This window comes from Theropithecus gelada, chromosome 1, assembly GCF_003255815.1.
Source record: "Theropithecus gelada isolate Dixy chromosome 1, Tgel_1.0, whole genome shotgun sequence".
NCBI classification, from domain to species: Eukaryota; Metazoa; Chordata; class Mammalia; order Primates; family Cercopithecidae; genus Theropithecus; species Theropithecus gelada.
In genome coordinates, this window is record NC_037668.1 from 113,587,589 (window position 1) to 113,659,677 (window position 72,089).

At 36.2% G+C, this 72,089-nt stretch overlaps 2 protein-coding genes across 3 annotated transcripts in view; both read right to left on the reverse strand.

Annotated features, from left to right (window-relative positions):
• Window positions 1-1,762: 1,762 nt before the first annotated feature.
• Window positions 1,763-55,781, reverse strand: ZNHIT6 (zinc finger HIT-type containing 6). 2 transcript variants are annotated; one of them, XM_025362261.1, is made up of 11 exons: window positions 55,378-55,760; window positions 54,953-55,260; window positions 53,767-53,832; window positions 53,574-53,680; window positions 53,403-53,488; window positions 49,494-49,597; window positions 29,736-29,804; window positions 27,584-27,664; window positions 25,795-25,872; window positions 6,802-6,926; window positions 1,763-3,051 (listed from the first exon to the last, which is right to left on the reverse strand). In XM_025362261.1, the coding sequence occupies exons 1-11, from the start codon at window positions 55,606-55,608 to the stop codon at window positions 3,011-3,013; spliced, it is 1,296 nt and encodes a 431-aa protein (XP_025218046.1). In that variant the 5' UTR covers window positions 55,609-55,760; the 3' UTR covers window positions 1,763-3,010. The 2 variants fall into 2 exon arrangements, with proteins under 2 accessions (XP_025218046.1, XP_025218035.1); XM_025362250.1 differs by having other exon boundaries at window positions 54,953-55,781.
• A 12,047-nt stretch (window positions 55,782-67,828) lies between these two features.
• The window catches only part of COL24A1 (collagen type XXIV alpha 1 chain), a 392,112-nt gene continuing 387,851 nt past the window's right edge, over window positions 67,829-72,089 (reverse strand). Inside the window, exons 59-60 of the mRNA XM_025390892.1 lie at window positions 71,330-71,545; window positions 67,829-69,284 (exon numbers count right to left, since the gene is read on the reverse strand). Of these exons, the coding sequence (XP_025246677.1) occupies window positions 69,138-69,284; window positions 71,330-71,545 (363 nt within the window). The 3' untranslated portion in view covers window positions 67,829-69,137. The remainder of the gene's footprint in view (window positions 69,285-71,329; window positions 71,546-72,089) is intronic.

The following is a 72,089-nucleotide window of genomic DNA, read 5'->3' on the forward strand; positions in this document are numbered from 1 at the left end:
GAAATAAGGTATAACACAAAGTATATGTCAACCTAATTAAACAAAAATGTATAAAGAAAATTGTTGGTATTATAGTTGTGTGATTAACATTTTATTGTATGTCAAGAAACCTGAATCCCACTACTTGCTACAGGGAAACAAACTGGATCAACTACATTTTCGAATCTTAAATATCTATTTTTAATAACTCTTTTTTTTTTTTTTTTGAGGCAGAGTCTCACTCTGTCACCCAGGCAGTGCCCAGGAGTGCATTGGCACAATCTCAGCTCACTGCAAACTCTGCCACCAGGGTTCAAGTGATTCTCCTGCCTCAGCTTCCTGAGTAGCTGGAACTACAGGTGCCTGCCACCATGCCTGGCTAATTTTTATATTTTTAGTAGAGACAGGGTTTTGCCATGTTGGCCAGGTTGGTCTCAAACTCCTGACCTTGTGATCCATCCGCCTCAGCCTCCCAAAGTGCTGGGATTACAGGTGTGAGCCACTGTGCCTCGCCAAGTCATATGTATAATAGGAATAGGTACAAGTTTTACTTACTATAATTTATGACTATTAATCCTATACATATAATTAGCAACTATGAAAGGCGTATCTTCTCTTTGAAATCATGGTTTAAAAAAAGAAAGAAAACCAAGTGGAGCTTTTCTCCTTTTAAAATGTGATTCATGAACAAAATGCAGCATGCTGAACTTAACATGGGTCAAGGAGTTTGTTTACACACCAGAATTTGTCAATAAGCTAACATGGAGAGGGCCTCCACAAAGATATTGGGTCTTAATGCTACAAACATCTAGGGTTTTCAGTTAATTATTTCAATTTCATTCTCTCCAAGCCATTGGGAATTCACTAAAACACATGTGTATTGTAAATCTTATAGGAATAAATGTGCATATTAATCAAATGAATTGATAATTATATTTAGGGGAATTCTAAGAGTTATATTCTTTCCTAATAGCCTATAATTGAAAAGTCTAATAGAATTCTAGAACGATGGCAAAGATGCATTAGATGATGTAGATTTCTTTTTTTCCTCCTGAGCAGTGGAAAAAGTACAGGATAGTTTGTTTTTTGTCCAGTTTTCAATTTAAATTCAGAAGGGACGGAACTCAAGACTTTTCTTGGAAATGAGACTACATCATAACAGATTTCACTGTCAAAAAATTCCTATCCACCCTGATATTCAGATCATATTCAGATCGCATGTTCTTTTTGTATACTTTATCCCACTTTTCCTAATAACACGTTTCACTCAATTCATCTATTTCTTGCTGGTTTCAAGAAGACACATTTCACTTTCGATTATAAACAAATTCCTTGAAATCTCATTTGTCTCTCCAATAATAATGTGAACAACATAATTCTACACAAATTCTTTATCGTATGTTAGAAGATTCCTGAAGTTGCTTTAGAGATTATAAATATATATGTATGTATGCTTCTCAAATTGCAAGGCCTCACTTTCTAAGAACTTTCTATGAATCACATTTCCATTAGTACTTTTATATCAAGGGTTTTTCTGGCATTATTGTTTTTTGATTCTCTTCTCCAATTTCTACCCCAAGTTACACTTGTGTCCCACAAATTTATCTTCTGTTCATCTTCTCATTATCTTTTCATATTTCAAATCTTTTTAAGTCTCCTTAACTAATGTCTCTGGTTTCTTTTTGGTAAAAAACTTATTTCAACTGTAAATTAAAAATGAATTTCATTAATGTCCAATTTTATCATTGCTTTTTAACCATTAAGTATACAACACATACAATGCAGATATAACAATCTTTTTTACTCTCTTACAGTCATATTGCAGTTTCATAGTGGTATAAACTCCAATAAAATTAAGAATTTTTTTTCAGTATGTGAGATCAAACTGTATACAGAGCTGCCATAATGTATAAGTTAAGCCATGTATATACATTAATACATATATACACATTCCAATAACATGTTGAAGATTTCCCAGTTTTTTTTCTTTAAGTTATTGCTAGATATATCAAAACACAGTATAAAACTGGCCATCACAACACCCTTTTGCAGTAATGATGAGAGTGGACTAGGAATGTGATGAAAGGCACAGAATTCATAAGACTTGAATAAGTAAATCCAAATTTGTTAGCACTAATGGCTCAAACAATGTGGAGCCATTGATTTTCTCAAGTGAATATAAGAAACAGTAGTTAATAGTATTTATCCAGGCTTCTAGTACAACACATTGTACTAGGAGTTTCTCAAGTTTCATAAGGGTAAGTTACATATAAACTCCAAAGATAAGAAAGGGCAACTGATAGAAGATTAGTTCTCCTGTGGCTAGACAGTGCATTGCACTGCCTTTCTGTTTAGTGAAGTTCTACTAAAGAGAATGCCAACTTTGTGGTTGACACGGGTGATCCTTGGGTTTGGTCACGCATCAAATTAACAAATAAAAAAGTTTTCAAGGCCAGATGTGGTGGCTGATGCCTGTAATCCCAACGCTTTGGAGGCTGAGGTGGAAGGATTGCTTGAGGCCAGGAATTTGAGACCAGCCTGGGCAAAGGAGCGAAACCCTATCTCTACCACAAAAAAAAAAAAAAAAAAAAAAAAAAAAAATTAGCTGAGTGTGGTGGTATAAGCCTGTTGGGAGGCTGCAGTGGGAGGACTATTTGAGCCCAGGAGTTTGAGGAAGCTATGCTCATACCACTTGCACTCCAAGATTCCATTTCAAAAAAAAAAAGAAAGAAAAAAGAAAAAAAAAGGTTTTCAGTTTATGGAATTAAGCATATTAAAAGCCAAGGCCTAATAAGTACTATGCTGATCAAGTGCAAAGGAGAGTTCTTAATATGAATAAAGGGGTCTTACAAGTCAATTAATTCAAGAGGCTATAAGATACATTTTTTAAAAGAGTTAAGCTTATTTTTCATACAAAGAAAAAATTCCACCATCACCCATTGACAATACCCCAATTAGCCAACAGTCCATCAATGCAGAGTCTGCTGCAGTTGTCTGGAAGTTTTCACATTCTTCTTCCAGAAAAAAGTGCTCAATTTTCATTGCCAAGGTTCTTGGTAGATTCACTTTTCACTAGAAAAAAATAAGTAAACATACAGTCAAGTGTTTATACTGTTTCTGTTTAGCTTGCTCTGTCCCTCTTCTCTCCCCCCTTCTGATGTACAGCAACAGCACTGCTCACAGGGACACACAAACCGCATTATGTCTCAGGCAGCTGGGATATACAATTCTGGCCACAATACATAGAGAAATGATGTCTGAAAGTGGCAATTATATTTTGTGAGGTAACATCCTTCCTGACTCTGTGGAAGACTTGGGAATGGTCACTTCACAATGTGGTTATGATCCATATTCATGCCACTGAATAGATCACTATTATCCAGGCCGGCCACTTGTGGTTGGAATAAATTTTTTCCGTGATTTTTTTAAAACTCAATTGAGGGTCAGTATATGTTGAGTGAATGTGGAGTGACAGACGACTAGCTAATCATCATCTCCTTCCTTTCACAGGAAAGAAGAGTAGAAATGGAGCTCCTCTAACACTCCTGTTTTGCTTAGAGAAAGCAAGACTATGACTCACTCACTAAACTGAGAGTTCCTGGAGGACAGAAACTTGACCTTTCTTCTCTGTATCTATCCTCACAATGTAGAGCATGTTTGCTGAATCAATGTAACTGCAAGTCATTCTGTCTTTTAGTGTTTTTCCCCTAAATCTTCAAAATGGGAACTAGATAAGTGTTCTATTTCATTGTCTTGGGAAGCTAAAAGGAAATAATAGGTAGTAACTCTTTAAAAATTGTCATGGTAAAATATAGGTTATTTTGAGCTTACAGTTGTTATCTCCACTGAGTAGATAAGAAAAATAAAGCTCAGAGAGGCAGAGCAAATACTCAAGGGCCCACAGCTTATAAAAGTTGATGCTAGAAGTACACACCTGGAACTTTGCCTCATATTCCAACTGACAAATTCCCTGGGGTTTACTGTTGTACCTAGATTTCAGATTGTACCAGCAACCACAAGAGTGTTTACTGAGCCCTTTCTATGAGTAAGGAAGTGAAATAAGTTCCATCCAGGATATCATCCCAATCTTTGTGAAATTTTATGAACTTTAGCAGTCCATCCAGTGCCTCCAAGATAGTATAAGATTTTTTCTTCCTCTGGCTGTCTCTGTACTTCAGGCAAACTCTATTATAGCAACTATTGTATAATAAGTTTCACGTGTGTGTTCCAGTGCCTAAAATCCTCCCCTCTCTCCCTGCAAAAGGAAAAGAAAGAAAAGAGAGGTAAGGAAGAATGAGGAAAGGTGAGCAAGGGAGAATGAATGGAAGATTTACTGGCCCAGTAAGAGACTGACACATGAGTAGCTGCTATGCCAGATATTTTCACTAATTCCAGTAATCAATTTTGGGTTGGATTCCTTCTCTGAAGGCTGAGACATTTTCTAATCTTGAGTTATACTAGAACATCAAAAGTTTATTTTGCTGACATTTCTAAATTAATAGAGATTTGTAGCGGTATGGGGACATTTTCCCCTTTCTTTGCCTATTGAAGGTGCCCAGTTTTCTTCTTTGAATAGGGTTCCATTCTTTCTTCCTTAGATTGAAATGCAGCATGCTTTTCTCAATCATCTAAATCTGCTAGTCTAACAACAGTCTGTGAAGCAAGTTACACCATTCTAAGCACTTCCCACTGGATTGATATAAGGTAGGTAATCAGCCTTAGCATCCCCAATCTAGTGGACTATCTTAATAGCTCAATCTTTTCCAGTTAACCTTTTCCATTACTGAAAAGCAACAAACAAACAAAATCTTGGCTACTGCTGATTAATATAGGCAGACTTAAAAAAAATAATGGCAATCTACAATCATAACAAATATTAGAACAACCATCAGGTGTGGGAAGTACTGAATCCCAGATCAGAAACACATATACCCCCAAATTAGGTAAGAGACAACTTGTACTATGAACTCAGGATCAAATCCAACTTTTTTACCTCCAGAAAGGGAAGGAATTTCAAGGCTTTCCAAAGAAAATGCCCTCTTCTTACATAATCCCCTTCCCTCATCAAGGGATCACCCTGCAAAATATCTGATGCTGTGAGAATGTATAAAGAAACAGACACCTTGAAGTACTTACAGAAAGAAATGCATGTACAGAAGACCTGGGCATTACTTTTAAGGTGTGTGTACTTATGATGTGACAAAACTGGTATGGTTTTAAAATCCTGTCAGATACTTTTAGTTCTTTGCTAATACAGTTCTAAATAATCCTCTGTACTAAAAGCATGAGTCACCTGTGTTCCTGTAAATAAGTCAAACATCATATACCCACCAGAAAAATAGCAAATTTTACTCAATAAGGCTCCCAGTACACTAGTAAAGTAGTCTTTTCTTATTGCTTCATTACAGGAAGCCTTACTTGAATGTACATTCCTAAACAAGGTGAAAGGAGAGCTGTGTGTGCTGTTTATTTATACAGATGATGTTTGCCCCAGCTACTAACCTACATTACTAAACAACTTTTCCCAAAACCAACATTTGAGAGGGCACTGTGTGAATTTATTAAGAAAAAAGCAACAAAATACAAAGCTTAAACAAAGTGAAACTGGCCATTTAAAACTAAAATTCCTAATTTATTTTGAAAAAATAATACAGAATATTCTTAAATTGTGAAAAATATTAATGTCAAGAATAAAAATAAGATTTAGAGGTCCATAATTTATTACTAGAAACATCATGTTTGCTAACTAAAATCTGGTTTCAAGTTGTAGCACTGATACAGTTTTGGTCACTTTGAAAAATAATTTTTTTCCTATTAATTTTTGCAAGGAAAAAACACTATGCACAACAGAGAATACCTTATAACATAGGTTACTGCATCTTACCGCCTGTAATGCTGGTATAACAATAAAACTTAAACCACCCATTTCAAATACTACTTAAAAAAATATTATCAATCCAAGACAAAGATTCTACACTCCTCTGGAGTTTGTTATAGCAAAATCTGGCCTGTATCTGTAATTCTTTTAGTTGAAAGTGCTACGAAATAGTTTTGGATTAAGGTGGGTAATCTTCCTCACTTCTTAAAGGTAGTCACTAAATTTTATTCATCCTCTAAAATCTTGTATTCAGAAACACATTTAGTTTACTTTAATCAGTACTTACAAATGTAGATAAGTCATTTTATGTACTAAACTTTTATGTACATTTTTTTCCAGTTCTAGTACTTCCCTATATCACAAAATCAGGGAAAATAAAACCAGTGGGTTTGGAAAAGGAGATAAAGGGTAAAGGCAATGGCATTAGCTTATTCTCAATGCTGCCAAATTTTTAAATATAACGTTCCTTGCAACATTATCTCCTTCTACAAGGTAGGATACTAGGTTTTTTTTTTTTTCTTTTTTTTTTTAACCATTCAACATTTTCCTTGTCAACTAAAAATGTTTTGCAATCCCTCATTTTACAAATGTCTAAAGTCTTAACTATGGAGTAAATGTATGTGATCATGGACAGTTACTGAAAGACTATTAGCTTAAAAAAAGACAAAAATACATAGAATCGCATGCTAAAAAAAAGTCATTTTATAGCCATTCAATTTGATTCATTCACTTAAAATTGATTTTATAAGATTATATACTCTTAAAAACAGAAGAGTAGCAGCATCGCATTTACTTGGTTCTTCACATTAACTGTAGCTATAGAGGAGATCCTGTAAATGTGTAAATATACTGGGAAAACACATATAAAGAAATAAGGGTGGACATATTTTGCTTTGGTTTCTCTAAAGTTATTCTAAGCATTACAGAAACAAATTTACACTTACCTTGGTGAAGAACTTTCATGTCATTATTGGATCCTTTCAATACCACATGTAATGTTGGATATTCAATGATCACTTTGTTCCTCAAATTGTCTAGGAGACTTTTGTAAGGATCTAGTTCATAATATCTTATTAATAAAAAACAAAAACAAAAATACAGGAAACACTGTTAATATTCAAAATACTAATAGATAAATATATGAGAGTCCTTTACATTAAAAATTTTTTAAAGGTGATGACAATTCAGTAGTTACTTCCTTATAGTATAAGTTTAATACCTTCTAAGAAAGGCAGGTACAAGAGTTATTATTATAGAGGTTCTAAAACTAAATTAAAAAATATCAAATATTCTGACATTAGGAAAGCTCTAGAACAAGTTACCAATTTTCTTTTCTTTTATTTTCTGTTTTTTGATATGGTGTCTTGCTTTGTTGCCCAGGCTGGAGTGCAGTGGCACAATTTTGGCTCACTGCAACCTCCCCCTCCCAGGTTCAAGTGAATCTCCTGCTTCAGCCTCCCGAGTAGCTGGGACTACAGGCGCGTGCCACCACGCCTGGCTAATTTATTTTGTATTTTCAGTACAGACGGGGTTTCACAGTGTTAGCTAGGATGGTCTCGATCTCCTGACCTCGTAATCTGCCTGCCTCGGCCTCCCAAAGTGCTGGAATTACAGGTGTGAGCCACCGTGCCCAGCCTACAAGTTACCAATTTTCATACCAAGAAACAGTTAAAGACTTTTACATAACATTTATGCTGGCCGGGTGCGGTGGCTCACACCTGTAATCCCAGCACTTTGGGAGGCCAAGGTGGGCGGATCACCTGAGGTCGGGAGTTTGAGACCAGCCTGACCATCATAGAGAAACTCCACCTCTACTAAAGATACAAAATTAGCTGGGCGTGGTGGCACATGCCTGTAATCACAGCTACTCGGAGGCTGAGGTAGGAGAATCACTTGAATCCGGGAGGCAGAGGTTACAGTGAGCTGAGATCACACCATTGCACTCCAGCCTGGGCAACAAGAGTGAAACTCCGCCTCAAAAATTAAAAATAAAAAAAAATAATATTTATGCTGTCATTTTTCTTGAATAAAAGAATGAGCTAACCATTCAAATTCCTCAAATATATTTATTTTGAGCCTTAAAGACAACCAATCACCTTATAATTTCTAGTAACATGGCAATAAAATAACTGGTTATAAAATTGGCTTTTGTAAAAAGTCAATTATTCTAATTATAACTGGTTTCCAGAAATTTATATTGCTATATAAAATTTAAGAAATACAGAGTTTATCATGACACAGATGCCAAATGTGTCACAGGTAAATAGATGCTAGTGGTCATTAAAGTATGAAATTCTCAAATCATTACTTTAAAAAAATAAGTTTGAGGTGACTGAATATGCATCCCCAGAACATTCATTCTTGCTTGCTTTCTGGGGTAGGAGTGAAAGGGTGGAATTCTAGCTAGCTCACTAGCGTGTACATATGAGAATATGTTGGCATGTTAATGTCATTTCATGTCAAAGAAGAAAAAGCTGAGAACATGTCAATCAGTGTAGTGCAGAAGTTCTCCAGCATTTTTATTCATCTCTACCAATGACAGGTGATATTCACATGCAAAACACATATCACATGAGATATCCAGCCTAACGGCTGTAACTCCATCCTTTTATCTCCTGCTCAAACAAGCACACTGGAACACAAGTGATCAAGAGTGAGGATATCATTGGGATACATTTAAATTTGCTGTAATTTTAAGAGTAAATCATTCACAAACTTTGGTATTTCCTGATTAGTAAAAAATTATCTGCACCATAATCATAGCTGACTAAGACATGCAGGACACTTATTAAAAAATATGATGTAGTGATTTCTCCATCTTCTGAGTTTGTCTCATGCAATCGTTTTCAAATCAGGAAAAATAAAAGGGCTTAACAAAATGCAGAGCCAAGCTGACTAAAGTTAGAGAACAACTGTAAAACCGTAACTTTACTTATGCTTCCCTGACCACACACCCCAGCGTGGAATTGCAGAATATTCTTTATGTTGAAAAGAAACTTGAAATGCAAAATACTGTTTTTCTAAACCAGCCACCTTGGTGCCCACAGATCATAGAATTCATACATTCTTTTCCCTGTGTGTAATGTAATACAGATGTGCTTACAATACTTCTAAAGTGTTTCCAGCATTCAAGGATTAAATGCTTCACATCTTTTAAACATTATTTCTCTTTGAAATAAGCAGGGTTTTTTTAAAGTTAGTAGTAATTATATAAAAAAGAAAAATGAGACTGTATCAGATACCTAAGTATAAGACTAACTTACAAAGTAAAATATAAAATGGGGATAACTAAATTTTTCTTGGGAGGAAATAAGACCTGGACTGTCAAACAGGAGCTTTTCAAGTGGCATCCTACAGGCACTTGCAATAACTTATCTTCTGCGCCTTTTAACTAAATCATAAGATTTCTAATGAAACGCATTTTTCAAATAAGGGAATTTTTTTTACTTGTTTCAGTTTTTAGTAAACAATTTTCAGTGCATACTTAATGTTTTAGGTATTTTATTTCTTTTTGTAATATTAAATCTTAATTGGGTTTCTCCAGATTTCCAAAGCTAAAACCAAGAAGCAACAAAAAAAGTTCTTCAAAGGCCACACGGGAATCACAGCCTAAAATTATTGCTGATATAACATATGTTCCTAGCAGAGGAATGTTCAGAGGTACATAAAAATTACTACACAACAAGTTAAACATGCTTTGGATCCTAAAACTGTAATGATTATACTTATTTGGATTCTAAAACTGTAATGATTATACTTAAAAAAACTTGGTTCCTGTTTTACATGCTAAGCAGGCACTGTGCAAAGCACTAAGGATGCAAATATTTAGAAGAGGGTTGTTAACTAATAAATTATTTTAAAAATATTTTATGCAATGAAAATCTGGTATGTTGTATGGTTTTGATTAGAATCAATGGATTTTAATTAGTGTTTAGCCTAAAATGTTGCAAACTTCTAATCAGCAATATGCTATTGAGTGTCAGTAAGCTTCTGTGCCACAGCTTTCCAGCCTGTTACACGAAGCGTTCAGATTTCACTAAATAATCTTTTAGCTGAAATTCTGAATTTCTTAGATTTTTCTACAACAAGTGGTTACTCTTAATCAACCATTAATATTTACCAGTAATTTAAAAGTAAATTTTGCAAACTGTTCATAAAGAAAGCCTATCAGACACATATGGGGTTAACACTTTATGGACTTGGAGTTTAGTTAAATGAAGTAATAACTTTTATTGGTTGTTTGAGTTTGGAGTTTAACACTGAGTTAAAGTTCCGGCTCCATCATTCACTGGTCTATGATCCTGGATAAGTTACTTAAGTTATTTAATCCTCAGTTTCCACGCTTGAAAATGGGGATAATGACAGTATCACTTTTAGAGAGCTACAGTGAGGGTAAATGAAAAAACACAGAAACTGCTCACACATTTATTTAAGCCCTAAGCACATGTGTTTTATATTTTTATTTACCAAAAATAACAACACTTTCCTATAGAAACTTCAGTTCAGGACAAAGTCACTGAATTTCATTACCAAGGAAACTTCAGTTCAGGACAAAGTCACTGAATTTCATTACCAGTGAAGATACTGCCTTTATGTGCATTTTGCATTTTAAATGTAGCCTTACAACTTTCAGTACGACCTTCAAATCATTATTTTATTGTCACATTTACTTCCAAGAAGATAAAGGTACTTTGAATGTTTCTGTTTCCATTATCTTGAGGCAAGTTTTAAGAGCCCAGCTTTGCACTGCCTAAAACATTTAGGTTTAGCTCCTTTGCAAGCCATGAAGCTACTGAATCCTAAGGGACAGCTTTATCTTTTGGAAATTTTCACAAACTCTGGTATTTCCATTAGTATAATGTCTCTGCTACCATAAGACAAACTACTTAGGTTTGGAGGAATTAAGATACTAACATCTGTCTTTTTTCTTGCCCTCTGGGACCCTTCTTAGACATTTCCTCTTGTAATTTCACTTGTTCACCCTCACAGGCTCACTGGCTGACACTGCTCTGGGCAGCCTCATGGGGGCATTATGAGGGCAGAATTGGCTCAGTGGGCCAAAGAGGGGTTACAGTGACATTACATAAATAAAAGTTGTCATGATAATCAAGGGTATGCTTTTAATCTTGACTCTGTCACTAACTTTCAAAAAAATGGGCCAAGTTCTTGAACTTCTTTCTCTGTACTTTATTAGCAAATTAGCGTGCTTTTTTAAAAAAACTCCTCATAACCCAAAAAGACAAGTTTTTAAAGAAAGGAAGTCACAAACTACTTTATGTCCCAACTGACACTCCATGGATCATCGCCCCTTCCACCTCCTAAAAAATACCAAAACTAAGTCTGAATTTCTCCAAATTTAATCTGTGGCAGACCCTAAGCCACATTATCTTTCCACTAAAATAAGATCACTGAATTAGGTGATCGCCAAGATCCCTTCAGCTCTTAAATTTCTACAATTTTGTATATTTATCTGGCAAAGGTAGCACTTAACCTATATTTTTTCATAGTTGTATTTATTTCTCAATCTAGGTTTCTAGATTAAAAGTTTTAATTATTCTTTTATTTACATTTTAAAAGGTATTATTTAAAATTTCTCCAAATAATACTTCTGTGTAACAATTTTGCAACTCACAATATTTAAGTCATATAGAAAAAGATTTTGTCAAAGTTAATCTTTTTCTCACCCAATCTCTCTTAGTTTTCATATTTTAAAAATCAGAGTAGTTAAATTAGTGGTTTGCTGCACTTTGTTTTGGGATTTTTATGTACCCACATAAATGAGGACGATACCTGCTTGACATGGAGTGTAGATCATAAATTGTGTAGTACAGACATATGCCTTAATTCAGAAAGCTCACCAGTTCAGAACTGCATTTGGTAAATATCCTATTCTAACCATGATATTTAAACTATGGATGTGGTTAAATAAAATGGCCAACTATATATTTTAAAACCTGTTTTAAGGAGGGGCTTACAAGGCTCTGACTTGTTCTAAATATTATTTCTTTGAAATCTTTTCTGATTTTTGTTGGTAAATTCAATTACTTCTAAATCTACAAAGCTTGAGTTCCAGTCTTATCACTGGTTCTTACGAGCTATGACTCCAGAAGGAGACTCAGTTTTTCTCATCAATAAAATGGTAGGAAAGATAACTACTCATGGGTTAGTTTGTAAGGACTATAATATAACAGGTGAAAATGTTTCCAAAGTGTAACTTGCTAAGCTAGCATCAGTAATAAGATTTTATACTCCAAAAGTAATGTGGCACTCCTAGCAAGGAAATGACATACTTACCAGGAATTATATTTACGATTTATGACAGAGACAGAGACTAGTTAGTAGAAAAAGCATGAACTAAACTCTGTTGACAAACAGGTCTGAGTCCAAATCCTAGCCTTATAAACTGTACAAACTTAGTTTCTTTGGGTAAGTCAATTTTTCAGAGCCTAAGATTCCTAATCGGGTAAAGTAGAAAAGACATAGTATATACTTGATTAGAATTAATACATGTGAAAATGTTATAAGCACTAGCCTGGCATTTATTCCTCAATTGATTCCTCAAATATTTACTTAGTGTCTACTATGCACAGGTAGTCTGCTAGGTAATGGAAGTTCATAACTTTATGGGGGGAGGCAGACAAATAAACTATTGCATTCACTGGCACAAGTATCATGATAGAAATGTAAAGTTACACTGGCTAGTAATGGTTTTTCCTTTCTACATTTAGTACTCTTTTCAAGATCTCTTGTAAGGCAGGTATGGTGGTAACAAACTCCCTCAACATTTGCTTATTTGAAAAGACTCTTATTTCTTCTTTGCTTAAAGAAACTTAGTTTAGCTGGAAATGAAATGCTTGGTTGAAGATTTTTTTCTTTAAAGAGTTGAATATAGGCCCCCAAACTCTCTGGCTTGTAAAGGGCTTCTGCTGTTAGCCTGATGGAGGTGACCCATCTCTATAGCCACTCTGTAGGTGACCTGCCCCTTCTCTCTAGCTGCTTTTCATTTCATTCTTTCTTTCATTTCGACCTTGGAAAATCTGATGATTATGTGTCTTAGGGATGGTCTTCTTGTGGGTAATATTGCAGGGGGTCTCTGTATTTCCTGAATTTGACTGTTGACCTATCTAGCAAGGATGGGGAAGTTTTCATGAACGATATCTTAAAATGTGTTTTCCAAGTTGTTTGCTTTTTCCCCGTCCCTTTCAGGGATGCCAATGATTCGTAGATTTGGCCTCTTTACATAATCCCATATTTCTCAGAGGTTTTGTTCATTCCTTTCATTCATTTTTCTTTATTTTTGTCTGCTTTATTTCAGAGAACCCATCTTCAATTTCTGAGATTCTTTCCTTAGCTTGGTCTATTCTGCTGTTAATACTAGTGATTGCACTGTGAAATTCTTGAAGTGTATTTTTCAGCTTTGTCAGATCCATTAGGTTCATTTTACACTGGCTATTTTGTCTGTCAGCTCCTGTATTGTTTTATTGTCCTGAATCTTGATGCATTATCCTTAGCAAACTAACGCAGGCCAGAAAACCAAATGCCACAGGTTCTCACTTATAAGTGGGAGCTAAATGATGAGAACTCATGGACACAAAGAACTAGGAACTAGGGGAAGGTGGTGGGTAGGAGGAGGGAAAGGAGCAGAAAGAATAACTATGGGGTACCAGGCTTAGTACCTGGGTGATGAAATAATCTGTACAACAAACTCTTGTGACATGATTTTACCTATATAACAAATCTATACACGTAGCCCTGAACCTAAAAGTTAAAAAAAAAAAAAAGTAAAGCTCAGTAGATCCTCAGTAAATACTGTCTCTTGTTCTGTTGTTGTTTTGTTTTGTTTTGAGACAGAGTCTCGCTTTGTCGCCCAGACTGGAGTCCAGTGGCACGATCTCAGCTCACTGCAATCTCCACCGCCCAGGTTCAAGCAATTCTCCTACCTCAGCCTCTTGAGTAGCTGGGACTACAGGCGTGTGCCGCCATACCCGGCTAATGTTTGTATTTTTAGTAGAGACAGGTTTCACTATGTTGGCCAGGCTGGTCTTGAACTCCTGACCTCAGGTTATCTGCCTGCCCTGGCCTTCCAAACCTCTCTTGTTCAGTACCAACATCCAAATGTTCTTTGTTCTTGCAGGCTGCACAGGGCCTTCACTATCTAGGTACTTCAGTTCCTAACCCTAGCTAACCCCTCTCCTTAATTGTTTTGTATTCTTTTTTGCCCAATTTTATTGAGGCATAATTGACAAATAGGAATTATATATATTTAAGGTATACAATTTGATTTTTTTTTTTTTTGTAGAGACAGGGTCTCCCTATGTTGCCCAAGCCGGTCTCAAACTTCTGGGCTCAAATGAGTCTCCTGCCTCAGCCTCCGACAGTGTTGGGATTACAGGTGTGAGCCACTGTGCCGGCCTCAATTTGATATTTTGATGTGTGTATATGTTGTGAAATGATATCATAATCAAGCTAATTAACATATCCATCACCTTACATAACATTTTTAAATTTTTTCTTGTGATAAGAACACTTAAAATGTACCCTCTTAGCAAATTTCAAGTATACAATATAGTATTGTTAATTATTTGTTTCTTAAAATCCTTTCTCCTCCATGCACTTTTTCCCCCTCTAATTAATGTAGGGATTTTAAATCTTGATCTTTAGTCTTAATCTTGCTAACAAAACATACATTTCCTTTGAAGCTAAAACTGAATGCAAGTATTTCATCAGTACAGACTCTTACATCTTCAGACTTTATCAGGATGTATATTACCTTGCAAAATATGATTAGGTTCCTCAGAGAAACTTTTGCTGAGAGGTTCAATAGTCCATGAATTAACTACATTATAGAATGGTATTATTTTAGAGTTGGCAGGAACTTATAACCCAGTCTCTTTCGTCTTCCAGTTAAGTACACTGAAGCCCTGAGAAGTTAAGTATCTTACTCAGAGTCACTCAAGAAAATGCAAAGTTGGGCCTATAAAGCCAATTTTGTGATTTTTTTTCACTCAACTGAGTGCTTGTTCATTCATTCCTCACTCAACAAATATTTACTGAGAGGCTACCATGTTCCAGACACTGTTCTTGGCACTGGGAATACAATGGTGTACTACAAGGTATTTACTAGCGGTGAAAGGACAAAGACTTTCTAGGAAGAAGGTATATGTGATATGTGTGAGGTAGAGATAGGAAGAGAGAGTTAGGTCTACGAAACTGGGTAGAGAGCGGATATGTTTAAAGTACCGAGCACAGAATGGATATCGGAATACACATAGAATTCAGAGTTTTGGTGCCTAACATTTAAATTGGCCACAAAATATTCTATAACGTAACTAGGATGGGTAAGTTTAGTAGATTAACATTACGTTAAAATATCACTTGTTTTTAGAGAAAATTCATATTTTATATTTCACATAATTCCCTTAACCAAGAATCAAAATAGTATATATTTGAAGTGAGATGATCACTATAGAAATGGCAGGCTTGGAATCTGCTAAGAATTTGACCATCACATCGCTTTGGATCACTTTAAATACAGCCTCTCAAACTAACATTCTCAGGTTCGAAGCTACTGAGACCTCAATAGTTGAGTTTATATCTGTCTGGTAAACACTCAGCCAACTGTGCCAACTACCTGAGCTTCAACTTTCTTAAAACTAAGTTAAAAATTCTTATCATAAAACTGCTATAACAAGAATACTACATATAAAGCCCATTTCATCACTGGAAGAGTATCATCTTTGAGATGATAAAAAAAGTTTAGCAAACCACTCTACATATTCCCTTTCTGTGTGTGGACATTCTTCAGATTAACTCTAACAATTTCTAATCCTTAAATGATGCTTCCTTTGTTCTGTAATAGAATATAGAATTGTTATAATCCTTAAATGATGCTTCCTTTGTTGTTTGTTTTATTCTCGCTTTCTTTTAGAATCTATATCCAAAATGTGGTCAAAGGTTAATGCCATTCTGAACACATACTCATCCTGACCATGATTACTTTGAAAAATAAACAACAATCCCAAAAAGGTATAACAAAGAACTGTGGTTCGGTTTCACATAATCTGAGAACATGCATTATGATTATTTATGGTACTGACAGGTATGTACCATATTGCAAAGAACATACTAAGGCTTTGAGTGCAGGCAGACCTAGGTTTGAATCTAGGTTCCACCACTTAGTGCTTACACAGCCACAGACGGGCTATTCATTTAATTATAATATACTTAAAATGTATAATATAATTATAATACGTATAAAGTGCGATCAGAGTACCTAAACGGTAGTAAGGCACTCAATAAAAGTTTGTCATTCATACTTACTATATTCCATAAAGATACCTATTAGCCCCCAGATTTAACCTTGGTTTTAAATCACTCTTGCAGGAAACAATTTTTGTGTGTGTTCGGGAAAACTTATTCAGGGTCTTCACATTGTTTTGCTTAAACATAACCTAAAATAATTGTGAAAAACAATGATACTTTTGTATATCCTTATATTAACATCCTACAAGTTTAAGCAGATGCAAAGAACATAATTTATGGTGTACTGTGAATATTGATGATTTAAAGTGAAATATATCACCCTTAAGTAAGTTCACTAGACTCTAAATATCATGGTAATTTAACAGCAATATCATCCACTAAAAAAAATAAATAAATAAATAATGGCCATGTGTGGTGGCTCACACCTGTAATCCCAGCACTTTGGAAGGCCGAGGCGGGCAGATCATTTGAGGCCAGCCTAGCCAATATGGCAAAACCCTGTCTCTCTACTAAAAATACAAAAATTAGCCAGGTGTGGTAGTGTGCGGCTGTGATCCCAGCTACTTGGGAGGCTGAGGCACAAGAATCGCTTGAACACGAAATCCGGAGGCTGCAACGGGCCAAGATTGTGTCACTGCACTCTAGCCTGGGCAACAGAGTGAGACTCACTCACTCTCTCTCTCAAAAAAAAAAAAAAAAAAAAAAAAAATTATATATATATGCATAAGCGCTGCTTTCTAAGTTAGAAATCTTACTTGTTCTCGGAACCTTGTTTTTCCATTCAGATTCTCTTGCAGAATTTTATACCAAGTCATATGTTTACACTTGACCTTCTCTGTAACAAAAATGTAATGAAAAGTAAAATTTAATTTCATTACTTATGACCTTTATGTTTTAAATAATAAAATTTCTTCTGAACTGAATAGTTTTAACTATTATTAAATCAAATCGATCAAAACAACACAAATATATTACAAACAAATTAAGTTTTTTTTTGAAAAATATCTCTTAACATGATGGATGAGCACTGATGAGGGCATCTTCTATTAAAGGCATGTTTTTGTTCACTATTGATTCTTAGATTAAATGATTTCCCCCCATTTATCAACTTGGTATCCATTAACAGAATCAAATTTCAAAAGGAAAACAAGAGGAAGTTTACGTAATCCTATCTAGAGAACAAGCTCTTATTCTTCACTAATTCTTCATCACAGTTATTTTCAGGGGATCTTAGGCAGAAATGTCTCTGACTGTTTACATAAGAAAAGACATCTGAAAATAGTTAACACTGTTCTTAGAAATTCTGGAATTCCTTCAGTGTTCTCCAGTATATACTTAATTCTGCACTATTCTCAAAATAATTTTTAAGTTCTAACTTTTAACACACATCTTATAAATTTCCTAGAGTATCTTCAAAGCATATTTTTCAATTATGCACCATAAGTCTAAAACAAAGTCATCTAATTTTCCATTTCTAGTTCAATTAGGGAAAGAGCACAGACTAATATCTTTAAGGAGGTAAAATGTGATTTAAAAAAAAATCCATTCTAATACCAATTGCCGTGTTTCTTTATAGAACTTCAACAACTCAATTGAATATATCTACCAAAAACTCACTATATCAAACATGTTAGACATTGTGTGGGAAACAAAAATGTCCTCAAGGAGTTTAACCAACCTGGCCGGTGTTTCCCAAAGTGTGGTCCCAGGAAAAACTTATATCAGGGTCACCCTTGGGAGGCAGAGATTGTAAAGAAAAAAAAAAAAAAAAAAATTGTAGGTTTCTGGGTACTATGTAAGATTTACTAAACCAGAACCCCAAGAGAGTGGTTTGGAAATCAACATTTTCAACAACTGCCCTAGATGATTATGATGGATACTGAAATCTGAGAAGCATTGTTCTGAAAAGAAATACAGGCTACATGTGCCACTGGGGAGAGGTTTACAGGAAGGAAGAATAACTGGCCAGTAGTGAAAGGGGGTCTTTGCTTGCTAGTGAGTGGGTGCAAGCCAAAAGTGGTCAGGTGGGCCTCACCTGAGGCCTTTACATAGGTAAAATCAATTTCTCAAAAAGGAGATAGGAAAAAGCATTTTACCTCTTCACTTCACTGAAAATGATTTTAAAATATTTTAGATTAAAGATCCATAAAGTTCCAAGGAAAGTAAAATAGCCTTAGTTTTTAAAATTTAAAAACATCCTCTCAGCATGGAAATAAAATCATCCAAGAGAAATAGCTCGTACTTTTGCTGGTTGCTTTTCAAACAAAAAGCATTCCAAAATTATTAACTAAAACCAGCACAGGAGGAAACGACTAATAGGCTATGTGCAAGTACAACAGGATAATATGCTCATGAACAGTAAAAATTTTTGTGATATCCATGAAATCAAAGCTTAGGTAACACTTTAACCTAGGCTTAGGTTTAAATCTAAATTCTTGGCTTTATATGAAAAATTCTGGAAGCAAACTGAAGGCAAAGGTTTGTCTTTCCATCAAGAAATGATTAAGTCTGGAGTGTCCATGCAAAGATGCCCTTGCCCTCCACTAGGCACTTTTTATGCCTTGTATTTTAAGTATCTATCTTTTGTGGTATTTATCACATATCAGTCTTCCCACCTAGACGATGAGCTCTTTGAGGGCTAGTCTTTTAGATGTCTATATATCCCTAGGGATTAGCACTGGGCTGGCACATGGAAGGGGCTCAATGAAAATTAACTGAATAAATGAAAAATACAGACCTGATCAATCTTAACTGATACTTTAGGTCAGGTTCATGTATCAAAAAGCCTGACCTCTGAGCAGGTACTACACTTTCTGAAGTAACTTTTAAATTACACTGGGCCCTGTTACAATCTTCTCTCTCTCTCTCATTTCACATGTTGAGAACTGAAGCCCCCAACTGTTTACATGATATATAGATACCATGTAAACCAATAAAAAACCCTTTAGAGCAGGGATCAGCAAACTATAGCCTGGAGGCCAAATCCAGCCCACTATCTGTTTTCGTAAATAAAGTTTTACTGGACCATATTCTAGTCATGTCCATTCATTTAAGTGGTCTATAGTTGCTTATGTGTTACAATGGCAGAATTGACTAATTATGACTAAATGGCCCACAAAGCTGGAAAATACTCACTATCTGGCCATTTAAAGGAAAAGTTGCCCAAGCCCTGCTTAAGGGTATTAACGTGGCATCAATACCTAGCATACATCAAGCATATATATACACACACATATATATATGAATTAGCACACTTATTAAAAAATTAAGACTGAACACTTGCTGTGGAAAAGTCACTAACACAACTCTGCAGGAAATATAAAGATGAAGATGCCTACGGCAACCACTGTCTTCAAAAGGGAGTTAATCATCATATGGTTTAAGTTTTATTGGGATAAAATAAGTCAAATTTATAGGAACCTATGAGAAATGCAAAACACTTTTAAGGTTCTAAAGATATGGAAATTATATCCAGTTTGGGGGAAGGAAATGAACTCTACTGTAGACACTGGTAAATAATAGTCTACCTAAAAGGAATGGAGAAGAAAGGACAAATGGAAGACGCGTTGTGGATGTCAATTATGCAAGGTAAGGTGGCAAGGTGGAAGTCAAGAAGTAGTCGAAGATGCTGGGCTACAAGGTCTTATGCCTGGCTTACTAGAACAAAAGAGCCAGTAATAGAAAATGAGTACCAACATTTGTTGACTGCTTACTCGATGCCAGAACACTCAGTCCATTAAATTAGAAACACATACATCAGGAAGAAATAGATGCAGTGTAATGAAATCTAGACATGTTGAGCTTAACATTTAACGAGATGTGTAAATAAAGATAGCTGGAAACCAAGATTTGGAGCTTGGGAGAAAAGTTAAAACTATATCTAGATTTGGGAGTAATTTCCACAGAAATAAAGTTGACAATATCTTAAGTTCCTGAAATCTCATATTCTTGCAATATCCAATTATGTCAAAAGAAATATTAACAAACATGACTGGTTATCTGCTCCCTTGTGTTTAGTGGTGAGTGGTCTGTTGGGAATGTATGGCTAATATTACATTTGAAGTATATCCCAGAAATATAAGAAATTATATGGCTGATGCATGCCTGGAGCCTCAGCTATGCAGGAGGCTGAAGCAGGAAGATTTCTTGAGCTCAGGAGTTCAAGGTTGCAGTGAGGCTATGCTTGTGCTACTGCATTCCAGCCTGGGCAACACAGTAAGACCCTGTCTCTCAAAACAAAATTTTTAAAAATGAATTTGGTTAAAAGAAGCTGTTAAACAAATAAAGTAATATATGATACAGTTAACTACTACCAAACATGTGGAACTTAAACACCTCTTTAGGTTTGTTGAATCATTTCAGCATGATGTTCTAGTTGAAACTCAAAATACTTGAATACACAGGAGTGATTTTCTAGGTGCCAGGCACTGTAGTAAGCAGCTGACAAGTATTAACTCAAATTAACCTTTACAACAATGCAGTATCATTTCTGTTCTGATTCCCACATTTAGATGGGAAAATAGGCTTACTAACTTTCCAAGGTCTGTATCAAATTAAAAACACAATTTTGACTTTATAGCAAATCTCTGATGTACATTTTTGCATAAGAGCAAAAAGGTTATTCTGGAAGTTCTCATAATTTGGGTTAGGTTTAAGGAGCAGTGACAACAAACTTTTACTTATTATAATAAATGTACTATTTGTAATGGTGAAACTTTTAGTCTAAAAAGTCTACTCTAGAACCTCATAAAGTAAAGTAAGGTCTACTCCACATATTAAGTATTCTGGAAGGATAATATTACTATTTTTTTAACTAGCATACAATTTCACTCTGAAGATATCCTAATAATTAGTAGAGTAAGGTCATTCTTTTTGAAAGTAGTGTTCCGGAAAATGATGCGACCTCTACATGAAACTCAACATGCTCTTAGCCTCTCCAGACCTTAACTTCATCTCTCTGTAAACAGCAATCATGCCAGAAACCATAGTCACCTTTGATTCCTAGTTATTGCTCCCTATAGCCAACTTGATCACCAAGTCTTACTGGTTTTTTTTTTTTTTTTTCTAGATCTTTACAGTTTTCTATGCCAATGAGACAAGATCCAAACAGCGTTAGTATTGGGTCTTGAACTAACTCTTCAATCTTATCTTTTTAAAAAAAGTTTTAAAAATACTTCTCTGCATGCATCTATACACTCCACTTACTTGCTTTGTTTACGATATACCACACCCTCATACTTCTTAAGGGCCTCTGTACCTTCCCCTAGTCATAGGCCATTCACCTTTAATAAAGGTCAAACGTGACTTCCACAACAAAGCCTTCTGATGACATAAGGATACCTGCTACCTTCCATGTCGCTTTTAAGATATAGACACAGGTTTCTTATGATACATACAGTGTGTCTGTTTTCCGTACTACAATAGAACTGTATTTTATTCATTCTTGTATAAACCCCAATTTTTATTTATATGCCTAGAAGATTAAATGTACTTAATGTTTTTTTTTGAATAAATTTGGAAAGAATCATCCTATAACTGCTTAAATCACAAAAAATCCAAGATTTACAAGTATCAAAGTAGCAAAGTAAATATAAAAAACAAAATGTATCTAAATTTCTTTCTGGTAAATAATTCCATAAAATAAAAGTAAAATCTAGGCTTAAAAGTTAATATATTTGGAAAACTGTACTTGAATAGACAAAGTTGGCTGTTTTATAAATTATTTAGTCAGTAGTAACTTAAGTGGGCAGTAATACAACAGCTGCTCTCTGATAGTGCCTGACATTTAGCAACGTAGGCTTTTCTAGTCCAAAATCACTCATTTACTTTCTGAGAATAAAAAGTTGGTAAAAAATAATGCAGCAAAGAGCAAGAATGGCATTACTAACATAAGCATCTTACATGAATGATCTTCTCCACAGGGGCAGGAACACTTTTCTTTACTGCCATAGCCTCAATGTTTAGAACAGTACCTGGACTTTGGCATACTCCCTATTTGCTGAATGAATAAATGAATTTATTTAAAAAGCTAAAATAGCTTTTCTAAGAGATAAATTCAGACCCTATGTATTCTGGAAAGAAAACTCCCAAACAGCTCAGTAGTGAGTTCCTTAGATTAGACACAAATTCTATAATCACAATTTAAAAAATAAGCCATGAATGGCAAAGCTAAAACCTGGAAAAAATGTAAGCATGCTCTAGCTGACCAGGTATATCTATATCATGAGACAATTGCTATATACCTTCCAAGAATGGAAAACAAAACCTATGGAAACTGGTAACATCAAGTATTTGGTAAAAAGACTTTACTCTGAAGTTACTGTAATGCTGAAAACGTAAAATCAAACAGCCATAAAGAAACTACATGTTTCTGATTTCTAAGCACTTCTCAGGAAATAATAAAATGGTTCTATTTAGAATGCTTATCTTAAATTAGAGCTTAGCATTTATAACCTCTAATAATTCTCCTTAGATGTTCTCTGAATGTACTTTCTTTTAAGGATGTAACTGTAATTATGTACACAATCAAATGTAAATACTCATCTTAGTCCATTTATCAGTATGTTATACAGAGAACATTGTTTTAAAAATCTGATAAAAAATAAAAATCTATGCCTAAATACATCTCTATACTATCTAACTTCATTACTTATGACTACAAAATACTTCAATAAAATTGAGGTTCTTTAGAAATTAGCATAACTATGCTTTGAGGCTGACCTAATAATCAGAAATATAAAGATATCCTATGCCAATTTAGGTCCACCTTCAAGATGAAAGCTACCTCAACAGGAATTTCTGACATTATTATTGCTGTCAAATGATGCCATCACTACTCAAGGCTAAATGAATGCCAATTTTTAAACTGGACCTGGGATATAACCTTTTCCCCCTTCCTTTGCTTTGGTAGCATTTTCATACACCACTTAGTTCAAGTCAACAGCAAAAACGGGGGAATCTGGAAGATGAGCTTTCTCCACAGATAAGGTAGAATGAAAGTACTTTCACGTTCCTCAGACTGGCTCAGGTTTATCATTTTTTTTTTTTTTTTTTTTTTGAGATGAGGTCCTGCTATGTTGCTCAGGCTTGTCTCAAACTCCGGAGCTCAAGCAATCTGCCTGCCTCAGCCTCCCAAAGTGCTGGGATTACAGGCATGAGCCACAGGCACCCAGATAGGCTCAGGTTTAGTATCAAATTAGTCTATTCTAGGTATTCCTTATAGTCAACACCACTAACTTTTCACTTTATTAATCTACTATTCCCTTCACTTTGGGGATTAAAAAATTAAGTTTTGTTTAGTAAAATCCTAAAGTCAATTCCACGTAATTCATGTTTAAACAAAATCATTTACATTGTTTCCTTGGAATTTACCTCTAGTCAATCATTACATAATTTTTATATTATCTGTTTCATCTTCTAAATTCAGTTTCTTTCTTGCCATGTGCCATATTTTATCTAATTAGTTCATCTAAATGTTACTCATGTTTTAAGCCATGAGACCATGGCTTTAGTCTCACAAGCCTACTAAGAGAATACCTAGGAGGGCCCATGTGTCCACTCACCTAAGCCAGTCAAACTTGACTCTGACAGAATATCCTCTTCTTCCAAAATTCAAGGAAATCAGAATTCTTGGTAATAAAAGACAAACAGGGGATACTGAGTATTTTAAAGTTTATAGTATAGGACACACTGCTTGGGCCCAGAGAGCAGTTATTTTTTAACCTGGAAATGTGTACTGTAAGTCCACAAAGAGCCAAAGTGGATGGAAATCTCAGCTTGTCCTAGCATACTAGGATTTTTGAGAAGAGCAGCAGAAATGCCCATAGGATGTAATGTCCCAAAAGGGAGCAGTTAAGGAAACTGCTCTCATGCCATTGCATAGAAAGGAATCAGGATACCTAGAGACCACAACTCAGAAAGCTACAAGTCAAAACGTTAAGACTTATTTTAACAAAGAGCCAAACGGGATAAATCTAAACAAAAAATACATCAAAGAAGTACGCTTAAATGAAACTCACACGACCTAGCTCTAGGCATTCAACTCCTCTGCGCTTCATTTTCCTTTAACGTCCTCACACTAATGTTATAACTTTCCTCTTTAGAGTCCCAAAGAGGATCGAAGTTGTCAATAAGCAGTAATATTTTGAAAACAAATTTTTTTTCTGAGCAGTAGACTTAAAATATTCAGTAAACCATGCCATAAACAGATGTGCTGTCATCCAGGCTTTGTTGTTCCATTTACAGAGCACAGGCAGAATAGATTTAGCATAATTCTTAAGGGCCCTAGGATCTCTAGAATGGTAAATGATCACTGGCTTCAACTTTAAGTCCCCAGCTGCATTAGCCCCTAATAAGAGGGTCAGTCCATCCCTTGAAGCTTTTATGGCAGGCATTTACTTCTCCTCTCTAGCTGAGTTCTACATGTCATCTTCTTTCAATATAAAGCTATTTTGTCTACACTGAAAATCTATTGTTTAGTGTAGCCACCTTCATCAGTTATCTTAGCCAGATCTTCTGGATAACCTGCTGTGGCTTCTACATCACCATTTGCTGCTTCACGCCACACTTTTAGGTTATGGAGATGGCTTCTTTCCTAAAACCCCATGAACCAACCTCTGCTAGCTTCAAACTTTTCTTCTGCAGCTCCCTCACCTCTCTCAGCCTTCACAGAGTTGAGAGTTAGGGCCTAGCTCTGGATTAGGCTTTGGATTAAGGGAATGTTTGGGCTGGTTTGATCTTCTATCCAGACCACTAAAACTTTCTCCCTATCAGCAATAAGACTGTTTTACTTTTTTATCATTCTTGTGTTCACTGGAGTAGCATTTTTAATTTCCTTCAAGAATTTTTCCTTTGCAATCATGACTTAACTAGCAGGAGAGGCCTAGTTTCAGCCTATCTCGGCTTTCAATATGCCTTCCTCACTAAGCCTAATCATTCCACTTTTTATTTAAAGTGAGAGATGTGACTCTTCCTCTCACTTGAACACTCACAGGCCATTGTGTGGTTATTAATTGGCCTAACTTCAATATTACTGTGTCTCAAGGAATAGGAGGCCTGAGGAGAGTGAGAGAGATGGGTGAATGAGTGGTTGGTGGAACAGTCAGAACACACACATTTAAGGCTGCCATCTTATATGGGCACAGTTCATGGTGCACCCAAAGCAATTACAGTAGTAACATTAAAGTGTTACTCCTGTATCACAGGTCACCACAACAGATATAATGCTAATGAAAAAGTCTGAAATACTGCTAGAATTACCAAACTGTGACACATAGACTCAAACTGAACATGTGCTATTGGAAAAATGGTGCAGATAGACTTGCTCGAAGCAGAGATGCCACAAACCTTCAATTTGTAAAGAATGCAATATCTGTAAAGCTCAGCGAAGTAAAACACAATAGAACAAATAAAAGAATGCTTGTATTTTAAAATATTCTATTTCCCCTATCTCAGTTGACAGAAAATAAAAGAAAATAAAATATTTTAACCTGGATGATTTTTCAACCCAATTTGTCCTATAAGTGTGATTATTTTGAATTCTGACTTGAAAGTTGAAAAGTAAAAGTCATGTTCATAGCTAGATAATTAGTTTAATAACTTGAGCTAATCAAGCTACTTAATTATGTTACAGAACTAAAAAATATTTAAAGAAATGGGGAGGAGAGCAATTTTACCTTACTAAATTTTGCTGCATATATTCAATCTTCATTAAAATCTGAACCCCAGTCTGAGAGCGAATGTAGGCTTTCAACCTGAAATAAAAAACATCACATTGAAGGAAAAGTTGATTTTTAATATATTTCCACATAGTCTTATGGAGACTAAGCATTTGTACCTAATAATACTTAAAAGTTCATCTATTTAAGCATAGAAAAGGAGATAAAGATGTTTTCTAACCAGAAATCTGAAAAGAAAATAACTTTTTTCCTCTGTTCATCTTAAATTTTAAAATATCTGTTTCAATAAATTAATCTGGCTATATAATTTTACAAAAATGTATCCTATTCAGTGACATTTTGTCTTACTGGCAAATACGTGACTAATGATAACAACTAGGTTCCATTTATAAGGAAAGAAACTCAACTATCATAGCTATTTTAAAGACTGCTTGATATGTGACATGGGTCAGGTTCAGTCTGGGCATGACCTTTTATCAAAAGCAAAAGAATGAGATTTGGCCGGGCGCGGTGGCTCAAGCCTGTAATCCCAGCACTTTGGGAGGCCGAGGCGGGTGGATCACGAGGTCAGGAGATCGAGACTATCCTGGCTAACATGGTGAAACCCCGTCTCTACTAAAAATGCAAAAAACTAGCCGGGCGTGGTGGCGGGCGCCTGTAGTCTCAGCTACTTGGGAGGCTGAGGCGGGAGAATGGCGTGAACCCGGGAGGCGGAGCTTGCAGTGAGCCGAGATCACACCACTGCACTCCAGCCTGGGAGACACAGCGAGACTCCGTCTCAAAAAAAAAAAAAAAAAAAAAAAAAAAGAATGAGATTCAACTAGAACTGGATTAGACATTTTAGAATCCACCCAGTCTAAATTTTAAATACCAGGTTATTCTGGAACCAAACCAAGCACTCATTCATATCCCAAGCAAGTACCATCTGGTGAAAATAAAGTCAACTGGGTTTCTACCCAGGAGCACTAATACACTCACACTCTAATAACAATATCCTTTTTCAAGCAGTGCCTAGTATATGCTAGGTCCTGTACTAGGAATTTTATACATGGTATTTCTTTTAAGCCTTGTAACAATCCTATCTAGGAAGTGTTATCATTCTTATTTCACTGATGAGAAAAAAATAAGGCCTGGAAATTAAGTAACTTGCTCTTAATCACACAGCTAATAAGGGACAGAAACTGCTATTTTAACCCAGATATCCATGACTGAATCTTTCCACTATGTTATGTTAACCACTTTTGTCCATGCTGTATTTCTGAACAGGAGGCAGATTGTACTTTACTTAGTTCTCTGAAGACTTGGCTGAAACAGGATTTCCTGTCTTTAAAAGTTACTTGGAAACTTTTAATTTTCAGAGTTTTTCATTCAACGTCAAAGGTAGTTTAGTTTAAGGGTTAAGAGTAAAAACTTTGACTCCAGACTGCCTAGGTGTGAATCCTAGCTCCCCTGTTTACTAGCTATAGGATATTACTTAACCACTTTAAGGCTCAGTTGTCCCATTTATAGAATGGGTATAATAATAATCTACTTTTCAGAGTTATTGTGAGGATTAAATGAATTAACATATTTATTATTGTCTGCTTTGAAGAGTGTCTGGAACATAGGAAACAATGAATGTCAGCTAGTGTTGTTATTTCTACTGACAGACCTTCAGTAAACACCAAGAAAACGTGAGAGAAAGTAAATTGCATTACACATCACATTCTAATAGTCATGGATGACCCTAATAAGTACATCAACATTTTTAATTATTTCAGAAAGTTACAATATTTTTGAAGCATACCTTTGACGAATTACAGGATCAGACTTTTCAGGATCAATGTAAGGCTTTAGGATTTCATTAATAGTTTTATCGTCTGGTACTCTGTCCAACAAAGAAAAAAAAAACAAGCTATATTAGTATTGATAATTTTCTACTAAAAGTGTTAATTTTGAATTATTAAATTTTGTGGCTTTCTTGGTTTAAATAACTGAACAAAGACCTTTTATATTACTCTTGGCAAAATAAAATATCCTTTTAAGCAAAAAATACTTAGGAAAAAGCTCAAAAAGAGTTCTTGGACACACTTAACAAGGTCTTAAAAAACAACATTTTGAGAAGTTCTGTATAAATCAATTATAAAAATATGAAGCCTCTTTTAACACACACCTGTACTCAAACATGAAAAGACGAGGTCAGGATAAAATATATTTGAAACTAGCAGAAATAATAAATCTGAAAAAAGGTTTCAGATTTCAGTGCATGTTCAAATTTATTCATTCTAATTTATAAGACCAAGTTAAAAAATTGATGCTAATTTCCTTGGAAACAAAACATTTTAAGTTTTCCAACTTTCCTCCATATATGCACACTGTTTTAAACTTATATATAAAGCTGTATAAACAAAATTAAGACACTGTTTTAAAACAGTAACTTTCCTCAACCATTTATACATATTCATATATACTATTGGCTACATACCCCTATCTGTAAAATAAGTCGTTTCCTTGTATGCAACTCCAAATAACAAAGTTCTTCACTAAAATCCCTTTGACAACAACAAAGAGAGGACATTTATGTATAATGTAGGAATATGCTAAATATACTACTTAAAGAGCAACTTTAAAATTTTCCTAAACCAAGGAATGAAATAGTTCACAAACATCAAAATGTTTTGTTTGTTTTTGTTTTTGTTTTTTTATTTTTTTGAGACAGAGTCTTGCTCTGTCTCCCAGGCTGGAGTGCAGTGGCATGATCTTGGCTCACTGCAACCTCCACCTCCTGCATTTAAGCTATTCTCATACCTCAGCCTCCTAAGTAGCTGTGATTACAGGAGTGCGCTACTTCCACCAGCTAATTTTTGTATTTTTAGTAGAGACAGGGTTTCACCATGTTGGCCAAGCTGGTCTTGAACTCCTGGTCAAAAGCGATCCACCCGCCTTGACCTCCCAAAGTGCAGGGATTATAGGTGTGAGCTGCCACATCTGGCTGACATTAAAATGTTTAAATGACACTTGAAAGTGTTTTAGGCTGGATGGGGTGGCTCACGCTTATAATTCCAACATTTTGGGAGGTAGAGGTGGGAGGATTGCTTGAGGTCAGGAGTTTGAGACCAGCCTGGGCAACATAGTAAGGCCCTGCCTCTACAAAAAATAAACAAGAATAGCTAGGTGTGATGGTCTGAGCCTTTAGTCCCACCTACCTGGAGGCTGAGGTAGGAGGATCACCTGAGCCCAGGAGGTTGAAGCTACAGTGAGCGGAGATCTGCACCACTGCACTCCAGCGTGGGCAACAGAGCAAGATCCTGCCCCAACTCCCCTCCAAAAAAAAGAAAAAGAAAAAGAAAAGAACAAGTTTTAATATGAAACAGTAACACAAAAAACTTTATGCAAATTAATTCCAATGAGTACACCTATATATATCTAAAATAATGTATTTTCTGAGTGATACACTATAATGTTAACAGTGGTAATCTTTGCATGGTAGAATTTTGGGTCATTTTTCATCTCCTTAACCACCACCCAGCTTAAGAAACAGGAAACTTTCAGCCCTCTAATTCTCCTTGGATCCCTCTCCTCAATACTTGCTTTGCTGCTAAAGAAACCATCATCAGGATTTCTATGTTAATAATTTCCCTTAGAGTTAGTTCTATCACCTTTGTAGGTATTCCTAAAAGTACACTATTGAGTTTTCTGGCTTTATTCCCCCATATTTACAAACAATCATGTTCTATACATTCTTCCTTAACTTGCTTTTCTTACATTATTTCTGAGATTCATCCACGTTGATGTGCATAGCTGTAGTTCATTCGTTTTTAGTGGTGTTTAGCATCTCATTGTATAAATATACCACAATTTAGTTACCCATTCAACTACTGACATTAAGTTAACAATTTATTTTAGATACACAGCCTCCAAATTAAAACAAATCAGTGATTAAAAGACAGCAGTGATACCTTTTTTCTATGTACTCAGCTTGACTTTGAGGAAACTGGAGCTTCACATGCCAATAAAACTGCTGTTTTCTAAGAGAGAAAATAATCATGTGAGAATCAAGGTAGTAGATAATAAAAGTCTGGATGCAAATTGAACTTTCTAAATTTTCACTTTAAGATGATTCTAAAATTATTCTTAGAATTTAACATACATTTTCTATTAAGAGCTAATGTCTCTTGCAAGGGTTATTAAGAAAGAAAAAAAAAGGGAAGCAGTTCTGAATTCCAAGGACTTCACATTTCTGAATTAGAAGGCAATTTCTCATAGTTCAGGGGCTTTTGAGAGCAGTGTGCTACTATTTGAAGTTTACAAATAAATTTCCTCATGACTAAATACAATGAGCTGATGTCTTTGCTTGACTAGTCTGGAAATTAGGTGAATGAAGTATTGTCCGGTTGAGTCCAGCTGGCTGGAGATACACTTCTGAGGCATGAGTACGTGCATTCAGTAGCAAAACAGTAGACAACAAGCTGGTTGCTAAGCAGAATGCACTTTGAGCTACAGTCTTTTTGCTTTCAGGTCTAAACTTTGGTTTGACATAGGATCAACAGCAATAATTCACTAAATGCCTGATTTTAGAAAAATGACTATATTTAATATATCTAAATTTAGAGACATTGACACGATTCCTTTAAAAATCTAATGCTCCAAATATTGAATCCATTATCAAAATTTAAATGTCTTCACTACATGATGATTTTACACAATGTTTTCTTTACTTAGAAGAAATTTCTAACAATCAATTAGAGCAAGTTAATGACCACCAGCATCTCCTTAAAATCTATCCCATAGCAGTAGGACCCCAAAATCTAAAATAATTTTCTTTTAATACAATCTAGTAATCTTTCACCAAACATTTATATGATTTAGTAAAATTTCTGTCAGAAGACAATGACCATAATTTTATTGAGAACAAAGTTGAAAAATACTCTTTACTAATCTAAAGGACAGATGTCTAAAATCTCAGAGGAAAAAACATTTAAAAATTTGAATGCAAATGCAAATTACTAGTTACTCGTTTTAAAAAAGTAATTCTTCCAAAATAAAACATTTTGCAATATTCCTTATTTGTGAAGTAGGTATACCATAATAGCATTAAGGGCTGAGAGACATTTTTTTTTAATAAGAAATAAACTGATTTTGTTCATCTTAATGCATAATATAATTTCTTCCTAAATGTATATTTTTTCCACATTAACTTAGGGAAAAAAGGATTACCAACTTGCCATCTTACAGAATTGTAAACCATGCTCAATCACCCCAATTATTGCTTGAGTAATTTCAAAACTCATTCGCCTTTTAACATTTAGTACACCCTGAATATGTTCAGAAAGCACTTAACATTCCAAACACAGAGGGAAAAAGCCCTCGGAGATAATTTTATTTGCTGTAGTTAACTAGCTCTACTTATAACAAAGTCATTCATTGCTATACATTGTTAAATTATTGATAAAAATATTTCTGTATTTGGCCTCAGCTCACACACGAACAAATTTGAAAAGTACACTAAGTTTTAAAATGTGATCTTGCAATATTCCAAAAACAAAGAAAAACAGAATAATGCAAAGAACATTCAATGCACCCATACTCAGATTTAACTCATTTACAAGTTGCCATATTTTTGAGGTACTTTTATTTCTTCTAAGAAATAAAGGGCTATTGATAACAGTAGATGATTTTCTATACTGTACTTTAGCCCAAGGTGGGCAAATAGAAGTTGAAGGGTGTTGTATAAAGAACTGCTGAGGCTGGGTGCAGTGGCTAAGGCCTATAATCCCAGCACTTTGGGAGGCCAAGGTGGGCGGATCATGAGGTCAGGAGATCTAGACCATCCTGGCTAACACGGTGAAACCCTGTCTCTATTAAAAATACAAAATCTAGCCGGGTGTGGTGGCATGTCCCTGTAGTCCCAGCTACTTGGGAGGCCGAGGCAGGAGAATCACATCGCTTGAACCCGGGAGGCGGAGGTTGCAGTGAGTTGAGATTGAGCCACCGCACTCCAGCCTTGGTGAAAGAGCAAGATTCCGTCTCCAGAGAAAAAAAAAAAAAAAAAAATAGCTGAAATGAGTGAGTTAATTTTCTCTAAAATGGTTTCCAATTTTTCAGTGTTGCTGAAATTACTGTAAGTCCTGACATGTGCTCTTCTTAAGAGTGAAAGAATTAAGTTTGTTTCCCAGTTTTTATAATAATATATACAAATATATGTCCCACTTAAAAAAAATGCACATACATCAAACTCCTAGCAACATTACTTGGATTATTTTCTAAAACTAGATTCCAAGAGGTACAATCACTAAGATAGAGCAGGGTTTCTCAGTCTCAGCAGTGCTGGTATTTTGGACTAGATAATTCTTTGCAATGGGGGATTCGGTCCTTTGCACTGCAGGATGTTTAGCAGTATCCCAGGACTCCACCCTCTAGATTCATACACCCAGTTGTGGCCACCAAAAATGCTACCAGAAATTGTAAATGTCCCTGGAGGCAGAATTATCACTGTTTGAGAACTACAAGGATAAAGGTTTGAACATTTACAACTACTCCTAATGCATTAGGGCTACTGTTCCATAAATTCAACAAAATGCCTTCAACTACAATAATGTCACTATGTCCTTGGTATATCAACATTCTCAAAAATGGTATTACTATACCTTAGTATATTCTAGGTAACTTAGGGACTCCAAGATACCATGTTTAGAGTTGGGTGATAAGATTGGTGGAGTAATTGTGGCAACTGTTAATCCTCATGTTCCCTTGTGGACAATCTGACAAAGCAACAGAAACACTAACCTCTTCTAAGTCCTATGAAACCCAAGTAACTATTCATGCACAGCAAAGCTATTTCCCTCTCCTTCCCTAAATATCAATACATACATGCATTCTCAATGAGGGCAGTATGGCCCCAAAGAGGGCAAAAACTGGTTCTCTGAAGGGCCAACAAAATCTTTGCTATTTTAACGTTTGTGGCCCTACAAAGGGCTACTGTATGCAACAGATATACAGTGTATCTATGGTATCAAAATATCATGGCAGAAAGCTCCTTGGGAGGTCATAATAAAAAAAAGGTTGAAAAATACTTAGATGGCACTTGTATTAAATGAGGAAAATAAATATTTTATACTCATTTTCAGGGAGTTAACACAGGGCACTTATTTACAAACACATGCTTACTAGAAACTTGTTAAGGATCAGTCTCTCTGTGGCCTATTTGTTAACAAAAACAGAAAAAAAAGGGATCATTCTCTCCCACAGTTTCAAGAAAGTATGTGGATGAACACACACATTTAAGGAAAGAGGTTCTATAACCATAATCTAAATTATTCTTTTGACTTCATAACTTCAAATTGCAAATTTTCGTATGGGGAATGCTACCATGATCCCAAGGAAAAAGATGCAAATCAAAAGTCATTAGCTCCTTTTAAATGGCACTGCTCTAATGTTACAATAAGATGTTCAATTTCATTAACAACCAAAGAAATGTATATAGAAATAAAATATTTTTACTTATCAGGTTGGCAGAAATTAGAAATACTAAGTAAGTGTGGCAAAAGTGTGGCAACTTCATTGCTGACAGGAATATAAATTGGTGCAAGCTTCTGGTAGTTCAATTTCATAAAAGCTATAAATAAAAATCTGTAATTGAAAAAGTGTATATTTTTGCCTTAATAGTTTTATTTCTGGAAATTTATCCCAAGGAAAGAATTGGTCAAATAATAATATATATATAAAATGTCCACTGCACCACTTTATATAATAGAAAAAAATTAGAAACAACCTAAATGTACATCATCAGAAAGTTGATTAAATAAATCATGGTAGATCTACATAATGAATTTTAAGTAGTCATAAAAGATGAGGCAGAACTTCATGTACTGATGTGGAAAACTGTGCATGTTGAATGATAGCCTTTATATTTAAAACACAGGCTTATACATATATTGGCAAGTATAAAGACCATACCCCAAACTTTTAGCTATGATTATTTCTTGACATTATAAAAGGACTTGACTTAATTTTTACCTACGAATATGTCTGTATTATTAAATAAATCTTCCACATAATGATTTGTGGGATTTTTTCCTTTTTTGAGACAGGGTCTTACTCTGTCATCTGGGCTGGAGTGCAGTAGCAAAATAGGGCTCACTGCAGCCCCGACTTTCTGGGCTCAAGCAATCCTCTCACCTCAGCCCCTACAAGTAGCTACCACAGCTGACTGATATTTTTTAATTTTAGTAGAGACAAGGTCTTGCTGTGTTGCCCAGGCTGGTCTCCAATTCCTGAGCTCAAGCGATCCTCCTACCTTGGCCTGCCAAAGTGCTGAGATTACAGGTGTGAGCCACTGTACCTGGATGATTTGTTACTTTTTATAATCAGTAAAGTCAAAGATGCATTCATGGGGCACACACAGGATGGTGGTGATAGAAAGGACAGGAATAATTTTAACATTCTCTTTGAATTTAAAAATATTTCATTATTAGAAGTATTCATTTAAGAATTCTCTTTTGCCTCCTTTGAGAAAAAAAATATATGTTTCTCTTTTTTATCTTAGAAACCAGTACCAAACCAGAACTAGGGTTACTTATCTAATCATTTTGATAGTCTCAAAGCTATCTTCCTATGAAATATGCCACAACTAAGAGTTACAAATGGAGGCTAAACTCTAAGAATGAAGATTTCTAATACAAAGTTTAAAGAAGCTTGAATATTTCTGTTCTTTTTTTTTTTTTAAATCACCAATTCTCATCCCACTCCAACACTGATGAACCAACATATACCCAAAGAACACAAACGAGAGCTCACTAGACATTAAGGACAAAGAGACCAACAAGGAGATGAGTCCAACACGGACTTCTTTTTAGGGCAGCAAGTCAATCACCAACGCTGGGCACTGCATTTTTCCCTCCATTTCACAATTTTCATATGAAAGCTTCCTGTTCTTTATGGACACTGTACATAGCAAGAAGGCTCAATATACTATAAGGTCCAGAGGTAGGACGGGGGAGAGGTTAAGTGGACTTTGTGTTTGAATCCCATTTTAATAATTTAGTTCTTAACATGTTCTTCAGCAAGAGACAATCTCTTTGTACCTCAGGCTTCTCATTGTAAAACAGGGATAACAATGGTATTTCTATCACAATTAAATGAATAAATAATATATCAAGAGTTTAGAGGCTGGGCATGGTGGCTTATGCCTGTAATCCCAGCACTTTGGGAAGCCGAGACAGTTGGATCACTTGAGGTCAGGAGTTTGAGACAAACCTGGACAACATAGTGAAACCCCATCTCTACTAAAAATACAAAAAAAAAAAAAAAAATTGCCAGGATTGGTGGCGCACAATTGTAGTCCTAGCTCCTCAGGAAGCTGAGGCAGAAGAATCACTTGAATCCAGGAGGTGGAGGCTGTAGTGAACCGAAATTGTGCCACTGCATTCTAGCCTGGGTGACAAGAGTGAGACTATCTCAAAAAAAAAAAAAAAAAAAAAAAAAGAGTTTAGAACACAGTACTCAAAAATGTTGCTGTTATTATCAAATACCGACAGTGTCTTTACAGAGTATTTTGCCGGGATTTCATAAGCAAACTCTATTCACATTAAACTTAGTGTTTAGTGGCTAGAGATGAAACTAGAAACATTAATACCAGGTTATATATGGCCCTGAATGCCCTGCTAAGCAGTATGGATTCTATCCTGTAATTAATGCACCAACAACAAAGGTTTTAAAGAACAGTGAAATGAAGGGCTTACAGGGAGATTCATCATCCTACTACTTAACTCTCCTAATAAGTGTTTCCATAGTATATCCAGGACATTAACGTTTTAGCCCTTGTTTATAGTTATTAAGAGAAGTATTTCCAACTACTTTTGAGAATCACATTGACATATCATGTCAGTTCAAACATACTTAAAATTTTTACTTCTGATTTTTAAGCACAGGTGACTCCATGAGGTAAGCTAAAGCTAAAACACATGTCTGTTTTCAGAATAGTGTATCACTAATTACATTAGAAATTTCTACAGGTTCCATCCTGGCCAACATGGTGAAACCCCGTCTCTACCAAAAATACAAAAATTAGCTGTGCATGGTGGCATGCGCCTGTGGTCCCAGCTACTCGGGAGGCATAGGTTGCAGTGAGCCAAGATCATGCCATTGAACTCCAGCCTGGTGACAGACTGAGATTCCATCTCAAAAAAGAAATGTCTGCAGGTTATAAAAAAACTACCAGTAAATTGTTTTATCAGAGAGCACAGCAAGTAGCAATAGTAAACAACAATAGTTTGTTTTAAAAGCTTTTTCTGTCAGGCATGGTTCTAAATATATGTATTAACTCCTTTAATCCTTATAATTCTATGAGGTAAATGTTATTATTATTTCATTTTACAGATGAAAACACTAAGGTAGAGAGAAGAAAGTCACTCCTCCAAGGTCATTATTCAGCTGGAAGTAGCAGAGCTGCTGGGATTTGAGCCCAGGCAGTGCTTCCTCGTAACTCTAGAGTCCACATTCTAATCTGCTATATTATTATGAGCTTTCTAGAACTGAAAGTTCAAAAATAAACTATGTATTTTTCTGTACTGAGAATTCAAGTGTATCTCAGTTACTTTTTATTTTAAATATTTGCCTCCATATTTTAAAATCATTTTTAAGAGGTATAGTAGACATTTTGACTATCTACTTAGCAATCATTCCCCACCTGTCACCACCATCCTTCGTAATCCATAATCACACCTTAATGAATGAATTCTATGCCAACCCTCTAGGAGTGTACCTTATGACTTAAAAAAATCAACATGCTTTCCTGGACACAACGGCTCCAGATTGGGAAGATTACGTAGGCAGCCTAATCATGGTGAATTTCAGGTTTTCTGTTTAGTAATGTTGGGAGAGAAGCACTCTGTCTGGATATTTACTATAACCCAAACTGTTACCAGCAATATCCTATGACTATGAGGATCACATGGACACCATAAAGGATACAATGACGAATCAGGAAAAAAAAAATGGGTCCTTGATGATATAACCAAGTTGTTGTATCTATTGAAGTCCATCTACCTCTGAACATTCAGTTATGAGAGCCAAAATGTCCTTTGTATATAGTTCAAATCTGTAAACCGGATATTCAATTTCATGCAATATAAAGCATCCTAACTGATAAAAGGGATTGATACAAACATTTCTTCTATGTTTGTCTTTCATTTATAAGCAATAGAAAAGGAAGAGACACTAAAATTGTCAACTGGTATGACATCTGGAAGCAGCAAATAATACCTGATGAAATTTCAGGAAAAAATTTTGTTCTATTGTCAGCTATAAAATCTCAATTTAGAGTCGAAAGAAACTCTACCAAATTCTGAACTCTTCAAGAAAAATACAAAATCTATAAAATATCTACATAATCCTTCATTCACAGGCATTTAATCTTTTAAAATGTATTCTAAGATGAAAATTTGAAGTCTCTCAAAAATAAATGGAATCATTCCTTATAAAAATAATCTATTTTATTAGGATTAGTACCATGATAAGTGTTTTTTGGAAGCATGAATACAAAGAATCTGTTTAGTTACTTGGTATAGATTAAAATGACTAGAATTTGGGAGAACGAAAACCATAATTTTATGTCTCACATCATTATGTAAATACTTTGGAAAGTAATAGTTATATATCATATTTTTGCAGTTTTAAAAATTAGTACCACTACTGCATGAAAATAATAGGAAACAGGTTAACTATGTGGTATTGGCTTTAGTAGAAAGTATATTAAGAAAATGGATATAGCAGGTGAAGACTGAAATGAAATGAAAAAGAACCTTTTTACTTCCAATAATTGAGTACTTAAGCAGTTCTCAACTGGGAGTGGCTGAGAGTATGGGGACAATTGGAAATGGCTGGGCAGTTTTGGTTGTTCCAAGACTAGGGAGCACTTGAGGGATTTAGCAGGTAGGGGGCAAGGAATGGGAAATTCCTGTAACGTATGGGAAAGCCCCACACAACAAAAAACCTGTCCCATTCAAAAATGCCAGTAGAGCCCCTACTAAGAAACACTAGAAAGTAGAAAGGAGAGCAGATATATGCATACCAAAAATGAATACCAGCACTAAATGCCCGCATCTGTTTCGTATTAACTGCAGAGAAAATATGTACTATAGGAACCTAGGCAAAAGAGACATAATGGAGAAGATGAGCTATCATGTGTACTTTCACAGATGGCTAGAAAATAAGGAAGAAAAAGACATGCTAGGATTTAGAATGGTGACCAGCCTGGGAACATTTAGTTGAATACATTAGGAAATAAGGTGGAGAGAGACTATAAAGATCCACATTCAGATATGGATCACTCGTATGAACAGGAAGATTTCCTGCTCAAAGTATGACTCTACCTAAACTCCCTGGCATGGCAGAGTGGGCCTCTCTCCAGCCTCATCTCCTATCACTCACCAAATCCCCACCAAACTACTTACATTGTGCTAACTTAGCTACACTATGCTTTTGCATATGATATTCTCACCTCCAGAACCATCTTTCCCTCTGTCTAGATAAAAACCTAGAAATAAAAACTATTTCTCATCCTTTAAAAACATGCTCAAATTCTATCTTCTCTAGGAAGTTTTTCCTGTTCCCTGCTCTCAGTGAGTAACACTTCTCTTGAAAGGCTGGGGCAGGGAGCCCTCCTCTGTGCTACCAAACCCTGTAAGTACTCCATCACAGCACTAACTATACTATGTTTAAGAGTTTGCAGTCTTGTCTGCCCACTGACTGAACTAATAATTGAGAATAAGGTCAGTGACTTATCGGCACACAAATCAGTGGTTTTCAGGTAGAGGTAAACATCAGAATCATGTGGTGGTTTTTAGAAGTAAAGATGTCCTTGGCTGGGCGTGGTGGCTCACACCTGTAATCCCAGCACTTTGGGAGGCCAAGGCGAGCGGATCACTTGAGGTCAGGAGTTTGAGACCAGCCTGGCCAACATGGTGAAACCCCATCTCTACTAAAAATACAAAAAGTAGCCAGGCGTGGTGGGGCTTGCCTGTAATCCTAGCTACTCGGGAGGCTGAGGCAGAAGAATCAATTGAACCCAGGAGGTGGAGGCTGCAGTGACCTGAGATCGCGCCACTGCACTCCAGCCTGGGTGACAGACTGAGACTCTGTCTCAAAAAACAAAAACAAGAAGTACAGATGTTCTAAGGCTCTATAAATTAGCAAGTTCTGCTGGTCGAGCCCAGGTATCTATAATTCTGTATTTTGAAATTGCCTCACAGTTAATTCTGACATGCACTCTAAACTGAAAACCACTAGTCATAAAACTGGTACTATTACTGTCTCCATCTTACAGGTAAGACAACAGGCACAGGGAAACAAGTAACTTGCCAAGAAAACTTCCTTACAAACAAAGATTAAATTAAATTATGTTATGTCTAATAAAATATAAACATTCAAGAAATACTAACTATATTGTTATTCCTCCTTTAAAAAGCAAATACAACGAAGAAGACTTATTCTGTTTTGTTTAATGAGGAATACCTGAAATGAATTATATTTCCAACTGCCTGGGAAGTAGCAACTTCAAATGAGAGGGGGATAAGAAGGAGTTAACCTCAGGCTATGGAATGGGGTACAGACAGTACAAGACTCAAAAATGAGATGACAAATTTCATCTACTGGCAATGCTGCCTATGCCCAATTGAGATATCTCTGAGCTAATGACTTTTGTGGGCACAGAAGCTTAAATGATTCTAAGTAGGTGACCATTATGGTGAGAACAAGTTTTAGAGAGGTGTATCTAACAGATAGGCTGGGTGTGCTGGCTCATGCCTGCAATCCCAGCACTTTGGGAGGCCAAGGCAGGTGGATCACCTGAGGTCAGGAGCCTGGACAACATGGTGAAACCCCAGCTCTACTAAAAATACTTAAATTAGCAGAGCATGGTGGTGCAAGCCTATAGTTTCAGCTCCCTGGAAGGTGGATGCACAAGAATCATTTGAACCCAGGAGGTGGAGATTGCAGAGCGCTGAGATCGCACCACTAACTCCAGCCTGGGTGACAGAGTAATATTGTCTCAACACCGGGCACGGTGGCTCATGCCTGTAATCCCAGCACTTTGGGAGGCCAAAGCGGGTGGATTACCTGAGGTCAGGAGTTCAAGACCAGCCTGGTCAACATGGTGAAACCCTGCCTCTAGTAAAAATACAAAAATTCGCCAAGTGTGGTGGCGTGCACCTGTAATCCCAGCTACTCAGGAGGCTGAGGCAGGAGAATCGCTTGAACGTGGGAGGTGGAGGGGGTTCCTCAACAGTCCAGAGTGAGATAAGAAGGGCCTGCATAGGACACTACAGCTGATAAATGCTGCGGTCAAGGAGACAGTAAGAAAGGGACACATTTTAGAGGCATATCACAAAGGATGGACTTGGTGACCGGGAAAAGTCTTCCTTAAGTGAATCAGTTCGGGAACCTCAAGATGATCAAGTGTTTGGCTTTCCACTTCTATGAATGCTAGCTAATTACTGCTGTGGAAAGTTATACGCTGTGATGCTGTGTCACAAGAACTCCCTTACCACTGTCTGCATGGCTGCAGTGAGTAAAAGCCCAACTGGGGAACCATTAGGATTCTATTCTTTCACAGTGTTTTTTCTAAATCCTTGATGTTGTTCTGAAATTCTTCCATCAAACCATATCAAAGCTATTATGGCAGAGAAACCGCAGAGCTAAACATTTCAATCAGTTGACAAGTCTGTACTGGGCACCTATTATATCATCCCCCAAAGCTCACAGCAAAATCCACTTGTCTCCTCATGACCACAACTGCTAAACCGATCATTTTATTTTCCTTTACTCTTTCCTAAAGCCAATTTACAGCAAAGTACAAACTTATACTATTTATATTTATAGGATACCATGTTAAAAAAAAAAAAAGTCCTGTGCTTTTAGAAGTACATTACCACATAACTTTTTAAGGAAAAAAGTGCTACTGGCATTAATACAGGGGTAAATAGGTATATTACTGCAATATAGTAAGGATGATGCAATTTTATCCAAAGAACAAAAAGTAATTTTTTGAATTCATAAAAGGTTTGTTATTTCTTTACAAGAGGGACATCTAGTGGCTAGCTTCTAAAACAGATTGAAGCTCTTAAATATTAAGTTGTTTAGCAATAGGCACACCTCTATTATCTTCATATTGTATGTAAAAACAGACACACAAACACAGAGCTAAAGAACCCTAGGTCAAAAGGATAAATTGAAAAGTTAAGGACTTTCAGTTCTAAGCTGTTAGCAGTAGAAGAATGGTAAGTAGAAGAACTGGATTGTTTAGAACTGAGGGCCAATATCGTTTGGAGACAAACGCAGGGATAAGAAAATTGGATCCATATCTGAGGAAATGGATGGTTAGTCCACAGAAAAGAGTCCCAGCAGACAGCAGTACCAGACTTACACAACTTCAGATACTGGGATTATTTACACGATGAGAAGTGTTTTAAATTACTGAAGAAAAAAAAGGAAGCTTACAACGTGAGTAAGGAATACAATTCTGTCTAAAAGACGAGAAAGATCAGGGAAAGAAACAGAGCTTCCAGGGAAAAATAAACTAAAATACAAACAGTGCATAGGCTAAAAATATGATTAATTAGACAACTGAGGAGAGAAAGTGACTTGGACAATATAGCTAAATAAGTTACTCGGAACGTAGCAAAGACAAAGAAATTTAGATAACTTATTACTTTTCCAGAATTCTCATATTTAGACAGCAGAACAAATCTCAAGGAATAAAAATAAAAAGAAATCACACTGAGACACACATCATAGAAACTGCAGAACTCCAAAGACAATACTGAATATTTTCAAAGCAATCAGAAGAGAAAAGAAGGAAGACTATGTATAAAGCAACAGTGTTCTCAATAGTGGCAACAGAAGTGAGAAGACAATGGAATATATAAATTAACTGAGTTCTAAAATAAATGTCAACTTAATATATTTCACATGAAGCTAAACTATCATTCAAAAGGGGCTGGGCATGGGGGCTCATGCCTGTAATCCCAGCACTTTGGGAGGCTGAGGTGGGAGGACTGCTTGAGGCCAGGAGTTCAAGACTAGCCTGGGCAACATAGCAAGACTCTGACTCTATTTTTTAAAAAGTAAAAAACAGATAAAAAACAAAAGTAAGAGTGAGCTGTCTGACTATACATGAAATTTTGAAACAGGCAAAAGAAATGTACAGGGGAAAAAAGGACAGGCTGTTTCTAAGGAAGAGAGGAAATGACAAGAAAAACCTTTCTGGGGTGATGGTAATGTTCCATTTATTCACAGGGACTGGATTATACAGGTGCATGTATTTGTCAAAACTCAGCAAATGTATATACTTAAGATTTGTACATTTCATTACGTGTAAATTTTACATCAATAGACAAAAATGCAAACTATGGAACTCTAGTTAATGATGCTTAAGTATTCAGGGCCCAGTAGAGGGATGCCTGCATTTAGTTCGAAATGCACCAAAAATAAAATGGATTAATGGATGGATAAATATCTGATAAAGCAATTATTGTAAAATATTAATGACAGAATTTAGGTGATGGGTATATACACATTCACTACAAAATTTTCAACTTTGTTTTATGTTTCAAATTTTTCATAATAAAATATTGGAAAAAACTTTAAACAGGCAAAACCAATCTATAAAATTGAAAGTTAGGGGAGATAGTAAACTTGGGAGGTGGTGGTAGGTATTCCCATGGTCGGCAGTAAAGACTTCTGGGGTGCTGGTAATGTTTTTGACCTTGGTACATTAATGATTTGTGTACTTTTTTGGTATGTATTGTATTTCCATTAAAAAATGAAAATAAGATAGGCGCGGTGGCACATGTCTATAATCACAGCACTTTGGGAGGCTGAGGTGGGTGGATTGCCCGAGCTCAGGAGATCAAGACCACACTGGACAACATGGTGAAACCTCCTCTCTACTAAAACACAAAAAAATTAGCCAGCATGGTGGTGGGCACCTGTAGTCCCAGCTACTCAGGAGGCTGAGGCAGAAGATTTGCTTGAAACCAGAAGATGGAGGTTGCAGTGAGCCAAGATTGCACCACTGCACTCCAGACTGGGTGACAGAGGGAGATCTCAAAAAAAAAAAAAAAAAAGAAAAGAAAAGAAGACGAAATACAGATATTTTAAGATGAAAACTGAAAAAGCATATTTTTATAAGACCCTCACTAAAGAAATCTTAAAAAGGAGAACAAAATGATCCTAAAAAGAAGGTCTGAAAAAATGTTTAAAAAGGGACAAAAATACTGCTATATATGTGGGTAGATTATACTTTTGTCCATTTTACTGATGAGGAAAATGAGATACAGAGTTAAAGCCACAAAACCAGTAAATATCAGAGCTGGCATTTGAAGCCACTATATATTGTTCAGCTTCAGAAAAAAACAAATAGTTGATTAAAAGAAACAGAGATCAAAGAGACATTTCTCCCATGGTTATATACATGGAGACCACTTGGTAGTCTTGGTAGGGCATGTAATGCCCTTAAAGAAAGTTCAGCAAGATTCTAAGAGCTATTTCTTAGCATGTCCTTAATCAACGTTACCAGCTTCAGTCCAAACTCTATCAGAGGGGACAAAACAACATGGTTCAGGCCGGGCGCAGTGGCTCACGCCTTTAATCCCAGCACTTTGGGAGGCCAAGGCAGGCGGATCACAAGGTCAGGAGATCGAGACCATCCTGAACATGGTGGAACTCCGTCTCTACTAAAAATACAAAAAATTAGCCGGGTGTGGTGGTGTGTGCCTGTAGTACCAGCTACTTGGGAGGCTGAGGCAGGAGAATGGTATGAACCCGGGAGGCAGAGATTGCAGTGAGCCGAGATCGTGCCACTGCACTCCAGCCTGGGCGACAGAGCGAGACTCCATCTCAAAACAAACAAAAAACAACATGGTTCATCTATGAAGTTTTTCTTATCTAACAGACATACAGTATATACCAAACAGAACTCATATATTTAAGCTGATTCCCAAAGGGATTCAGATCCAAAGAATCGCTAATTTATTACCGTTTTTTTTTTGTTTTTTTTTTTTAAGACACAGGGCCTCACTCTGTCGCCCAGGCTGGAGTGTAGCGGTGCAATCATGGCATTCACCATCACACCAAGCTAATTTTTAAATTTTTTGTGCAGATGACGTATTGCTTTACAACCACCAATTTAAAGTGAGCTTCCTAATCTTTCAGACAATTGTTTTAAACTCCAATTCTTTTTTTTCACTGAACATGTCATGGATAGTATTCCATGACAATACTTCTACGTCTAATTGTTTTTGCTTAATAGCTGCATGGAATTCCATGGTATGAAGGTGCCATCATTTATTTAACTCAGTCCATACTGAAGGATACTTTAGGTTGGTGCCAGTTTTTGCACTACTAAAAACAATATTGCAATAGATATATGTGTACATATATCTCATTTGCAGATCATCTACAAATATGTCTGTAGGCTAAATTCCTTGAGTACTTATTTATAACATTTTAAGATGTAATATACATTTTATACAATAAAATATATAACATTCTGAGAAACATTACCAAATTGCCTTCTAAAAGGACCATACCAATTTAACTCTCAAGAACAATGGAAGAGAAAAACGGCCTGGTTAACCCATATCTTCATTATACTAGATATTATTAATGTTTATCAGTCAAATACTATGTATGTAGACATATCTTTCTATGACTATCTATTCTTATCCTCTGCCCCTTTCCTAATTAGTTGCTAGTCTTTTTTTCTTAATAATGCATAAGCACTCTGTGTCATATATGTTAAAGACTTTTTTGATCCAGTCTTTTGACTTTATTATGGTCTTTTTTTGCCATGTAAATTTACTAATTATTTTCCTTTCGGCTTCTGGATGGGATGTTTCTTCTCTTCAAGATTATGAAAATATTCCAGTATTTTTATTTCATTTTAAGATTTTGATCCACCTGGATGTTATTTAGTAAAAGATTCAGCATTTCCTCTCAAATGGCAAGCTGTTTCAACTCCATTTATTAAGTAATTATTTGTATTACTTTGAAATGTTACTTTGATCATATACTAGCAAACCAAATATACTATTTATTTTCTGTGATCTAGTTACAGATTTCTAGGCCAACAACACAAAACTACTATAATTTCATAAATTTTAATGAGTCCAGCCTCATCATTCTTCTTTTTTCAGATTTTCCCAAGCACTTCTGCCATGTTATTCTTCAAAATAAACTTCAGTTATTTATGAATTGTCTTCTCAATAAATAAATAACAACAAACAAAATCCCACTGATATTCTGATTAGGATTGCATCAGACTTAAAAGATCACTTAAGAAACAATATTGAGCTTTTTAAGAATATGGCACTTTTTTTCTAAACTAAAAAAATATAACTAAAATAGGCACTCATACTTTCTTGATGAAAGTACAAAGTGGTAATGTTTTATGGAGACAATGCAGAGTTTTTCTCAAAAGTTTAAATACATCTTTTAAGTCATTCAGGAGAAATTACATTTTCTTCATATAGGTCTTTCATATTTTTTTCAACAAATTTGATTAGCACTGGGTGGAAGTGAACATAAAACTATAGACTCTACAAAGAGATGAATGAGGTAAAGGAATTACCTCTGAAAAAGCCACTATTTTAAAGTAGCTTGGGATCTGCTCCAAAATAAGCAGGACAGCCAACATTTCCTTATCAAGCTTCTCTATTTTTAACAGCGAATGTCAACCTTGCTTTGGCTCAACTTATATAAGCCTCCCTGAGCTTAACTTTATTGATTACAGCCATCCACTATGACACTCCTGCAAATTCCTCTAAAATAGTCCTCTAAAATTCATCCCCATTGCATACATTTTTGACTTCACAGACTTCACCTCACTTTGACTATTCAGTGAAAATTGCAGTACTTATTCTTAGAAAAATTCACACATCACATAATTTCACATATAATTTTAGGAGAGTCAGTGAAAATGCCTGCTATAAAGGGTGTCTGGATTAGAATGAACCTATTCCAGTCAGCTGCTACAATCACCTGCAGATAGGTCTACAGAGTAATTCAGGTACAATGGCACATTCATCACACTTCATATGGGGGCTTTTAAATTTAAAACTTAAAAAAAAAATGTAGACTTTATAGAAAAGTTACAAAAACAGTACAAAAGATTTTTCATTCAGATTCCTCAAAAGTTAAAACATTTAAATTTTAAGCAACATTAACTTGAGATTTTGACTATACTGCAGTTCAAGTTGCTTAAACAAGCAATCAATTTAATACCTAGGGCATATTAATAATAATCTTAGAACAAGACCAACTTCTCATATCAACAATTCCCAAATCTCCAAAACTGAGAGATTTTTAACTCCTTCAGCAGCAAAACCTGAGTCAGTCTACAATCATTATTTACCCATTATAAGGTAAACATTTATAGGTTTCACTGCACAAACAGTACTGTTTGATTACACAGTGCTGTCCCAGACCTATGAGGGGTGAATGGAATATATAGTAAATGTGGCATATTCCTAAGAATTTCAGTGAAGGGAATGTAAACCTTCAATGTCACTGTATATTATTTACTATGTGCCAGGTACTACTTTAGTTATTTTTAATAATTCATTTAACCCTCTCAATAACCTGGTAAGTCAGATTTTGCCCAAGGTCACCTAATGTATAATCAAACAGTAGAGGCAACATGCAAATTTACATTGATCAGAGACAAAGTTATAACCAACTTTTGAAAGTTATTAGAAAAAAGTATTGAAAACTAGTCTCTTAGAATACTGGGGGCATGGGAGCTGAACAGAATTCTTTGAAAAAATTTCATTTCCCCTTCTTCCCTCTTTCCAGCAAATACCACTGCAATCATCTAAAACCTTGCTCATTTTCATGTGTTCATTGTATCTTATTGCTCAGCTGATAAGATACAAATATCTCAAAGTAATTCTAAATGTCTTTATTTTTTTCTCTTAAAGGTGAAGTATAAGACACCAGAATCCTGATTCTGTCTACATTATATTAATTATATAGACCAAGAAAAGATTAGAACTATACATTCAATAAGTACATCTTCTGTATTTATCTAAATCAGTGGTTCTCAAATGGGGGTGATTCTGCCTCCTGCAGTGGACATCTGGCAATGTCTTAACAAGAAATAAAAAATCCAAGAGCTCAACCTCTCTAATAAAGCTGCCCACAAAAAAGTTTGGTAATATTCAACAAAAGTTAAGGTATAACTAAAATAGGCACTCATACTTTCTTGATGAAAGTACAAAGTGGTAATGTTTTATGGAGACAATGCAGAGTTTTTCTCAAAAGTTTAAATACATTGTACTCTCTAATCCAGTAATTCTGCTTTCTAGGAACTGATCCTACAAAGAAAAGTCATGTAAGCACACAAAACAATTTGTTCAAGGCTCTTTAATATTGTGTTATTTATAATAATTAAAAACAAGACATAAAATAAGTGTTCATGAATATGAGAATAATTAAATGAAACAGGATATAGTCAAAGGTGGAATATCCTACTTAAAAATAATGAGGCAGATTTGCATTAACAAGAAAAGAGGTTCATAATATATTGCTAAATGGAAAATCTAGCTGCAGGAAAAAAGGATGTGCATTTATTCATAAAAAAATTAATGTTTAACTTGAGCAGAGTCATGTCACTTTATATAGTTTTAAGTATTTTATATTATGTCTTACTTTATTACATGAAAAAAAAGAGAAAACATGATTAGAAGGAAACGTTACGAAATTTTATTAGTGGCCAACTCTAGATAGTGGAATTACAGGTAATATTTTTCCTTTAAATTTTTAATGATACAGATGTATTATTTTTACAATAGCTACTATAAACTGATTCCTTCCCACATGCCACTTACTGCCTATGTGAATGAATACACTAAAAGGCCACAACTCTATACGGCAGCTATCATGAGCTCCATTTTGCAGATGGCAAAAGACTAAGAAAAGGATTCTAAAGCCTATTATTACATACTATGTTGCTAATCTCCTCCTAGGAAACACTAAAAATTTAAGAAAACCAATCCCAAATCTCTATAAATTTATGAACAAAAGACTAACACAAGAAGAATCTGATTTGCCATTTGCAGAGACCCGGGGAGTTTCAAAACAACCACAAATATACTAAACCTGGAAAATATACTGAGTGTAATATTCTTGGTAAAAACTTTCCGCATACATTCATGTATCTAGAGACACAAAAATGTTATACTTGAGGCCATCTGCTTTTCATTACTGAGAACTAATCTCTGATTACAATCATTCTGAATGGTTTCTTTCATAAAACAGGAACACATTTTGTATTTCAGAAGGCACTAATCAGTTACCATAAACTTCTAACCAGTTACCAAAACTTCAAATTATGTCAATTTCTAAATATGTCAGTTTCAAAACACACAAAAGAATCATCTCACATTTGATAAACGCAAGACATTACTTCACTTTTTTTTTTTTTCGAGACAGGGTCTCATTCTGTTGCCCAGACTGGAGTGCAGTGGTGCAGTCTTGGCTCACTGCAACCTCTGCCTCCTGTGCTCAAGGGATGCTCCTACTTCAGCCTCCTGAGTAGCTGGGACCACAGCTGGGTGCCACCACACCTGGCTAATTTTTGTATTTTTAGTAGAGATGAGGTTTCACCATGTTGCCTAGGCTGGTCTCAAACTCCTGGCCTCAAGGGATCCACCTGCTTCAGCATTACTTTTGGAAGGTAACCAGGAAAAATGAAAAACCATTTTTACAAATATTTACGTCTTATATAAAATAAATGGATAACGCCATCTTCTAATTATGTTAACAGCTTTGAAAAGGTAGAAGTTTTACTAGAATAATGATAATTCTGATGGCTTTGTCTTTTCAATTTTTGGAAGAGTACAACTGGAAAGGCACCGTAGAGCTGACCTGGGTCAACTCCCCATATCATACAACTGAGGCCCAGAGAAAGGAAGGTGATTTGTTCAAGGCCTCACAGTTACTAAGAGGCTGGAAAGGGAGGGACTCCCTTAAGTTTTTAAAAATCCTAAATGCAAAATCTTGACTTCTGAAAGGTATTATCTGATAATTTAGTTGGCTTAAAGTACTTTGGGATCCTGTTCTCCTTTGTACTCTTGGGGCCTTTTCAACCAACATTTTCAGACAGCAGCAAACTAATCTCTGTTATATTATCTGTACTCAAGAGTTCAAAGGCCCCTTCTCCATTGACAGCTTTTAAATGAAATCTTATTTGGAAACCCAGTGGAGAAAGAAAAAAGCAGAGTTGCCTTTAAACAGTACAGAAGTCCTGCTTTTACTTGCTTTGTCCTGGAAGTCCCTGAAATACTTTCTTGGTATCTTAGGTCTCAAAGAAACAGTTTATTTCTATTGTATGAGAGTGTTCTAGGGCACTGCTACTCAAAATGTTTCTCAAACAATCAGCATCACTGAGGAGCTTGTTAGAAATGCACAATATCAAACTCCAACTCAGGCCTACTAAAAAATCACAAGCATACTTAACAAGACGCCTAGGTGACTGGTATGCACCCAGATATTTATTAGAGTTACATGACATACAATTGCTACAGTTATCTTGTCATGGACCAATAACAAACAGTTTAGAGAATCACATTTGGGGTAGTAATGCTCTATAGCAACCAAACCTTAAAGAATGATCCTGATCAAATCAGAACACCTGATATACTAAAAAGTTAGAAACTTACTTCTTATCAAAAAAGGTTGAATTCTCCTTCCTCTTGGTGAATCCATTGGGTAGAAGTTTTAAGTTAATACCTTGCCTTCGGGCACGATTTTTCATAAAGTACATCTAACAACCAAAACCAAACAGACAAATTAATTTTTAAATTCCTTAAATTTAAAGAGTGAGTAAAACAATGTTCAATAATAGTTAAGATTTACTGAGAACCTAAGTGTTATAACAGCTCTAAGCAGTAACCTCATGTAATCTTCACAATGACACTATGAGAATAGGTATTATCATCTCCATTTTAGCAATAAGAATTAGTGAAACCCCAAAATCATACAGCTATTCCAGAAAGACAGAACCTGTACTCAAACCCAGGTCTGTCTAATTCCAGAGCTTGTGCTTTTAACCCATATGTTCTATGAGCCAAAGAAGAATTTAATGGAGATTAAAACAAACAAAAACACAGGTCATTTGGCAATCACAGGGGCTACCTACACAATTCTTGATTTCTTTTACTGATGGTTTTACCAGTTAGCTGTATATATATATCTCTGATTTTATTACTAGACAGCTCACTAAAGGGAAGAGCCATGGCATTGCCTAGTACAAGGCCTAGCTTAAAGTAACCACTGTTGTGAGAAGCACAAAATGGGATATGAGAACATTCTGGCTCTGACATGTGTTATTATATTGACCACTTGGGTTGATTAAGCTAAACTGGGCAATTCCAGAATTATGAAGGAAGTAATACCAGATTTTTATTAAGTCAAGGAAGAAGAAAGATCACTCAAAGAAAAGGCAAAATATAAATGCAAGTTTTTTGTTAAGTGAATAGGGATCTAGAATTTGCAATGTAAAGTCAGAATCAAGTCATAAGCCAAGGGAAAGGATGGGTCAGCTATCACCGGCTAGGTAAGAAAATGTTTTAATAAATTACATGTAATTTTATAATTTAGAGGACTTTGGTTTCAGTGATGGTAGTGATTATTATAAATATTATAACAGCAGTGACCAACCCTCCTAATACACCTTCAGGGTAAGGGTGAACCAGAAACAATCTCTACTTTTAGAGCAAGCTAGGAAACTTGTATGGTTACACTGAAACAGAGGAAAAAAGAAAAAAAATTCATTAGCATTTAGGGCTATGGGCCATCCCTTGCTTAGATTCGCAATTATTTTGCCTTGAAAACAGCACTGAATAGCCATACTTTAGAAAAAAGGAAGTGGGAGGACTTAATCAGATAAAAAGTTTCAGTAAAAAACCACAGTAATTGATAGAGCATAGTATTGGCGCAGGATATACCAGTAGGCCAACAGAATGGAAAAGACAAGGCCACAAAATGACCCAAGCACATAGGGATGCTGATATATGACAAAGGTGGTCCTACAGAGCAGTAGGGAAAGGATGAACTTTCCAATAAATGGTGCTGGGAAAAGTGGACTATCCATATGAAAAATTAAATGGGAACTCCTCTGTACATGATACCAAAAATCAATTCCAGTTAAAGACATAAGTGTAAAATACAACAGTATGAAGCTTTTAGGCAATAATTATGAGAGAATAACTTCCTAACTTCATGGTAGGGATGGAATTTCTTTATAAACATATAAACCTACTAACTATAAAGGAAACAAATGATAAATCTGACTACATTAAAACTAAGAACATCCATTTACCACAAGACACTATAGAATGAAAAGACAAGACAGAGACTAGAAGAAGATATTTTACAACATAAAACCAACTTGCACTAGCATCCAAGAAATACCAAGAATTCTCACAAACCAGTAAGAAAAATAAAGCTGACCAATGAAAAGATGAGCAAAAGACTTCAACAGGCACTGCATAAAAGAGGAAATACAAATGGCCAATAAAGTATTTGAAACGTGGTTCAATCTCATCAGGAATTAGAGAACTGCACATTTAAAACCACAATAAAATTACACAGCTAACAGATTGACAAAAATTTTTAAAGTCTTACCAAACTAAGGACTGGTGAGAATATGACAACAGGTACATTCATACACTATTGGTGAGAGTGTAAACTAGTATAATCACTTTGGAAAATGTTTTGGTAACATTTAGGCAAATTGAAGATATGCATACCACACAACAAAGCAATTCTATTCCCAGGTATAAACCCTACGAAAACATGTTCACATGCATACTATAATTCATAGACAAAAGTAGTGGCATTTTTTCTAAACCGTTTTTTATTCTTACAGAAAATCCAAAATCCATAAAAAAAAAATGCATACACATACTGTGGTACAGTCCTAAGATAGAAAAAAATATTAAGAAATGAGAAAAGATCAGGGAAGGGCATAAGAGGGTGGCATGGAACTTCTGGGAAGCCAGTAATGTTCTAATTCTAGACTGGGGTGGTAGTTACATGAATATTCATTTTATAACTATTCATTAAACTGTGTATTTCCATTTTGTGATTTTTAGAAAATATACATGCTATACTTCACAATTAAAAAAATTATAAAGTAATTTATCTTTAGGTAGAATTTTAATTATGCCTAATTAAGTTTGAGGAAAAATAAGAGTTGCTATATGAATAATTTTCTTTCAGATATGTGTGATGTAATTATGTCTGTACCAATAATACCAATAAAACAAGGTGTTTAAAAGGTATTAAAATTCTGCAACTCCAATACTAAAATCAACACAATTCCAGGATACGATTTAACCACACCATACACGAATTTCTACACCAGTTGCCAAAAAATTCCAAATATGTAAACTTTAATTTTGCATAGTATTTAAGGAATTAAAAAAGGAATGTAAGAGTATGAAAACTGAGTATATTAGAAGAGCAAGTCTTGTTAGCTCTTCCTTCAAAATCAGAATCCAATCCCTTCGCAATAATTCAAACAGTATAACCAAGCCACTATTATCTCACAAGGACCGTGGGAAGAGCTGCAGAATTTGTCTCCCTACTTCTAGTCTTCCACTCTTGCCCCCCTAAAGTTCACACAGCAGCAAGAGCGGTTTTTCAAAAGGCAAATTTAAGTTCAAAACTCTGCCATGGTTTCCATTTGCACTTAGAATTAGAAACCCTCACCAGTTTCTTTTCTTTTTTCTTTTGAGACAGAGTCTCACTCTGTTGCCCAGGCTGGAGTGCGGGGCGCAATCACGGCTCACTGCAGCCTTGAACTTCCTGGGCTCAGGTGATCCTCCCTCCTCAGCTTCCCAAGTTGATGGGACTACAAGGGCACACCACCACATCTGGCTACTTTTTGTATTTTTTCATGGAGACAGGTTTTCATCATGTTGCCCAGGCTGGTCTTGAACTCCTGAGCTTAAGCAATGCTCCGGCCTCAGCCTCCCAAAGTGTTTGGATTACAGGAATGAGCCAGTTACTCTAACTTCATTTTCAATACTCTCTTCCTCACTCACTATGCTTCAGTTACCTTGCCAATCTTTTAATTCCTCAAACCAGACATCCTTGTTTCTGACTCAGGTCTTTCCTTTTACTTTTGTCCCTACTTGGAATAATCTTCCTCCAAATGTTTACATGACAGCTTCTTTCTCAGCATTCAGATCACTGCTTACATATCATCTCTTAGAGAAGCTTCTCCTGACCACTGTATCAAAAATAGTACCCTGACAATCTCTCCCCAACAAAGACCATTTTCATTCTCTCTTTAATCTCTTGAGCCTTCTTTATCTTCTACATGAACTTAACTCTATCTGAAACTACATTTGTTCCTCCACTCATCTCCTCTATCTCCCACTAAATACAACTCCACGAGGGGACAGACTTTGTTTGGGTCACAGCCATATCCTTAAGTAATCAGAACAGCTCTACATCATGGTAGCCACTTAATATATATTATTTGGTAAGTTAAAAAAAAAAAAAAGAATCTAATTGATTTGAAGGACTTCTAACTGGAAGAAATTAGGAAAAAATCTTACATGTTTATTGCTTATTGGTCTTTTCAAGAAAGCATCTCTAGAAATATGGTCCGCTGTTCTTGCCACATCTTCCAAAAATCGATAATCTAAAAATTTCAAAACAGAAGAATAAACAAATGACATACACCAATGGCCAGAAAGCCTCAATTTGCTATGCATAAAGTGGCTTACCACTTAGGAGATTCACTTCAGTAAACTGTTGTATTGAAACGTATGCAGTTTTATCTCGAACTCCATTACATGTCAGTTCTGCTTTGTGTTTCTTTACACAGGGCAAACTGAAAAGACAAAGGGGAAGTACTTTTATACTTTAGGGTAAGAAAGGTACAGATACAGGTTAAAAGGTAGGAAGTTACATGTATACCTGCAGGAATATCGCATACAACGTGGACATCTGTACTTTGCTTCTTCTGTACCACAAGTTTCACACCTGCAAAAGCCCACATGTAACATTAAATTATCAAATATTAACTCTATTTATTTATAAACTTAGAATGTCCCAACTTATAAACTCAGTGACAAGTAACTCTGAAAAAATATTTGATAGCTGTTGAACATCATTTGAAAATTCTTCTCTATGAAACCTTCCCAAAACAACTGCATTTCCAATGTTGTTAGTGACATGTAACTCAGGAAAATGTATTAAAATTTTTAAAACCCATCTCGCTTTTGACTTCTTTTTTTACTCTAATCAGGGAATGAGATTATTCACTGATATTTTAACTTGTGATTCCTGGAAATGCGGTAATGATTGTATGTGTGTGTATCCAGGAGTCCAATCCATGAGCTATGTTTAGATATTTTTAAAGCACACACTAGAAAAAGAATATAAGGCCAAGTGAAATTTAGAGAGTAGTAGTAGCATCTTTTTTCCTGAACTCCACACCTAATCTAGAATGAGCATCAAAATAATCTATAAATGCCATGTAACCCATCATCTGTCCTCAACTGCTCTTCTATGCTCTTGGGATACTGACAACCAAACTACAGTTACTTATATTTAGCCCACTGTGTTCTAGACGGTAATATTCCCAAGAATCTGACTACTCTTATTTCCTTTGTCACATGATCCACACACTAAGGAAATTAAATCAAAAGCAATAAATATTCACAGCACCCATGCAGAAGCTTGATAATTGAGGTCACGTGTAATTTTGCCTAATTTTAACTTACTCTACGTTGTCATTGTTGGTTTTATTAGACTTTCTCATCTCTATTCTCTCTCAAAGGAATACCGAGTAAAGAGCATATTAAGTCAAGCCAGATCCAGTTCCAAATGATCTTTTGGTCCCCAGAATTTTCACTTTCCTAACTTGCCCATTACCCAGTGGACACTACCAACTTCATATATTTTCACTGAATTTGTTGTGTTGTCATCCACAACACCCTCCACTTCCCAACCCACCCCCACGAACGCCGTCTGACTCCAGAAACCCAAACTTGTGCTTATTTTTCATTATTCCACCTTCTCCTGATAGTGTGGTTTCCTTCACTCTAGACATGAGGATTCCACAGCTTTCTTCCCCTAAATGGAATTCCCCATGCCCTACCTTGACATGGCCAGTTTCCGCTTGCAACCCACCGGGTGATTTATCGGAGGCTCTTCTTTCACCTTTGTATCATCCACGGTTTCTTTCTTCAGGAAATCCTTCTCTTCTTTTACACACTCTCCATGCATCACTTCCTCTTTTATGTATTGACCAACAAACTTCTCCTCCTGTTTTATCTCCGAGTTATCCTTCTCTTCCTTCACTTCTGACCAGTCCATTACCTCTTCCTTTACCTTCTCTTCCTTTACCTCTGGGTCACCCACCTTCGCCTCTTTTACCACTAAACTACTATCCGTCTCCTGCTTCACCTCCAATGCGCCTGCGTTCTCATCCTTCACCTCAGGCCTATCCTCCACCTCCTGTTTTACCCACTGGCCAGCCAATCTGCCTTCTGTATCTGGCCAGTCCATAATTTCTTGCTTCACTACCGTTAGGTCCATCGGTATTTCCTCTGGCCTTTGTCCACTTCCTTTCTCTCCATCCCCTATCTCCTTCATTCCTGTCAGCCCTTTCCCCTCCTCTCCGCCGCCGACCTCCTCCGCCCGTGCTAAGTCCCTGACTCCTTCCCTGCCAGGCTCTGGACTTAGCCGCACCCCCTCAGCTACGCTGTGGAGACCTCCCCCAGACTTCCCTTCATTTTCAGCAGCAAACTCCATCAACTCACAATACTTGGCCTCTGTTGCCACTCTATCCTTCAATGTGGCTGCTGCACACCAATAGGAGGAATTAGCGATCGGAATACCTACGGCGGCCCACGTGCGGAGCCAAGTAGCCAAAAGCCCGGAATAGTCAGCTTGACGCGACTGCTCGAATCGCCGTAAAGCAACGCTTTTGCGCCTCGATACTTCACGACTTGTAGAACTCTTTACGGCTCTGCGGAGGCCCTGCGGGATGACCAGCGGTATTCTCGTCTCCCGCCTGGTTTCCACTACACCCTTGCCCTAGGGAAGCCTCCTGGGCCGCACCCTAGGCCACCCTGCACGCCCTACTAGGTGTAAAGAGTGGAGGAGACCGGCAGAGGGAGAGAAGCGAAACCCTTACACTCTGGAAATGGGAAAACCCACCTTCATCAGTGTTAACCATTAAATCCAATCTTGTATGAAAATAGACACACCTGATGTTACGCCTTTCCAAGCTTTAGTTTCTTAAAGCTATAAACTAGGGACCATGGTATTATTAATACAAATCTCAGTGTCATTGCGAAGATTATGAGATCATGCATGGGAATTAACTAGCAGTGACGGACACAAACTCAATAGATAACTGGGAATCCTGATGGGTTTCAAGTAGGAAAGAGGGCATTAATTTTTGTTTCCATTCTTTCTAAGTAACAGCCTGACGCAGGCATTCTGCAGGATTCTGCAGCATTTTGCAGGATTCTCTCGGAGAACATCATAAATATATTAGGTGAAAGTGCCTAATGCCCGATATTGCTGAGTTGCATTGTATGAATTGCATTGTATGAATTGCATTGTATGAATGTGGCACGTTTTTTCATGCATGTACCAGTTGGTGGGCATTTGCCTTGTTTCCAGTTTAGGCTATTACGAATAATTCTGCTTCCACATTCATATACAAGTATTTGTGTGGACGTGTTTACATTTCCCGTAAGTAAATAACTAGGAGTGGAATTGCTGGGCCATATAAATTTATGTTAATTTTTAAAGAAATGCCCAAACTGTTTTCCAAAGTAGCTATACCATTTTACATTCCCACTGGCTGAGGATTCCTGTTTCTCTACATCCCTGCCAATTCTTAGTATTATCAGTTATTTGATCATAGATGTGTAGTGATATGTCGTTGTGAATTTAATTTACATTTCGATAATGTTATTAAATTACATTTCTTTAATGACTAATGATGTTGAACATCTTTTCATGTTCAACTGGCCACTTATTTTCTTTAATGAAATGTTTATTCAAATCTTTTGTTCCTTTTTAATTGACGTCTTTTATTATCAAATTATAGTAGTTATTCATATATTATGCATATAGGTTTATGGTAGACAGGCACCAGTATGTTCCCCAGTGATCCCCCCACCCCCACAGTGTTCAGACCAATGTGTAGACTGCTCCTGCATCATCCCAGGATTGGTCTGTGTTATTGATAGCATACAGCAGAAGTAATACGTTACCTCTAAGATTAGGTTTGGAAAAAGGCTGTGGTTTCTGCCTTAGGCTCTTGCTCTTTTGTTCTCCTTCCTAGATCATTCACTCTGGGGGAAGCAAGCTGCCAGGTTGTGAGTACCAAGAGGCCCATGTGGCAGTGGGCCGAAGTTACTGCCTCTTACAGGCTGAATTGTGTCCCCTCAAATTTGTGTGTTAAATCCGTAACAGCCAGTACCTCAGACTGTGAGTGTATTTGGAGATAGACCCTTTAAAGGTGATTTCATTAAAATGAGACCATTAGGGTGGGCCCTAATCCAATCTGACTGATATCTTTATAAGAGGAGGAAATTTGGACACAAAAAGAGACATGAGAGATGCCTGCAAAGAGAAAAGACTATACAGTGGTACAGTGAGGTGGCCACTTGCATGCCAGCGAGAGAGGCCTCAGAAACAACAAGACTGGTGGTGACAACTTATTTTGGAGTTCTAGCGTCTAGAACTGTGAGAAAATAAATTTAAGTTACTCAGTCTGTGCTAGTTCATTATAGTGGCCTTGGTAAACTAATGCCCTGGTCAACGATCAGCAAGGAATTTCAGCCTGTCAACAGCATGTGAGTGAATTTGGAGGAAGATTCTGTAGTCCTAGTCCAGTTTTACATGACTGTGGCTCTGGCCAACAGCTGCACCCAGATTCTGAACACTCAGAAATTGTGGGAAGGGATAAATGTTTCTTGTTTTAAACTGCCGAATTTCTGGATAGTTGATACAAAGCAATGCATAATTAATACCAATTCCTTGTATGGTTTGCAAATACTTTTTCCCAGTTTTTGGCTTTTCCTTTTCTTAGTTGTGTCTTTAAAAGAGCAAAAAATTTGCACTTCAATTAAATCCAGTTTATCAAGTTTTATTTTTATATTTTGTGACGGAGTCTCACTCTTGTCACGCAGGCTGGAGTGCAATGGCGTGATCTCTGCTCACTGCAACCTCCACCTCCTGGGTTCAAGTGATTTTCCTGCCTCAGCCTCTCGAGTAGCTGGGACTACAGGCAGGTGCCACCACACCTGACTAATTATTTTTGTATTTTTATTAAAGATGGAGTTTCACCATGTTGGCCAGGCTGGTCTCAAACTCCTGACCTCAGGTGATTCACCCGCCCCCAAAGTGCTGGGATTACAGGTGTGAGCCACTGCACCCGGCCTCTCAATTTTTAAATGAATTTTTTTTGTGTGTCACACTAATAACTTTTTGCCTAGCTCAAAGTTGCAAAGAGATATTTCTCCTATATTTTCTAGAAGTTTTATAGTTTTAGCTTTTATATTTAGGCCTGTGATCCATTTTGAGTTGGCTTTTGTATCTAGAGTCATCCCTCTGTTTCTGTGGGGGACTGGTTCCAGGACCACCACAGATCTGAGAATGCTGAAGTTCTACAATCTGCCATCTGCATCCATTGTTTCACATCTGTAGGTTCCACCAACTGTGGACATTTGATCCACAGTTGGTGGAACCCACATGTGGTAGAACTAAGGATATCATCCATAAGGTGGACAAGGTAATGGTTTAAGTTTCTTTTTTTTACATATGGATATCTTATTGTCCAAGCACCGTTTGTTGAAGCCTATTCTTTATCCTTGAATTGCCTTGATATTTTAAAAAATCAATTGACCACAAAGATAAAGATTTATTTCTGGACCTTATATTCTGTTTCATTGATCTATATGTCTATCCTTACACAAATACCACACTTTATTATGACTTTATAGTAAGTCCAACTTTCTTTTCTTTTGAAAATTGTGTTGGCTATTCTTGGTTGTTTGCATCTCTGTATATTTAGTGCCAGCTTGTCAATTTCTACAAAAGAACTTGGGATTTTCATCGGGATTGTGTGGAATATATAGATAAGTGAGGGGAGGATTGTCATCTTAACAACATTGTGTCTTATCCATGAAAACGGAATGCCATTCATTTATTTAGATTGTCTTTTATTTAGATTGTCTTTAACTTGATTTACCAATGCTTTGTAGTTTTCAGTGTACAAGTTTTTACATATCTTTTGCTAAATTTATTCCTAAGCATTTTATTCTTGATGTGATTTTTTCTTTTTCTTTAAATTGAGACAGGGTCTCCCTCTGTCACCCAGGCTGGAGTGCAGTGGCACAATCATGGCTCACTGCAGCCTTGACCTGGTTTCAAGCTATTCTCCCACGTCAGTCTCTCAAGTAGCTGGGACCACGGGCGCATGCCACCATGCCCAGCTAAATTTATTTTTGGTATTTTTTTTTTGTAGAGATGGGGTTTTGCCATGTTGCCCAGGGTGGTCTCAAACTCTTGGGCTCAAGGGATCCGCCCACCTCAGCTTTTCAGAGTGCTGGAATTACAGGCATGAGCCACCGCACCTGGCCTTGATATGATTTTAAATGAGGATTACTCATTTAATTTCATTTTGGATTTTTCATTGCTAGGTTGCAGAAATAAAATTGATTTTTGTATTTTGGTTTCATATCCTGCAACCTTAATAAACTCAAATGTTTTATAATATCTCAACATAATTGGATTCAATTAACTTATATTTTGTTTAGGAGTTTTCATCTATGTCTATGAAGGATATTTATTTATCTGTAGTTCTTCTTGTAATGTTGTTAGGTTTTGTTATCAGAGTTTTCTGCATACCTTTTAACTTTTATGTTTCCCATCTCTTTATTGCTTCCAGATACTTTCTGGGAGAGTTCCCCAAGCAATTTCTACCTTACTATTTTGGTATTTGATGGTATGCAATCTGTTAGTCAACCTATCCACTAAGTTCACTTCAATCACTATGTTTTTCATAACCATTGTCTCTAGCTTATTATTGCTTCATATTTCTAATATCCCTCTTTATCTCTCTGAAGGTATTCCTTTAACTCATTTTATTTATTTATTTATTTTTTATTTTTATTTTTAAGACGGAGTCTCTCTCTGTCGCCCAGGCTGGAGCGCAGTGATGCGATCTCAGCTCACTGCCAGCTCCGCCTCCCGGGTTTATGCCATTCTCCTGCCTTAGCCTCCTGAGTAGCTGGGACTACAGGCGCCTGCCACCACGCCCGGCTAATTTTTTGTATTTTTAGTAGAGACGGGGTTTCACCGTGGTCTCGATCTCCTGACCTTGTGATCCGCCCGCCTCGGCCTCCCAAAGTGCTGGGATTACAGGTGTGAGCCACTGCGCCCGGCCTATTTATTTATTTTTTAGAGATGGAGTCTCGCTCTGGTTGTCCAGTCTGGAGGGCAATGGTGCGATCTTGGCTCACCGCAACCTCTGCCTCCCAGGTTCAAGTGATTCTCCTGCCTCAGCCTCCCCTGTAGCTGGGATTACAGGTGCCTGCCACCATAGCCAGCTAATTTTTGTATTTTTAGTAGAGACAGGGTTTTTCCATATTAGCCAGGCTGGTCTTGAACTCCTGACCTCAGGTGATCCACCCACCTTGGCCTCCCAAACTGCTGGGATTACAGGCGTGAGCCACCATGCCCGACTTCTGACTTATTTAAAAATCTTCAGTTTTTTGCCCATTAATTCTGTCCCTCCAGCATAAATTATCCAGTTTTAAAAAATCTTTTGGAATTACACTCCAGATTTTATAATATTTTCTCTGGAGATCTATTCCTTTGAGAGTATTAGCAAGCATAGTTGTAATTCATATTTGGAAGGTAGGATCTAAAGCATAGGACTTGGATTGTAACTCTTCTGGTCATTCTTTCAAATGTGGAGGGTAAGCAGAAGAGTCGATGAGCATCATGGTAGAAAACCTCTGGTGTTACAATCCGGGCTCCACTAGCCCCAGTCTGCCCTCCTATGAAGAGCATACGCCTCTCAGGTTAACTTCTAGTACTCCCACTTTGCCATTCCATTTCCAAGAGCTGCTGTCGTCTGCGGTAATCATCTAGACTTTTGGGTGCAGGGAAGAAGAGAACTGTTCTAAACCAACGTGTATGCACAGTTATCAGTTTTCCTGGTGTTCTTCTGCCTCCTTAGACACTTGTTAGGCTGACTTTGGTTTTTATAACCATCTCGAGTTGAGGTGGGCCATGATCCACCCAAGCTAATGTAGGGTAGAAAAGGGAACAATCAGAGATTCTATCCTTTCATTCCACCCTCTACCTCCATTAGTGTCCCTCTTTATCCCTCCAGGCTTTCCTTTCTCCATCACAATGGACCCAACTCCCTTTCACCTCCTAAGGGTTTTCAGAGTTTCCTAGTTAGGCTCATTATTTATCACCCTCCCCGCCCCACCATATATGTGGCATCTTCAGGAATGGATTTGGAGACTCCAGGAGACAATAGCTTTGTTAGTTTGCTATATTTTCAGGAAGCGGAAGTTACCAGATTGAACTTTTAATTTAGCAATACTGTATTATAAAGAATTTGTGAAATTATTTGAGGGGTGTCCCAAATATCCTTTCTTCTGGGCTTCCCATAACACTACTCAAATTTTTCCAGGATGCCTAAATGTTTCATTATATTCACAACTTTGAGGCAATTCAGAAACTGCATATGCTTGTCCACGAACTGTTGCATCAGCATCACCTGGTGTACTTAATCAGAAACAGATCTCTGGATCTCTCCCTAGAGGTATTTAACAAAATGGAGAGAGTTTCTGGGCAATTTATATTTTTCACAAGTGTATCTGGGTGGTACTTTTGATGTATAAGCAGCTTTGGGAACCACTGGGTGAAGGTATTAATTAAAGAGAGACAACCCACAGAATGAGAGAAAATATTTGAAAATGATCAATCCAACAAGGGACTAATAACCAGAATATTTAAGGCACTCGACCAACTCAATAGCAAAAAACCCAATGATCCTATTAAAAAATCAGCACAAAAGCTGAATAGATGTTTCTCTAAAGATATACAAGTGGCCAACAGGGATATGAAAAAATTCTCAACATCACTAATCATTAGGGAAATGCAAATCAAAAGTGCAATGAAATATCATCTTATCCCATTTAGAATGGTTACTATAAAAAAGACATAAATGTTGGCAAGGAGATGAGGAGAAAGGGGAATGCTCATACATTGTTGGTGGGAATGTAAAGTAGGACAGCCATTATGGAAAACAGTATAGAGGTTCTTCAAACAACTAAAAATAGTAGTTTCCAACACAAAGGAAAAATAAATGTTTGAGGTGATGGATGTTCTTATTACCTTAATTTGATCATTACACATTGTACACATGTATCAAAATATTATATGTATCCCCCAAATAATACATGCATCCCCAAAATATGTCCAACAGTTATATATAAATAAAAATGTTTTAAAAAACAACAAAAAAGAAAGCATAGAAAAGGATAAGTAGGCAGAAAAAACGAAATGGTCAGTTTAAAATATTTAGAGTTTTAAATATATGTATAATAAAAATACAGAGAGTAGTGCCACATAATGTCAGGAAGAGATAAATGGAATTAAAGTGTAGTAATATTCTTGTATTATCTGAAAAGTGGAAAAGCACTTATTATTTATTTGTTTATTTATTTATTTATTTTATTTTTGAGATAGAGTCTCACTCCATCACCTGGGCTGGAGTGCAGTAGCATGATCTGGGCTTGCATTGTCGGAAAAGTGGAGAAATACTAATTTTTTTTTTTTTTTTTTTTTTTTTTTTGTGATGGAATATCACTCCATCACCTGGGCTGCAGTGCAGTGGTGTGATCTTGGCTCACTGTAACCTCCACTTCCCGGGTTCAAACAATTCTCCTGCCTCAGCCTCCCAAGTAGCTGGGATTACAGGTGTGTACCACCACACCCGGCTAATTTTTTTTTGTATTTTTAGTAGAGACAGGCTTTCACCATGTTGGCCAGGCTAGTCTTGAACTCCTGACCTCAAAGGATCCACCTGCCTCGACCTCCCAAAGTGCTGGGATTACAGGCATGAGCCATCACGAAAAGTATTAATTTATACAGCCTCTATAAAGTCAAGGATATGAAGGTGACCACTGTAGTCTCTAGGGTAGCCACTAAAAGGAAATAAAAATAATGTATGGCTAGTAGCTAAAAGAGGAAATATAGAAAAAAATATTTTACCACTCAAAAGGAGGGCAAGAAAGGAGGAAAGAGGAAACAAATCAGAGATGAGATAAATACACAATAATAGTAAGAGAACAGGTTTAAATGTAAATGTAACAGTAATTACATTAAATGTAAACAGACCAAATACCCTAAATAAGTCTAAAGGTGCCAACATTGATTACAAATAAAAATTCAATGACATGCTGCTTACAAGAAACACAATAAAGGTAAGGATGCAGAAAGATTAAAAATAAAAGGATGGACAAAGATATGCCATGCAGACACTAACCAAAAGAAAACTGGTATAATTATACAAACAATAGAAAAAGTAAACATTAAGGTAATAAGCAGAAAAGGGATATTTCATAATGATAGAATAATCATTCTAACAGGATGATATACCAATGGTGGGCTAAAGCCAACTTGGACTAGCTTCTTAGACCCAACATGTTATCTCTTCCTATCTTCATGTTCTGTAATCTATTTGTAGCTTGAAATCAGCCATGGTACAAGTATTTACACCATGGAAATGGGAAAATGCTAACAAATTAGGGATTGTCTCTTTCTTCCCTCTTAGTGAGCTGGCTGTTAAACATTGGCCAGAACATTATAGGATATAACAACTGTGAATTTGAATGCAACTAATTACAAGTATAAGCAAGAAAAAGTGAGAAACAGGCAAACCCAGTTATGGTTGGAGATTTCAACACCCTTCTCTCATGTAATTGATAGGACAAGCAGACCAAAAAAACACTTCCTAATATAGACAAAAAAGAAAACACATACACACACACACACACACACACACACACACTCTATATACCTACCTACTCTCTCTATTCCAATACAGATAATAACAGAGAATTAGTCACTTACCCAAGTACTGCAAACCAATAAATGGGAGAGTTGAAACTTAATTCATGTTTTCTGCCTCTAAGTTCAATATTCCTTTTGCTATGGTTTCAGATTACAGAAAATGTCCATGATATTTATTTTGTAATAACCACTGTAATTTTTTTTTCTTTTTTTTTGAGACAGAGTTTCACTCTTTTCATCCAGGTTGGAGTGCAATGTGCAATTTCGGTTCACTGCAACCTTCGCCTCCCGGGTTCAAGTGATTCTTCTGCCTCAGCCTCCCGAGTAGCTGGGATTACAGGCATATGCCACCATGCCCGGCTAATTTTTTGCATTTTTAGTAGAGACAGGGTTTCTCCATGTTGGTCAGGCTAGTCTGGAACCCCCAACCTCAGGTGATCTGCCAGCCTCGGCCTCCCAAAGTGCTGGGATTACAGGCATGAGCTACCGTGCCCAGCCAAACCACTGTAATTTTTACATTAATACATAAAAATGGGGAGAAAAGCAAAACACCTTTCTTAATTATATATATTACATGCTGCACTTCATTTTTAGAAAGTCTTTATATTTAATAAATAGTAATTATAATATATAAAAATCTATATTTATACAACAAAATATGGGGATAGCATGACTTTAAAGAAGATGAATAATTTTATCAAGGGATTTAGCACAAACTTCTTTGGTGATAATGATCATAGAACTATTAAATCTTTAACGATGATGATGATGATGATGGCAATAAATAGCAACAACTAATGTTTATGGTGATTACTTTGTGCCAGACACTGTTTTAAGCATTTCTCCTTTTTTGAATCCACTCAACAACCAAATGAGATAAGCATTTTTATTATCCCTATTTTACAGAGAAGAAACTGAGACAATGAACCTACAATGATACACCCCAAATCACACAGTGAATTCTCAGAGCACTTCTAACTACTATACTGCCTATGATTAAGTTGATTGAAATTTGCTTTAAATTTGATATTTTAGGAACACACTTAAAACATAAAGCAAGGCATTTCTGTCCTATGTTTCTTAAATGATCTCTAGAAAAATCATGTAAGTCCAAACTGAGTTATTATTATTTTTTTGGAAGAGAATGTATAGCATGTAGACTGAAACTAGATTGTAGGATATGGTTTCTTTAGTTTACACTCAACCTTTGTGCTCATTTTAAAACCATTTTTATCTTTTTCAAATGAAAAAACAGACATCTTTGCCAAGGCCCTATTTTTTAAAATTGTGGTAAAATATGCATAACATAAAATTGACTGTTTTAATCATTTTAAAGCATATTATTCAGTAGCAATAAGTACATTAACATTGTTATGCAACCATCATCATTGTCTATCTCTAAAACATTGTCATTCCAAACAAAAACTCTGCACTCATTAAAAAAAGGATAGTTCCCATCTCATTCCCACTTCCTCTGGCCTCTGGTAACCTCTATTATACTTTTTGTCTGTATGAATTTGTCTATTCTTGGTACCTCATATAAGTGGAATCAGACACTACTTGTCCTTTTGTGTCTGGCTTATTTCACTTAGCATAATATTTTCAAGGTTCATCCATGTTGTAACATATAACAGAATTTCATTCCTTTCGAAGGCTGAATAACATTCTATTGTGTGTATATACCACATTTTGTTTATCTGTTCATCTATTTATCGACATTTGGGTTTTTTATCCCTTTTGGCTATTGTAATAATGCTTCCCATAAACACTGATATACAAGTATTTATTTGAATCCCTGCTTTCAATTGTTTTGGGTATATACCTAGATGTATATATAGCTTTATACATACATAGATATATACATATACATAGATACACCCACACACACAACTTTTAAAAAAGTTATTTAACCACCAAACTATTCTGTGCAATTGTTGTACCATTTTACATTCCCACCAGCTATGCACAGGGCTTTCAATTTTCCTCATCTTTGAGAACACTTGTTATTTTCCTTTTATTTTTAAAATAGCCATCTAATGGATGTAAAGTTCTGGGGTGCTTTCCAAAACTAACAACCAGTTCTCCAATTCTTCAGACACCAATTTGGATGTCCAACAATTAAAGTCAATTCTGACACTGCCTGAAATTAGCATCAGATTCCACAGATAAATGGGTTCAGTACCCACTTCAGATGCCAATTGCAAGTCCGAGGCCATCTGTAATTCTGACCAATGAACTACAAGTGGTAGGTTCCCATGACGCCGCCCTCATGTTCAACAGTTTGCTAGAATGGCTTACAGAACTCAGGGAAACACTTTATTTATGTTTACTAGTTTATTATTACTAGTACTTGTGTTTACTAGTTTATTATAACTTAGGAACAGCCCATTGAAAGAGATGCACAGGGCAAAGTACGGGGAGTGTAGTGCAGAGCTCCCATGCCCTACTGGGCATATCACCTTCCCAGCAAGTTAATGTGTTCACCAAACAGAAAACTCTCTAAATCTCACTGTTCAAGAATTTTTACAGAGCTCCATCTCCAGGGCCTGCCCTCCCCTCATCCCAGGGGTCAGTAGGTGGGATTGAAAGTCTCAATCCTCTAATTACTTGGTCTTTCTGGGGACCAGCTCCATCCTGAGGCTCATTAGGGGCCCCACTCTAAAAAAACCTTATTAACATAAACTCAGGTGTTATTGAAAAGAGTTCATTATAAATAACAAAAGACACTCCTTTCACTTAGAAAATTCCAAGAGTCTTAGGAATCCTGTGCCAGGAACCAGAGATAATGCAAATATAGTTTTGCATTATACCACAGAATTGGTACCTCCTGGTGGTTTTGATTTGCATTTACCCAATGACTATTGATTTGGGGGCATTTTCTCTTCTCTTTCCTTTTTTTTTTTTGAGACAGGGTCTCACTCTGTCACCCAGGCTAGAATGCAGTGGTGTGATCATGGCTCACCACAACTTCAACTTCCTGGGCTCAAGTGATGCTCCTGCTTCAGCCTCCTAAATAGCTAGGACTACAAATGTGTGCCACCACTCCTGGCTAATTTTTAGAAAATTTTTTTGTAGAGATCATGTCTATGTTTCCCAGGCTGGTCTTGAACTGCTGGACTCAAGCAATCCTCACACCTCAACCTCCCAAAGTGTTGGGATTACAGGCATGAACCACTGTGCCCAGCCAGAATCTTTTTATTCATTGGCCATTTCTATATCTTTGGAGAAATGTTTATTCAAGTCCTTTGCCCATTCTTTAAACTGGGTTGCTGGTTCTTCTACTGTCGAGTCACTGGAGTTCTTTATATACTCTGGATATTAATCCCTTATCAGATATATGGTTTGCAAATATTTTATCATATTCCTTGGGCTGCTTCTTCATTTTCTTCATAGTGTTCTTTGATGCACAGAGAATTTTTAATATTCAGAGAGTTCAATTTATCTATTTTTTTCTCTTGTTGACTGTGCTTTCGGTGTCATTCCAAGAAATCATTGCCAAATCCAATGTCATGAAGGATTTTCTCCTATGTGTTCTTCTAAGAGTTTTATAGTTTTAGCTCTTTTGTTTAGATATTTGCTCCCATTTTCAGTTACTTTTTGTATGTAATATAAGGTAAGGGTTCAACATCATTCTGTGGCATGTGGCTATCCAGTTTTCCCAGAACCCTTTGTTGAAAAGACTGTCCTTTCTCCATTGAATGGTATTGGCACACTTGTTGAAAGTCATTTGATCATATATGTGAGAGTTTATTTTTGTCATGGAAATAGGTCCTATAATCCTTTTGCAGGTATATAAAAGATACTTCTTAACAATATAGATATACATAACACAGAAAGGCTATGCCAGATGGGCTATTATAAATAATAAAAGCATATTGCAACAAAAGAGGAAAAACAAATACCACCCAAAATGATTTAAAGCACATTTTTATTATAGATAGGTTAAGTGTGGTTTGCTGTGGCTAAAGATATATTTATAATGGATGAACAAGCTTTTCTAGATACCAAGAGGTATAATATTTTTCTTTCAATATTGAACTAACATTTCTCTGATAACAAGGAGACATTGAACTGGCTGAGCCTATTTTAAATGGGAAAAGACTTTTTTTTCCTGGATGTTGCTTTAAAGACTGGTAAATTAAATTTTTTTAAGTACTAACACTAGATTTAAGTACAGTGAAAGAAAATCAATGAATACTACAAAAACATATAATTTCTACAAAGCAGAAATATAAAGTTTTTATAATTTAAAACAGCAGCAATTTAAAAAAAATTGCTGAATTAAAACTTTACAAAATATATATATACAAAGTATCACTCCAGATGATCGTGAACTTTAAAAACAGTATGGCACAACCCTCAATCTCTACCCCAAACCTACTACTAGATGTAGCTGGCCTATAATAATTTTTACAACAATTTAAAAAATAAAAACAAAGAAATCTCCCAATTCTTTTGTGTACAAGCACAGGTTACAATGTGCTGGCTTTGATTCCATATACACAAAGAGAATTTTAAAATAAAACAAGGACTTCACATAAATAGTTTTACATGTTATTAAGTGTGTGACCAAACAATTTAAAATAAGTACTAACAACCAAAACATATCTTGATGTAACCAGTACATACACTTTTAAAGAGTGGTAAAGATGAAAAAGGAAATAGTCTATGAAAGCCATAAGCACCTTGTTTTCGAAAGAGCACCAAGCAACACAAAGAGGCAACACGTAAGAGGTAGTGTATCACCGGCTAAGATGTATATGCCCATCAGGGACCTGAATACAGCTTAGTGTTTTGGAAAATAAGGCATATTAGACTGTGGCTTGTAATTTTTAGACAGAAGCAGTGCACATTTGGAAGCATTAGCCAGTATTGCTCCATAGTGCTCTGCATCTCCAGCTGTCTAATGGGTACTATGCACTCAGTCAAAAATAAAAGATACCCTGAAGAATTCCATATTTATACATTTTTAGTTCTAGGGAATTCTCTAAAAAAGCTGAGATCAATATAATTTTTAAAAGAATTAAATACTTTATCAATCATAGTCCTTTAAAAATGCCTTTTCTCCTTCTTAGGAGGAAGTCTGTTCTTCCTGAGATTCTTTAAGATTTAGCCAATGCTTTATTACATGCATTTCATAATGACAGTATCTTTCTGTCTCATTTCTCCCTCTGCAGCAATTATCTGGCCAACAGCCTGAATTCGGAACTTATTCAGAGACTTTACAGAAAGCATACAGAACTGCTTTCAATGTAATACTTTCGTTCAGTTTTGAGATGAGGAAGTTTTTGTACTTCAATCACTGGAAGTTGATTAGGTTCCTGGGTGTGAAAAAGAAATGTTGCCTTATGCCAGCTGCCATCTTGAATCTGTAAAATAAGAACAAAATGCTTTCATATGCATTTCATTAGCAGTCACTTTCAGTAGACAATGCCTTTCACAGATAATGTGAACTTGTTTTAAGGATTAGAGATAATGAATGGAAAGTGCCTAGAACAATGCTCAATAAATGGTAAAATTACTACTATTAATTGAAAACCTGGGTTTATTCCTTTCTTTAGGATGGCATTGTGTGTTCTAATTTTTCACTTCCAGAGGCTAAGGCCAGGCTTCTGCTTCAACTCTCTGTGAATCATTGGACCAGATATGAATTAAAAGACTGCAATATTCCTCACACGAGTAATAACCATCTGTTCTGTATTCCTTTATTTGGGACTGATTCTTCAGGATGGATATTTTTCTTTGATAAAAGGGAATGAGCTATTTCAACCTCTGCATTTTAGGTAGAAAATAAACAGAATCACCTCAGTCAGAAATAATTAAAATTATAATTATGTGCAATCATCTTCTAGGTTTCTTTTTTCTCCCCCATTCTGTAGCTGTCTATTTATACAGTTTCCCTCTTTCTTCTCTTCCTTCCATGGCTTTCTGTTTCTCTTATTAGTATATGCTCTTCTGTTTCTAATAAATTCTATGGAACAAAAACATATCATAAAATATCCGATGATTAAGATTCAACCAGACACAACAGAGAAACACAATTGATGAGTTTTGTGGAGCTGTTATTTAGGAGCTAATTCACTTATTCACAGAATTATCATGATAGAAATTTTAAATTTTGAAGGAACTTTAGCGATTAAGCTATAAATTTTATTTTAAAGTTAAGGCAATTGAAGCTCATTGAAAATAAATTACTTGTCTAAAGTCATAAGCTTGGTATGATAACAAAATACCATTAGATTCACTCATTAAGTCTTATTTTTTTTTGAGACGGAGTCTTGCTCTGTCGCCCAGGCTGGAGTGCTGTGGCACAATCTTGGCTCACTGCAGCCTCTCCCTCCCAGGTTCAAGCAATTCTTGCGGCTCAGCCTCCTGAGTAGCTGGGATTATAGGTGTGTGCCACCATGCCTGGCTAATTTTTGTATTTTTAGTAGAGACGGAGTTTCTCTATGTTGGCCAGGCTGGTCTCAAACCCTTGGCCTCAAGTGAACCACCCACCTCAGCCTCCCTAAGTGCTGGGATTACAGATGTGCCCCCACAGTACCCAGCCCCATTATTTAATTTAATTTAATTTTTTTTTTTTTTTTTTTTGAGACAGAGTCTTACTTTGTCGCCCAGGCTGGAATGCAGTGGTGTGATCTTGGCTCAATGCAACTTCTGCCTCCTGGGTTCAAGTGATTCTCCTGCCTCAGTCTCCCAAGTAGCTGGGATCACAGGTACCTGCCACCATGCCTGGCTATTTTTTATATTTTTACTAGAGACTGGGTTTCACCACGTTGGCCAGGCTGGTCTTGAATTCTTGACTTCAAGTGATCTGACTGCCTAGGCCTCCCAAAGTGCTAGGATTACAGGCATGAGCCATCACGCCTGGCCCCATTATTTAGTTTTAATGGAAAAAAAATAGGCTACAACCAAATACTTACTGGTGGGGCCAGTCAATATGTAATTATACCCATATTTGGTATCAGGTACAGGGATTGACAGAATGAAATAAAACTTACTTGCCTCTATAACTTGCTTTTTATGCAATAATGAGATGTAGAATTACAGCAGTGAAAACACATGAAAATATTTATCCAAATACACTATCTATTTATCATTTATCTATCTGTCTATCTATCCATCTATCCAGGTATAATTATTTCACATAGGGAATAAAAATTAAATTTACATATTAACACCTGTTTTGCATGTAAAAATCTAAGACCAATTGGTATGACACAAGTTGATAAGGTATGATATAAACAAATGATTGATTCTAAAAAATGCAGTTATAAGTCAGGCACATTAAAACTTACCACCCTTCTGTATCTGCAGTTTGTAATTAAAGTCTTACTCTAATTATCCTAATTTTATGGTTTTACCACTTTTAAGTCAGTTATACTGAACAATTCTAAAAGTGCCATTTTCTTACCTTGCAGTCATCTGAAAGCACTTTAGGTTCAAGTAGAGTATTTACTTTAAAAATCTGGCCATTCCATCCCTTGAAACCAATAGGCAATCCTGGGCCACTTGTTTGTGTGCTTGTCCACCTTGGGGTGTTTAGACAGTGAATGGTGATGATATGGGTGGCTTCCGAACTCAATAAATGAAGGAAGTTCATCTGGACTTTCCCCACTCCAAACTCCAACTAATGTCATAGAAACAATATGCAGGTTGTAACATGTGGCAATTGAGAAACTTAACAGTTCAGGAAAATCTGACGAAAAGTCCTTCAAAGGCAGCCTACAGAAAGCTCTTTTCCTTGGAACGGAAATGCCAGTCAATGGTGTGCTGGTAAATGTTTAACCACGGGTTCTTGGGGGAAAAGCCATGATTTATAGTATTTCCTGACTCCTATGGTAGAAGCACTCCCAAGTGCTGGGATTACAGGCACGGCTGAATTCAGACTACCAAGGTGAGGTCACTGAACATGGCAATGGAAAGAAATGTTAACAGTTGGCTTTCCTGAGCCTGTATAGACTGGTTCCAGTTCATATCATCAGGCTACTACATATAATATTAATAAAATAAAGATAATTTTCACATTATATAAAATGTAGTAATAATTTGCTTTTGGTTAATGCTTTAATACTTTTTTAAATAAAAATCTGAGATCTGTCTCTGCCTTTGATTTTTTTTTTGGTGAGAGTTACCGAAGATGAGTTACAAGTTGTAACAATAATCTGGTTGAG

What these genes read in the sequence shown, in the direction of transcription:
- ZNHIT6 (XM_025362250.1), bottom strand. Translation starts at nt 55,608, where the DNA reads ATGGAGTTTGCTGCTGAAAATGAAGGGAAGTCTGGGGGAGGTCTCCAC. An exon ending in CGGAAACTGGCCATGTCAAG is followed by an intron (nt 53,833 to 54,952) that starts GTAGGGCATGGG and finishes GGGCTTTTGCAG; the next exon opens with GTGTGAAACTTGTGGTACAG. An exon ending in TGTATGCGATATTCCTGCAG is followed by an intron (nt 53,681 to 53,766) that starts GTATACATGTAA and finishes TTGTCTTTTCAG; the next exon opens with TTTGCCCTGTGTAAAGAAAC.